This window comes from Nicotiana tabacum, chromosome 7 (genome assembly GCF_000715075.1).
Source record: "Nicotiana tabacum cultivar K326 chromosome 7, ASM71507v2, whole genome shotgun sequence".
Taxonomy (NCBI): Eukaryota; Viridiplantae; Streptophyta; class Magnoliopsida; order Solanales; family Solanaceae; genus Nicotiana; species Nicotiana tabacum.
Window position 1 is genome coordinate 7,952,311 of NC_134086.1, and position 72,089 is coordinate 8,024,399.

Genomic DNA, 72,089 nt, shown 5'->3' on the forward strand with positions numbered 1-72,089 from the left:
ACGGTTAACTGGCAGCAAATAAAATATAGGCAATCTCACGTTGGGCATGATGCACCTATACAGTTAAGTGGATTCCTACATGTTTGCGACGAGAGCATGCGTCGTTCCGGCATTTTTCGTCTTATTTCCCCCTTTCTTTTTCTTTCTTTTTTTTCTTTTTTTTTTGTTTTTCTTTTATGTTTTTATTTTGCAGTAAAAGAAATGCGACCGGATCCGATGAGGATTGCCTACGTATCACGATGCCTACGTGAATCAGATCATTACGTAGTTCGAAACACAAATGAAAGAAACACACCTTTTATTGTTGAAACGGTCTATTACAAACTGCATTTGCAAAAGAAAAAGCAAACTTTGAAAATAAACCTAGACTCAAAATAGACTAAAAATCACCCTGTTGGAAAAAACAGGCAGAAGATGCCAAGATACAGACTTGACTTATGAGTGCATTATGGTTTTGAAAATTGGTGTCCGCGGGGCATCGTTCGGCCTCGCCGCGGTCCTAAGCGTGAGATCCCCTTCAAGTTGCTTCAGCTCATGCATGGTCTGTTTGACATAACCCATCACTGCTGAGAGGACGGTAACACTGGTCATGTCCTCACATCGTAGGCATCGTCTGGTGATGGCATGGGCAATGGCCTTGATCCTATCTCTGGTTTGCTTCTTCTCTATGAGTAGGCGTTTTATCTGATCGCTACATATCTTGAATACCTGAGCATCCTGTATATGCTGATGCTTCAGTTGTCGTACTTCTAACTTCATCTGGGCCAACAAGTCGTACCAGTATCTGCTCTCAATTTGGAAATCCTTGGCCTGATTAGCTGTTTTGATCTCAAGTGTAACCATCTCTCTCTTCATTTTAGCAACAGTTTTCTCGTGGTCGCCTTCCAATTGATTCAGGTATCGGCGATGCTTATCTGCTTTTGTATCCCACTGTGCCCTGAGCTCTTCTATGACGTTTTCAGATCTCTCTAAACCATCTTGTCATTCCCTGATTTCACGTTTTAGCCTTTTTATCAACCACTCGTCTGATCGACGCCTTGGCTGTTTATCCGCATCCACCCTTATCTGTTTAGTCTGGGCTCTGAGCATTTCGTTTTCCTGAATTAACCTGTTCCGCTCTCCCAGATTGGTAGCAACTTGCACGTTGTGCTCGTATTTCAAGCTTTCCACTTGTTGCTTCAACCTGCTGATTTCGGCGCAATAGCCTCTTTCTTTCGCTAACCAATCCCACTACTTTTGCGATGATTCGGCGAAATTCAGGATGTGGGGTCTCTTAGCCGGCCTTTCATGCTCAAGTTCCCTTCTATACCATGCAAGGTAACCTGGCGCCGTCTCTCCTTTGGCTCGATCCCGCACGCAAGTATCTGATTTCAAATATTAACACTCACTCCAGATTTGGCGAATCTTCGCTTCTGGGAATTGTCCGTTAGGACTTATCTCAACCGCTTGAGTGCTAAGATCTTCCTCATGAGGTACTGTCTGGCATCTTCCGAGCTGTCTCAAAACTCGGCAGGGCGCGTAAGGCTGAACGCTCTTAATCCTCATCAGTAAGAAATGAGTTTTAGCTGCCCGCATATATATGACCTCATCAACAGGCAACCATCCCAGCGTCCATTGTATTTGGCCGGCGGTAAGAGCTTGAAAGAACGAGGTCCATGCCCCGACTCTTTTGGGCAAACTGATCTCTTTGGTTCTCGTGTAAAATTCTTCTATGCAAGTCCTTTCCGGGGAACCATGGCTCAAAATCTCGGAACGATGGCAGAGGTGCTCGGTCATCCACATTTGTAGGAGCAAGTTACAACCTTCGAAGAAATTTCCCCCAGCTTTACAAGCTGTAAGAGCTCGAAAGATGTCAGATACCACCATAGGTGTGAGGGTACTATCATTTTGTGTGAGTAAAGTGTTGACGATCTCGGATATCTTCAAATCAATGTTTCCGTCTTTCCTTGGAAATACTAGAAGGCCCAGGAACATCATCATGAAGGCTACCCGTCTGTGTTTGTCCCACTTCTGACGAATACCTTTGCTGCACAGTTTGTTGATTGGATTATTGAATCCCTCTTCATGACCGTACCTATCATATATGAAGCATGGAGTACAAAATCCGGCTGCCAGATCTGGGTTGTGGACCGTTCTGGGTATCTTCAATGAATCTAGGAACCGATGTACCGTGACAACTCTTGGGGCGACCAAGTATTTTTGCCTCAACGGAAGTTCAGCATTCCTGATGTACCCGGCCATTTCTTCTAAAGTCGGGGTGAGTTCAAAATCAGAGAAATGGAAAACATTGTGCGTCGGGTCCCAGTAGGTAACCAAAGCTCTTATGATATCTCCCCGAGGCTGGATTTCCAACAAACCCACGAGACCTTTCAGATATTTCTTGACCTCATTTTGTCCTTCAACACCTAGATCATTCCACCATAGCCGTAACTTGACAGGGATTTTGGTCATTATTGAAAAATGTTCATTTTGCATCGTGCTCATCCTGCACATTTATTAAGGTGATTTTAACAAAATGACTCGACTCAATAATATTTTACAACGGGGATCAAGTTTTGAACACGGCCCTTAAGCGCTTCGGGGACAAAGATTTTAAGGCCGTGTGGGTCAACTGGACAAAAATACTAAACAAGACCCAAAGGTGGCTATTTATGCAAAGTCAGCCTTCCGGCGTCCCTTTTGGAAACATTCGGCTATTTATGACAAAACAGCATCACCCGACTTATTTATGACTCTTTTTTTAAAAAAAAAATTGACACACATTTTTTTTCTTTTTTTTATTTATTTATTGATTTTGGCTACTTTAGCAAAAATGGGGTTGAACCCGACGAGGGTTGCCTACGTATCTCACATCCGGTGAGAATCAAACCTGCGTAGTTCGGGATATAGAGAAAAATCACTTAAACCCAGAAAGCTAGAATATATTTTTTTTTTCATTATTTTCTTTTGAAAAGAGATAAAGACTAAAGAAAAAAAAATTAGGAAATATTTGGACTATTAGTCTGAAAAAAGAAAAAAGGTACTACGCAAAAGGTAATACCCCTTCCGAAAGTGATAAAAAAAAGAATTTTTTTTTTATATATATATTTTTTTAATAGATCAAACGAGAAGAAATTTTTTTTTTTAAGGAAAATTCCGGTGAGGTTTTGACACTACTTGGACATTGGTTTTATTTTCCCAAAATAAGTAATTATCTCCCTACACTGCTATTTTTCTTTTTTTTTTTTAGAAACCGGTCGGCATGCGGAACTGAAGCAAATAAATGCACAAAACAAATAGGATGCAGCAGGATGGTCTTTTCATTTCAGGTTGCCTGTCCTAGACAGACCCAACCCCTGTGTTGAGTCTCCTAAGTCAAATGCAACATGATGCAAATAAGCGTTCCTACTAGGGATCCGGCATGAAGTTTCGTTATACTAGGTTTATAACCTGGGCATTTGTTCTAGACTGTGTACCCGAGCGGACAACTCGACTCGAGGAGGGGGCTACGTACCGGGGACCCGCGAGATCGTCCGGCTTTGTAACTTGTCCGACCTCTTTCTTATTTCAGGTATTGACACTAACAGAATAGGGAGTCTCGACCAGCGAGCTTCTCCCCGGAGGTAAGAAGAGAAGGGTTTCGGCACAGTTTATATACAGTTTAGATAATATCAAAGCGGTAAAAGACAACATTTAGCACGTTATGCAAAAACATGTAATAAAGATCAGATAATAAAGCCAAATATAACAATTATTCTAAGCTCGAATTCTTGAACCCTGAACCAGTGGTTCTGGGTTAATTCCCCAGCAGAGTCGCCAGAGCTGTCACACCTCCTTTTTGCGCGCCCGCCCCCGAAGGGTTAAGATGTGCGAGGGGGTTTTTCCAATTTAAGTGACAATATTCGAAATGGGATTATTCATTTTTATTCAGAGTCGCCACTTGGGAAAGGTTTGGCTTTTGGTGTCCCAAGTAACCGGTTTATCTTGAATCCCAAATCAAGGAAATTTTTGACTTTTCCAAATGAAGTCTGCGAACCAGAAATTCTAAGTAAGGAATTCTGTTGACCCGAGGGAAGGTGTTAGGCACCCTCGAATCCCGTGGTTCTAGCACAGTCGCTTAAATTGTTATAATGGCTAAATATCTTATTTAAATACATGTTGTGACTTATGTGCTTTTATTAAGTTTAAACCACTTTTATTATTATCATTTATTCTTATAGAATTGCAACATCGTGAAAATGCATCTCGAACCACGTCACAATCAATGCACCCGTAGTTATCAATACATTTCGACTCTGTTGAGATTTGGATTCGGGTCACATCAATGTGCACCCGAGTTTAAGAATGTAATTTGATTAAGCCGCGCCTAAAGGGCCTAACGCGTTATTATTTTTGGGAAAGGCCATGAAATTTACTAAGCGGCCTGTCCTGAATTCTAAATATTTATTATGTTTAGTTATTGAGGGCCCCGCAATTTACATTTTTATTTGGCGAGGCTCGTCTCTATTTTAGAAGGATATCCTAAAGCGGCTACATTCCTAACTGCGTTTGTCTAAAAAGAGAAGAAGAAAGATATATGTTAATTTAATTATATGCTTCGGCCTGATCTGGATCTTTATCAATTCCTGATTAATTATTTACAAAGTGGAGAGAACATTATACTTCAACGGAAGATACCTTAATTTGACAAAGAGACTACATGCGAGCTGACGAAATGCTATACTTGCATCCAAACATTTCTTGAATTGAATTTAACTAGGCTTATTTAGGCTAGATTAAGGGAATTAACTACTAGGCGTGATTACTAATAGGGATTCGAACGCGCTTCTATATACTGCCTAGCGGGTCCTGATAAAGGAAACTAAAAATAAAACAGAACATCATTGTGTAAAAAATGGAAGTACTCTATCGTATGCATATCATCATAGCTAACAGGAATCTGGTCAGTCGCTATGTCAATTATCCGTATATTCTGTGTACTGTACAATTACATACCTCGTAACAACAAACAACTATAAACTAAGACGCAAGAGACTAGAACTCAGTTAAGCATCAACTGATCTTTTCCTGCTATTGAAATTTACAAACTAATCAATTATATAGAAAGAAATCAACATGCCATGAGTATTACAACAGACATTTAAACTTCTCCAACTTTTCATTTCATGCTTTCAGACTGTTACAGTTACACCAATATGGGACTTGAAATGTGTACCTGGATACTGAAATGCAAAGAAGAAGTGGAAGCAGAAGAGTCAGCAGCAGCAGCACAAGAATGGTAGTAACAACAAAGCAATACAGCAGCAATGACAATCCCAGACCAACAGACCAAAGCAGTAAACCAATGGTACAGTACTCAATGTTTGATCTTTTCAAAACTCAGAGGAAAATCCTAAAATCTGATAGAAACAAAACAAACTGGATGCTGGATTTTAGACACGAAAGGATGAGGAAAAGTAGTGTTTTCCAGTCGAACAAGAATTTCTTTTCTAAATCCCCCTCCTGATTTCCAAAATAAACTCTCTTTCTCGCTTAGAAACTGATTCTGTTTGGTTTCAACTTCCCTTTTGTGTGTGTCTCTCTCAAGGTGTATCTGTATCTTCCTTCTATCTCTCTCTTCCTTTCAAAAATTTGTCCCTCTCCCAAAATCAAACTCTGTCCGTGTGTGTATGTGTATCAAAATCTGTCCCTGTGTGTGTGTATGTTTCAATGTCCTCCTTAAACTGATGGAAGTCCTTCCCTTTTATAAGCCTAAAATCAACCCTTTAACAGCCTGTTCGACAATCAGAACACCCCTCCCATGTGCTATCTTCTTTTCAGTTTCCACTTACCATTTAAATAAAAACAAACCCCATGATATTCCCTGGCAGACTTACTTTTGAGTAAGGTTTATTATTTCTGAAACTAAAGCAGAGTATGGGCAGCAGAATGTAATCTGACAGCATATGCTGTCAAATTATTTTAAACTTAACAAAAAGCCTTTATGCAGGACACAGGTTGTGTACAACGCATATGTGGTGCACAAGTGCACATGCCCTCCAAATCAGAACTGTAACTAAACAAAACATTCCTTTTACATTTCTGATTCAAATTAACAACTATAAGTAACCAAACTCAGTTCCTAATTGATTCAGGCAATGCTTAGCAGAAGCAAGTCAATTTGTTATTGTTCAGGCAGCTGAAACTAATTGACGACACATGTCGACTCGACTATACTAATCATAACATGTATCATCGAAACCATGATCAGACATTTAACAGTATCGAACACATGATTCGAATTGTACTGACTAATGTAAAATTGTACTCGAGGAATCAGTAGATCAGTCAAAATTTGAAGTTCAATTGTTCGCACAGCACATACACATATACACATTATCAGTAACAAGTAGAAGAAGGACTCAATCAAACACAGAGGTTCAGGCAAGGTGGACAGGACACAGTTGGTAAAATTCAAAAACACGAATTAAAACAAAACATGAACATACCTTTAATCAGCACATGGAATAAAGAAAAAAGGAAAACAAAACTCACCTTAAATCCCGAAAAATCAAAGAGCCTTAGCTTGGATTCGAACAGGCCTCTCTTAAGGTTGAACGGACTTTAAACGAAGTGTTTCTCACACTTCGATTAAAGTCCATCAGACCTTAATCTCTTAGCTTAAACAGGCACGGAACAGGCACGAGGTTTGAACCTAATCTCTTGGTTCAAATAGGCACGGAACATACCCTTGGTTTAGCATGGATTAGACCCTAATTTCTTAGTTTAAACAGGCACGGAACGGACACGAGGACCCTAGGGTTCAAAACATCAGATCTGGGATTCGTGTTTCCCTGGTCAGATTCGGACCAAACCAAGCATGGTTTGGTCACGAGGGAGGTTCAGGGACTATTTGGTATAAAACTAGAGTCAATCGGTGTAAGTTAGGTTCCGACTCGAATCTTCAAATGAAGATTCGAGAAGGTGGGAGGGGATTCGAAGTGTGTGGTTGGTGGATTTGGGTTCAAGACGGTGAGGAGCATCTATGGTGTTAAGGAGGGGGTCACCGGCGTCCATGCCGCCGGCTTTCATGGTGAAGGTATACAGGGGCGGCTAGGGTTTGGAGGTCTGAGGTCTGGGGTGAAGACGACCTAAGGCAGGGGGTTCGGATAGGGGGGGCAGGGTAAAGGTTATAGGTTTATATAGTTAGTGAGGGGTTGATTCCTAGCCGTTGGATGGGTGAGATGAAGGGTCAGGATCTCTTGGCTGGTGGGGGACGGTGTCGTTTCATCCAAAAGGGGTTTGGGTCGGTCCGGGTGGAATGGGTCGGGTTCATTAGTGGGTTATGGGGAAGTGATCTTGGCCGTTGATCAATCTGAGATCAACGGCCCAGATCAGACCAGGTTAAAATGGTGTCGTTTGGAAGTTCTAGGTATCAGCTGGTGTGGACCGGGTTACACATGGGGTTTTTGGGTTTGGGTTTGGGCCTCGAATTAAAATGAAAATAGGCCCAACTGATTTTAAACCAATTCTGCACTCTCTTTTTTTATTATATATTTTTTATATATTTTTTTTTATTTTTTTTTTAAAACAAAACCCAATTAAATCAAATTAAAATTACATAAACACTTAATACAATTATTTGCACACACATATTAAAATATTTGAAGCAGGTAAAATCAAACAAAACAAAAATCACGGACAAAGATGCCTATTTATGATTTTCTATTTAACAACCGGATTGCTGTTCAAATTACGCATGACACATACATTTTTTGTATTTTGTTTTAATAAAATAAAAATGGGCAAAAATCATAAATAATTAACAAAGTGCCATGTAAAATCCAAAAATTGTACAGCAGGACCATTTGTTATTATTTTTTATTTCTTTTGGAGCGATTGTCGCGTAAAACAAAAATCACGTGCTCACAAGCTTCCAATTCTTACTTTGATATATACCCTGCGACAGAAACGACAAAGTAAACAAAACGTCTCGTCAGTTAAGTTTTAATGGCATTAAATGCTTGTCAATTGCCAGTTGGCCACTCTTTTATGTGAACCGCCATTGAAAAACTATAAATACCCCATTCTTTGTTCATTCAAACTTTACATCCAAACCTTCTGTCCTCGTACCTTAGAGATCTTAACATTCTCTGGCACTTATATCCCGGTTATTTGAGATCTTTTACAAGAACTTTTATTCGTCTTCATTCTAAACTATCAAGAGTACTCCTTTAACTTCCTCTTTTTCCTTATTTTCCCTCCATTTTCAAAGAAATGGAGAAGACTTCAAAAATTGTTCCCTAAAAAAAACTTTTTCTACCTCGCGGTCGACTACCGAAGAGATCGTTTCGCGTACCGCTGTCGATAAAATAGTACCGAAACCCCCATTGAAAATGTTCATCCCTGGAGGATGCTCGATAACCGCCGATTTCAAGGTTGAAAACCCTTCTCCCATACAAGATCGGTATGAGGAGGTCTCGAGATACATATGCTCGATCACTGAAGAGGTCCTCCCTATGGTCAAAAAACATTGCAATTATATTGACAAGCATGTGATGGTTCCCGGACCTGATGAAGACATTACCACCCACGTCGAGGGATACTTAAAGTATTTTATACTTATTCCTTTACACCTGGCCTATTGTATCCGGTCATCATCGATTTTTGCAAAAGATACGAGGTATGCCTCGATCAAATTCACCCTTCATCCTAGAGCATCATGATCCTTCTTAGGTTATTTGTGAGCAAGATCGATAGATGCTCGTTCACTGTATACCACCTCATGTACCTATACAGTCCCCAAATCTTTCGGGCAGGATTGATCAAGCTCGTGTGTAGGTCTAGTAAAGCCCTATTCTCGAGTATTGATGAAGATCAGGATCGAGGATGGCTAGGCAGTTTTGTCCGAGTGAGGACCTTGGACTGATCCCATCTGAGCGCATGTCGTTCCTCGAGAAGTGGAATATATCACGTAAGCAAAATTTCATTTTCAAAATTTTATTTTACATTTATTTCCTTCCTTCTTACTGATGCTTTGTAGTGGTGCAGTTGTCGCTTGGGTTCCGAATCCAGTCCCTCAACTCAAGGAGTGGGTCGAGGGCATCGTGTTACAAAGGCCATATTCTGAATGCTCGTGGCATGAATTTTCGAAGGGTCGGTGGGAGGCCCGTTCTCATGATGAGATTCCTTTCCTGAGTGAGTAATATTTGGGTTCCTTTTATGTCGTTAAGTTCTAACTTGTTTTATTTCCTTTTGCAGGTTTATCCAAGGACGTCACACTGAGGCCTCCATTCGGTGGCGAGAACTTCCCCGTTGAGTCCCCTGCTCCGAGATAGGGTGATGAAAAGAAAAGAAAACGGGTTCTGAATTCTTCTAACTCGAAAAAGAAGAAACCAAGGAGAAAGCTGGTGCGCAAATCCAAAGAAAGCAATAGCGACCGAGCGTCATCTTCGGACTCACTCTACTAGCTGAGGGATGAGTCCAAAGAGGAAGGAGAAGCATTTGAACTAGTGTCCCGCGAGCCGTCACAGCTCGAGGGGCAAGGGGCCTCCAAACTAAAGGGAGGCAAGATTGATCTACCTCAAACTAGGGAGGTCGACGAGGAGGCCGTGGCCGAGGTTTCTCGGGATGTGGGCAATGCCCCGAAGGATGCACTCAGCGTGATAGACATCACAGAGTTGCCTTCGTTGATTGAGTCCATGTATAACGAGGCTCAAACGGTGAAAGAACATCCTAACAAGGGTACAACAGAGAGGACGACCCCTTCCATGGCTTTTTTGATGGCATGGATTCTACCACTACGGAGGACGTCACCAGATTTGGTGACTTAGAGATGCCGAGGAAGAGTCCGTCTTCGGGATCAAGTGGGTATTTCCCAAGCCTGAAACTAATCAACCGGTTCCCAACTCCAAGTGTGAATCCTGATCGGAAGCGATCGATTATCATCTTTATTCCAGAGGATACCCGGGTCCTCTCTGCCACCGTAGGAGTGGCCAGTTACCTTCGGTATCTGGTGACCGAGGAAGACCAAGCCAAGATGAATAAGGTGGACATGCCCTGCCTGTTCAACGGAACACAATAGGTCTAAACCGGGTAACTTTAGATACCTCTTGATAACTTTTAGTTTGTACTTAAACTAATTTATAGATAATTATAACATTATTCTTTGTGTTTGTAGGCCTCGGTGCTTCATCATGAGACTTTTCTCCGATATCAGGACTAGCTGAACTAGCTTGAGGCCGAGGTCTGAGGGCTCACTAAGAAGAGAGATACTTACAAACTTCTCAGCAAGCAACATGAAGGAGAGGCTAAGAGCATCTGAGCTGAGCTAAAGGTGGCTCGGAAGGAGCACGCCGACCTGGTCGAGCAGGTAAAAGTATTTGAGGTTAGTGATAATTAGTTAGACTCGATGACTAATGTTTGAAATCTATAGGTTTAAAAGAAGACCGATTAGATTGACCAGCTCCGAGCTGAGATGGATATTGTCAAGGCCGAGATCGACGAATTGAAAGGCAAGATAGACTGCCTGAGCTCGAAAAAGGAGACCGCTCATGTGCAGCTGACTTCGGCTGAGGTCCAGCTTTGAGCGGAAAAGGAAAAGGCCGAGGTGCAGGCAAAAAGGTGGAGGAGCTCCAGTCTTAGCTATGTTTGGCCGTCTCTGATCGAGAAACTCTGGCCAAGGTGCTTGAAACAGCCAAGTCTGTGGCTATAGTGGTTAAACTGATACCAAGGAGATGGTAGCTCCATATAAGGCCAACGTCGAGGCAGCCCAGGATTGGACGAAGGATATTGTCGAGCACACGAAGTGGTAATCCCAAAGGGAGGCCCTCGAGGAAATTCATGCTCGAGGTTTCGACTTGTTGATCGAAATTGAGAGTGTTAAGGGGCTTGACGCCAAGGCCAAGAAGTTTGCTTATCCCAAGAATGAAGAAGACTCTGAGTGTTCGAGTGGATACGAGGGTAGATGAGACTCCGAAGACCCTGGCAATAAGACGGGCTCCGGTGAAGATCGGGCAGTTTAAGTGCCTCATCCATTTTTTTGTATTTTTTTACTTGTGCACTTTTGTACCTTTTGCCAAGGGCGTTTGTCCTTTGTAAAGACTATATGTATATATGATACAAGTCTTCTTTTTCCCTTCAACAATCTCTGAGTTTTTCCTTTGCTTTGTTATTTATATTTGCAAAGATTGAAATGCCTTAGCATGAAATAGTTAGGTCATGTTAGGAGGTTCGAATAGGCCTTGCCTTCGACATTATTTTATTTAAGGCATCATAGGGGTTCGGTATGACCGGAAAATGTTTTCCCAAAGAACTTATAATTTTTTAGATTATAGTTTGTCGAGGGTAGCCTTTAGAACCGGTTAAGAAATTTTGAAGGCCTTGTTTTTTGTTATGGATATCAGACGTCTTTGAACCGTTTTAATATAGTCATAGAATTTTTAGTTTAGGGGTTTCCCAGTGGGCTTGTTATCTCGAGTTATCGGGGCCTTCCTAAGATAATAGTCCCCGAATGGGGATGGCCATAGCTTTTAAGTCTCGGGCGCTGCCTAATAGGTCTAATGCCCTCGGGCTCTGATAGCCCGGGCTGTCCGAGTTTGTATTTGGATGGCAGTCCCTGAGTGGGAGTGATCATTTGAACCCAGATTAAGGCGTCCCTTAGGGTCAGTATCTTTAGGGGATCGGATGTAGGAAATTTCTTAAGAAAAAGAAGAAAAAAATAAGGGATAAGATATTTATCCGCAATGTAGAGACTTCTTTTTATTATTGTACGTAATAGTTATACATGTGTATAAGCTTTGTGCTAGGGCTCGAGCAGTCTATGCGGGCACGGGTCATTTGACCGTTTGGCCCCTACAGTAAATCTTATCGATCGAGCTGAGACCATTCAATCATAAAGTTTTTTTCTTTGCTAAAGTTGTTATCTGAGCGTAATGCCCCTGGTGTTCGGGGCTGATTGTAGAGAGGCCTCGAATACTATTGTCGTGATCTTCGATACTAGTTCGTAACTGGCCTTCAATTCTAAATTAGCACGATTTACTATTGCCTCATTAAAATCCTTACCGAAAAATTTGTTTGGGACAAAACTAGTTCAAGGGAAAAAGAGTGCAACGCGTGCTTTAAGGCCTAAAAATTGTATCGTTCTTTGACGGTTGCTTGAAAGTGTTAGTTCAAAATGCAAATAAGTAAAAGGAATGAATGGGGTCATACCTTAGCAGTAGTATTGCTTCAAGTGATTTTGGTAGTCGTTCACCATTTATTGCTTCGAGTTTGTACGATCCCTTTTCGGTGATCTCAATAATTTGATATGGTCCTTCCCAGTTCATCCCCAGCTTCCCTTCGTTAAGTTCCGGGTGCTTAGTGTAACCTTCCTTAATACTATGTCCCGAACATTGAAGTGTCGAAGGTTGGATCTTCGGTTGTAATATCTCTCGATTCGCTGTTTTTGGGCGGCCAACTATACAAGTGTTGATTCGTACCTTTTGTCTAATAGCTTTAGGCTCGTATTCATGGCCTCGTCGTTTTATTCCTTGGTTGTGTATCAGAACCTGAGACTTTATTCTCCGACTACGGCCAGTATTAGAGCTTTGGTGCCGTAAACCAGTGAAATCGGAGTGGCCCCGGTACTGGACTTCGAGGTCGTACGGTATGCCTATAAGACTTCGGGCAGGATTTCTTTCCATTTTCCTTTGGCATTGATTAACCTGTTTTTGAGGTTTTCGAGTATGGTTTTGTTGGTCGATTTTGCTTGTCCGTTGCCACTAGGGTGATAGAGTGTTGATAGGATCCTTTCGATCTTATTGTCATCGAGAAACTTGCTTACTTTGCTGCCATTGAATTGTTTCCCGTTGTCGCACACGATCTCGGCCGGCATTCCGAAACCGGCATATGATGTGGTCCCAACTGAAATCGATGACTTCTTTCTCCATGACCTTCTCGTATGCTAGGCTTCCATCCATTTAGAAAAATAGTCAGTCATAAACAATATAAATTGAGCCTTACCGGGTGCCCAGGGAAGGGGGACAATGATGTATATTCCCCACTTCATGAATGGCCATTGTGACAAAACCGAATACAGCAGCTCCCCGGGTTGATAAATTATCGGAGTATGTCTTTGACACTCATCACATTTTCGTATGAACTCCTTTGCGTCCTTTTCCATATCGATCCAGTAGTAGTCGGCTCTGATTATTTTTCGAACCAATGATTCAGAGCCTGAATGATTTCCACGGGTGTCTTCGTGGATTTCCCTCAGAATATACTCGGTATCTCGAGGCCCTAGATATATCGCGAGCGGGCCATTGAATGTTCTTCTGAACAGGGGTCCATCTTCGAACAAACTAAACCGGGCTGCCTTCATACGCAGGGCCCTCAATTATTTTGGATCCGAGGGAAGTTTTTGGTCTTAAGATATTCTATATATTTGTTTCTCCAATCCCAAGTTAGGCTCGTTGAGTTTATCATGGCATGGGCTTCTTCCACTACTAATTTAATGAGTTGTATGACGACCCTCGAGTTGAACTCGTCGTCCTCGACCGACGACCCTAAGTTAGCAAGGGCATCGGCCTCACTATTTTGATCCCGAGGTACGTGTTGCAAAGTCCACCCCTTGAACCGATGTAATGTTACCTGCAACTTATCCAGGTACCTTTGTATTCGTTCTTCTCTGACCTCAAATGTCCCATTAACTTGGTTCACCACGAGGAGGGAGTCACACTTAGCTTCGATCACTTCCGCCCCCAAGCTTTTGGCTAGTTCGAGACCTGCAATTATGGCCTCATATTTGGCCTCATTGTTAGTCAATTTCACAGTCCTATAGATTTTCTAACTACATTGTCTGTTGGTGGCTTCAATACGATGCCAAGTCCAGACCCTTTTGCATTCAAAGCGTCGTACGTAAAGAGGGTCTAGATCTTCGAAGACGTCCCTGGGTTCAACAACAACTCTCTTTCAACCTCGGGTATTAGGGCTGGCATAAAGTCCGCCATGAAGTCTTCCAAAATTTAAGATTTAATGGCGGTCAAGGGTCGATATTCAATATCGTACCCCCTGATCTCCACGGCCCATTTGGCCAATCGTATCGAAAGCTCGGGTTTATGAATTATATTTCGCAATGGGTAAGTAGTCACAATACATATAGGATGACATTAAAAATATGGTTTCAGCTTCCTAGAGGCGCTTAGCAAAGCGAGCCCCAATTTTTCTAGGTAAGGGTACGTAGTTTCATCCTCACCTAGAGTCCTACTAACATAGTAAATTGGAAATTGTGTACCTTGCTCTTCCCAGACCAGGACTCCACTTACCGCTATCTCTGGTACTGCCAAGTACATGTATAGTTGTTCATTTGTGTACGACATGTGAAGCAGCGATAGGATTGATAGATACCGCTTGAAAACCTCCAAGATCCGTTGGCACTCCGGGGTCCATGATAAGTTGTTCTTCTTCTTCAGTAGTGAGAAGAATCGGTGGCTCTTATCGCAGGACCTCAAGATGAATCTCTCCAGGGTAGCTATGCATCTAGTTAATCTTTGCACGTCCTTCACGTTGTCCACAACTGTGATATCTTTGATGGATTTGATCTTGTCAGGGTTTATCTCTATTCTCCAGATGGATACCATGAATCCGAAGAATTTACCTGATCTGACTCCAATCGCACATTTCTCCGGGTTCAGCTTCATATTGTACTTTTTCAATATGCTGAAAGTTTCCTGCAAATGTTTTAAATGGTCATCTACTCGCATGGACTTAACCAGCATATCATTAATATAAATCTCTATTGATTTTCCTATTTGTTCTTCAAACATCTGGTTTACTAGGCGTTGATAAGTGGCACTGGCATTTTTTAATATGAATGGCATCATGTTATAGCAGTATGTGTCGTACTTAGTGATGAAGGAGGTTTTTACTTGATCACCCAAGTTCATCCGTATTTGGTTGTACCCGGAATAGGCATCGAGAAAACTGAGTATCTCGTGGTTGGTCGTGGCATCGATCATGCGATCGATATTGGGCAAAGGGAAGGAGTCTTTGGGACATGCCTTATTCAAATCCTTAGAGTCTACACACAATCTCAGTTTATTCCTTTTTTAGGGACTACCACTACATTTGCTAATTGATCCGGGTATTTAACCTCCCGAATGGATCCTATTTTAAGGAGTTTAGATCATTTGTCCTTGATAAAAGCATGTTTGACCTTGGGCTAGGGTCTCTTCTTCTACCTGACCAGGAGAAACTTCGGGTCCATGCTTAGCCTATGAGTCGTTATCTTCGACAAGATCCCTTTCATATAGAGGTGAGACCAAGCAAAGAAATCTTCGTTAGCTATAAGAAATTGAATGAGTTTTTTCCTGAGCTCGGGTCTTAACCTCGTGCCTAGGTATACTTTTGGATTGGGCAAGTATTCAGTTAGTACGACTTGTTCTACATGTTGATTTTGTAGTGCTGGAATCGTAGGGGGCTATGAAAGATCTAGGGACTTCATAGTCGTCGTCCTCGTCTACCCCTCGTTCCTCCTACTATGTCGAGGCTGGTATCGATGATTGCTATTTGGCCCCGTCTTTGACCATCCAATTCGGATCCTCTAATGTCATGAGTGCGGATGCCAGGATCACTTCATCGACCGCGAACATCTCCTTGGCGGCCGATTGTTCCATATAAACTGTTTTGACTCCTCCGGGTGTTGGGAATTTCAGCACCTGGTGCAGCGTCAAGGGTATTTCTCTCATGTTGTGAATCCATGGCTTCCCAAACAAAGCGTTGTATCTCATATCCCCTTTGATTACATAGAACTTGGCTTCCTGTACGGTTCCGGTGACGTTCACCGGTAATGTTATCTCCTATTTAGTGGTCTCACATGCCATGTTGAACTCGTTTAGGACTCGAACCACAGGTACGATCAAATCTTGCAGGTCGAGTTGTTCCATGACCCTTGATCTGATGATATTGGCCGAGCTACATGGATTAATTAACACACGCTTAATTTGAGATTTATTTACGAATACCGATATTACCAGTGCATCGTTGTGGGGTTGGACGATCCCCTCAACATCTTCATCATTGAAAGACAAGGTTCCTTGAGGTATATAATCCCGAGTCCATTTTTCTCTAGTGATGGATACTTTGGTGCGTTTCAGCATCGGACCCTGGAGAATGTCGATTCCATCGATGATCATGGTGATGACGTGCTGAGGCTCTTCTTGCTCGGTCTTCTTATTATAGTCCTTTTTCTTGAAGAGGTTCTTGGCCCGATCACTCAAAAATTCTTGGAGATGTCTGTTGTTGAACAGTCGGGCCACCTCTTCTCTTAATTGTCGGCAGTCTTCTGTTCTATGGCCATGAGTGCTGTGATATTTGCACATTAGGTTAGGATACCTTTGGGCTGGATTGGACTGTAAATGTCTAGGCCATTTGGTATCTTTGATGCGTCCGATGGAAAATACAATAGCAGTGACATCAACGTTGAAGTTGCACTCCTATAATCTTGGCGCTTTTTTAGGCCCGATGGGCCTATCGAAGATGTTTTTGCTCATGAGTCCCTGGTTGCTGACCTCGATCACTTTGCTTTTCATTTCGCATAGAGTTCCGCCCGGGCATATTGCTTCTTCGATCTCTATTGTATGGTTGATACTGATCCCTGTTTGATCTCGGTTCACGGTCAATGTCTCTCTTGACTCTATCGATGGTTCTTACAGGGTACACAGACCCGGAAAGGGCCCCGAGCTGATCATTTTCGACCCTGATTTTCAATTGATATCGATTGTGGATGTTGGCTCAAGTGACGGCCGAATTCTACCAGGTTTTGTTTTAATTGCTTTGAAGCCAACGAGCTCCGATTGTCGAGTCCTTGGGTGAAAGCCTGAATGGCCTAATCATCCGCAACTAGTGGCAGATCCATCCGTTCCATTTGAAACTGATACACTAACTCTCTGGGCATCTCATTATCCTTCTATTTTACTTTGAAAAGCTCCAACTTCCTGGTCTCGACCTTGATATCCCCGGTGTGTGCTTTCATGAAAGAATCTGCAAGCATAGCAAATGAGTCAATAGAATTAGGAGGTAAGTTGTGATATCATATCATAACTCCTTTTGAAAAGGTCTCTCTAAACGTCTTCAATAAGACAGACTCAATCTCATCATCCTCCAAGTCGTTCCCTTTGATGGCACATGTGTAGGAGGTAACATGCTCATTTGGGTCGGTCGTTCCGTTGTATTTAGGAATCTCGAGCATGCAGAACTTCTTAGGGATCAACTTAGAGTCGCGGTCGGAGGAAAAGTTTTTTGCACGAACTTCTTGGAATCCTGGACTTTCAGTATCGGTGGTGCTCCAAGGATTTGGTCGACCCTGGAATTGCAGGTTTCTATCTTTTTGTCATTAGCTTCGATTTTCTTCTCCCCTGATTCTACCCGTTTTGTCAGTTCCTCGAGCATCTTTATGATCTCGGTGTTAGTCTCCGATTTGTTTTCATTCGACCTCTCTACAACCGGTTCATCACTGCAGGTGACTTCGGGGGATGGATTAGGTTCAATTCTGCTCGGCGCACGGGTTTGGTTCTATAACTAGGCTATCACCGCCGGTTGAGCCTGCAATATTTCGAAGATTACCCGTAAGTTGATCCCGTCTCCTCCAATATTTTGTGTATTTTGGGGTGTCGATTGGGCTCCACTGCTGACGCTATTCTCGGGGTCGGTAGGCGGATTTGTGTTGATGACCACAAGTGAGTTAACATCAATCGGGTCCGCCACGGGAATCCCGATGGGATCAATAGATTGGTACCTCGTCACTGGGCACTATGTTGTTATTTTCTCCGTGATGACCGGACTCATTGTCGATATGTAAGAGTGCTAATTGACAGTTTGATATTCTGAGTTTTAACCTGAAATTACAGACGCTTCAAAGAGCAAGTGTAAAGTAGAGTGTGTTATGAAAATTTCTATCAAATAACCACTATTATCCATAGCCCTACTGTGGGCGCCAAACTGTTTACCCACAAATTAGATAATAATTAAATTTGTAAGTGATTTTAAGGATATGCGGATTAACTTGGCACAAAGCGATAAATTAAGTTGCAATTGAAATAAACAATGATAAAGTAAATTCTTACCACACAAATTGAACAGTTACAATCTTGGAAGTCAGTCACACTCAAACTGGATGCACTTCGATCGATATCAAGATACAAAAAGATAAAAGCTTAAAGAGAGAAATAATAATATTTTGCTTTGGGATGCGTTTTACCATATGCTAAATGAATTATCAGACCCCCTTTATATAGTAGAGGAGCCCTATTTTCGGTACAATTCTATAAAAGGTAAAAAGTCTCTTGAATTGCTGATTGGCAGTTTCTTATAGATAAGTGCCGAGATTCCTGCCATAATATCCGACCGGTCACGGATATTTCAATTTTCTGTTGGTTATGCTAACAATGTTGCTTCGAGCTCGTTCGTGGCTAGGATCGATTCCGGGATCACGGCCTCGATATTCTCGAAGGCAGCATTCTGACCCCGGATTCTAGCACGGTGGGACTTGGGGTGGATCTTTAGTCCTTTATTGCCATGTTCCGAGCCTGACCTACCATGTCGTAGGCGAACTCGATTTCGACCGTATACAAATTGTCCCCAAGAGTAAGTGCAATTAAAGTGTTTATGGACTGTGTGGTATATATAAAATTAATCCATTTTTTTAGGAAACTAGCTATTTCTTTTGTTGGGATACTATGAGCTTATCTTGGAACTAATGAAGGATGAGGGATATGAACTGAAAATTTTGTGCTAATCCTAGCATAACTTGTCTTCAAGCCAAACGATGTCTAAGTAGACGACAACAACAATAATATAGCGAGTGTATTGCTTCAAGTGGCGTCTAGGGGAGGTTAGCATGTACGCACAACTTACCTATATCTTGTGAAAGCAGAAAGGTTATTTCCGGTCGACCCTCGGGTCAATGAAAGCAAAATCTTGTGATAAAGAACGACGCAAAGAGTAACAACAAAAATAGCCTGAAAAATAATATAATTGAAGCAAAAAAAATATCAAATAATAATAACGATCTAAAAATAAGGAACTAGAAGTAGATAGAGGTGGAAACTTGATGTATCCAATTTTGTTCATATACTTTACATTTTTAACAAGGTACAATTGACACATATTTACAACTCAAACTTAGGTCTATTAATTTGACCATTTGAGTTTATCAATTTAATTCTTATTTCTGAGTGGCTTGTATCTCCCCCAGCCCGCATCCCCACCCCAACACCAACCCAAGGGCCCCTCTCTATTGTCACAACCCCTTCTTCAATTAATGCTGTTTTAATCTTGCCTCCATGTGATAAAAAAGTGAGTTGATGTTTATGAAGAGAAACTTCCTTTGCCTTCCCCTATGTTATTAATTTTTCTGTCAACAACACCGACGAAACATGACACTGTTATGGGTTCCACTTCTCTCTGGCCCAACTTACATGGATCATGTGAACGATGATGATATTTCGACTTGGTTTATAATAATTTCTCATAATTAAAATATACAACAATAAAAGGAAGACAAAAACAACTAAAAAAGAGGAGGGATTTTGAAGATAAATTTTTCATAACTTGCCAAGCGGAAACAAAATATTATATTCAGTAGCAAGTAGCAGTGGAGTCAGAATTTTAATTAAGAGGACTAAGATTATAAAAATATAAACACACAAAATAATGAAGAGGATTCGTGTATATATGAAAAAAAAATAATTAAAGTTATCTATGTAGTGTAATTTTCTTACGAGAGAGATGTCAATTGACTCCTCTGTCCCTGACAGCGAGCTATCCCATTAAAACTATTTACAGACCAACACCACGTAGTAATTTCAACGATAGATATCTAAACCCCACCCCGCATGTTTTTCACCGTCAAAAATCCGTATCTTTGCCTCTAGATCCGCTACTACTCTTTCCTCCACACTGGAGAAGCTCGATTAGTGATCCACGGATCATCTTCATCTTTTACACTGTTAATTCATTTAAGTATAATTAATTATGATCTAGACACCACAAACACAATATTTACAGTAGTGATGGTGGGTACGACAAAAGGAACAAGAAATATTCTCTTAGAAATGGTGGATAATAACATCGAGTGCCTAGACAATTTTAGCCAAACCGTTCCATGTGATACTTTTGATAAAAAGACAGTTTTGTAAAATCAGCAATTCCATACATAGAACTAAAAGTTAGTTCAATGAATATGTTACGTAAACTACGCTGTCACCACCCATGCACGTTGTGCATCCCAGTGTATTGTGATGATAATATACCTGTAGCTAAGGTTCAGTATTCTCTCAATAAATGCTCGAAATTTGAAGCTAACAAACAAGAAAACATACAAAAAATAAGATATTGGTGACATTAATTTCGTTTGTTTTGATAGTCTTCCATGTAATTCCTATGATCTATCGTTGGATTCTAAAATGGATTTTTTTTTAAGGAAATGAAGTGATCTTGGTGAAGGCATTATTGGAGCAACAGTAAAGTTATCCATGTGTGACCTAGAGATCATGAGTTCGAACCGTGAAATCAATCATTGATACTTGCATCAGAATAAACTACATATATTATACCCCTTAAGATACTGTCCTTTTTCGGACTCTGTGTAAATACGGGATACTTCGAGCAATAAGTTACCGTAATTAACGTATAAAGTGACCATGGTGGAATCAGCATTTGAAGAGGAATTTATCACCAAATTAAGAATTATAAATCTGAAATACAAAGGTAAGATTGAATTTATCACAATGACACGGGGTATAATACCACGGAATAAATTAAAGCAACACCAAGTACTACAAATAACAAACTTAAGGACTAAATTGCAACAAATACAAATTTTGACGGACTAAACTGAAACAATTAAAACTTCGGGTCAATTATTGGTTTTTTGGCTCTTTACAAATTTGTTTTTAGTTTTATGACCCTATCTCTTTTTTTTTTTTTTTTACACATGGAAGATTTATTTTTACACGTAAGAAATCTGTCTTTTACATATAAGAGATCTAAAAAGGTCATTTTCTTAAATTTTAAATTGTAAATGGGCATGACGTACAAGTAGCACATAAAAATGTAAATGGAAAACTTTAGAATGCTTATACAAGTGTGCTAAACTACATTTTAGATAGATTATAACACACTCTATCTACTGACAAAGATTTGTTGGGGTTTTTAAGCATTAATGAGGCTTAAAAGAGAGTGAATGAGAAATGGAGGGAAATAAAAATTTTAAGTAAAATTTTAAGTTTCTCCCCTTGGCAAAGGGACATTGTCTCATATTGGAGTAGGAAGAGGTTTTTTATGGGTATATAAGCAATTGTTTTTCTTCTAGCTCTTAAAAAGTTGAGAAGAAGGCAAGTCTCGCGCCGTTGTCGTCGTCGTCGCTCGCTCGGCTTCGGCTTCGGCTTCGGCTTCGGTCAATTGATTGATTAATTTTTTGGACCAAATTTATTTGTTAATAGTAAAATATTAACAAGAATGTTATCAAATATTTATTTTAATAACAGAATATTAATATTAAAATAAATATTAATATTAAATCCAATTCGTTTTTCAGTTGTGTAATTGAAAAGTAAACTACTCTCTTCAATTTTTCCTCTTTATTTTCCCTCTTTATTGTTGAGTAAATAGCCATTTATGTTATGGCATTTATGTTGTGTCCGTTTTGCTTAAACAGTCATTCTGAAGAGTTGCACCTCTTCAGATTTCAGCCCATTGGCTATAAGTACAAGACTATTCTGCTCAGAATTTCTATACGAATTTTTTGAGTTCTTCTCCTTTCTTCTGCATATTTTAACTTCAAAAAAAGCAACAGTAAGTGTGATTTGCTATCGAACTTCGTGTTCGCTGAAACACTGGGGTTTGAAGTACCACTACACTAGTGTATAATTTATTCTATCCTGGGAGGAAATAATCCATAACCTTGGGTACTTGGAGGGGATTAAATTCCTTAAGGAAACATTGTAAATTCAGTGGGCTCGGATTAAAATTTCGTTTCTGTTTTTCATTTCTATTTATGTTCATTTATATTTTCCAGAATTATTTACAAATACAGTTTACTAACAAGCTTAAGAAATTTAATATATTTTCTGTATTTGTACTCATTTTTTCTAGAAAGTAAAACCTTTGTGGTTTTGTACTCTATTGAAGATTAAAATTTACGTGATTTTAATATTTGTGTCATTCTTTTACAGAAATGACTAATGATAATGTGAACCAAGTTGTTCCAATGGTGATTGTCAATGCCTCAACGAGCCGAACAACACTGGCAGCATTGGCACCGGCGGAGAAACCCAACAAAAATTTCGGGATTGATTTCAAGCGCTGGCAGCAAAAAATATTCTTCTATTTGACTACTCTAAGTCTCTAGAAGTTCGTCAAGGAAGATGTTCCTGTGTTGTCCGATGAAACTCCAGAAACTGAACGCTTTCTCATGTTTAAGGTGTGGAAGCATTCAGATTTTTTGTGCAAGAATTATATTCTAAGCGGGCTGGAGGATGCTTTGTGTAACGTCTACAGTGGCGTGAAAACATGAAAAGAACTGTGGACTGCGCTTGAAAAGAAATACAAAACCAAAGATGCCGGGTTGAAGAAGTTCGTTACTGCAAGGTTTTTGGACTACAAAATGGTAGATAGCAAGTATGTTATTACCCAAGTCCAGGAATTGCAAATGATTATTCACGATCTCCTTGCTGAAGGTATAAGTAGAACTAATACTAGTGTTGGTAGTATTAATTTTATTATGTTTACTAACAGAATTGTCATTGAAGGTCTTGTCATCAATGAAGCATTCCAAGTAGCAGCGATGATTGAGAAGTTGCCTCCGTTGTGGAAGGACTTCAAAAATTATTTGAAACACAAATGCAAGGAGATGTCCCTTGAAGATATCATTGTTCGGTTAAGAATCGAAGAGGACAATAAAACTGTTGAAAAGAGAGGTCGTGAAAACTCAACAATAATGGGAGAAAATATTGTTGGAGAGAACAAAAGGAGGAAGAAGGCTTCTAGACCGAAATACAACCCAAGCAAGAAGTGGTTCAGTGGAAATTGCTACAACTGTGGAAAAGTCGGACACAAATCAATGGAGTGTCGTGCTCCAAAGAACGACAAGAAGAAGGGTCAAACAAACATGGTTGAAAAGTATGATGATGTTGATGACTTGTGTGTCATGCTTTCCGAATGCAACTTGGTGGGAAATCCTAAAGAGTGGTGGATTGATTCTGGAGCCACTCACCATGTTTGTGTTGTGAGAGAAGCTTTTGCTACTTATGCTCCTGTTGGACCCGATGAGACGCTTTCTATGGGAAATGCTGCAAAGGCCAAGATTGAAGGATGTGGGAAGATATTTCTCAAAATGACTTCCGGCAAAGTGGTGACTTTGAACAACGTCCTTCATGTTCTCGAGATTAGGAAGAATTTAGTCTCTGCTGGACTTCTTGTTAAGAATGGTTTTAAATGTGTATTTGTATCTGATAAGGTTGTAATAAGTAAGAACGAAATGTTTGTAGGAAAAGGTTACCTCACTGAGGGCCTTTTCAAGTTGAATGTAATGGTTGTTGAAAATAATAATAAAATTTCAACTTCGTCTTACTTACTTGAGTCAAATAAATTATGGCATATACGTTTGGGTTATGTCAATTATAAAACCTTGCGGAAAATAATTAATTTGGAAGTATTGCCTAAGTTTGAATGTGACAAATCAAAATGTCAAGTATGTGTGGAATCTAAGTATGTTAAACATCCTTATAAGTCAGTCGAAAGGAATTCAAATCCTTTAGACTTAATTCACACAGATATTTGTGACATGAAGTCAATACCATCTCGCGGTAGAAAGAAGTATTTCATAACTTTTATTGACGATAGTATTCGATATTGCTATGTTTACTTACTTAATAGTAAAGGTGAAGCAATAGACGCATTCAAGCAACACAAAAATGAAGTTGAAACGCAACTTAACAAGAAAATCAAAATGATAAAAAGTGATAGGGGTGGTGAATATGGATCTCCTTTTGAACAAATATGTTTAGAATATGAAATTATTCATCAAATAACGGCCCCTTACACGCCCCAATCCAATGGGATTGCAGAAAGAAAGAATCGTTCATTAAAGAGATGATGAATGCATTATTGATAAGTTCTGGTTTGCCACAGAATTTGTGGGGGGGAGCTGTTCTTATGGCTAGCCGAATACTAAATCGAGTACCCCATAGCAAAATACAATCCATTCCATATGAAAAATGGAAAGGAAGGAAGCCCAACTTGAATTATTTTAAAGTGTGGCGGTGTTTGACAAAAGTGCAAGTTCCTAAACCCAAAAGGGTAAAAATAGGACCGAAAAATGTTGATTGTGTTTTCATAGGATATGCGACCAATAGTAAAGCATATCGATTTCTGGTTCATAAATCAGAGAATTCCGACATTCATAATAATACGGTTATAGAATCAGATATGCTGATTTTTTTGAAAATATATCCGTATAAAAAGGAATGTGAGTCGATTGGTGAAGGATCTAAACGACCTCGGGAAGAAACAAAAGAAAGTACATTTAATCAGGAGGATCCAAGACGTAATAAACGTCAAAGAACGTCTACTTCATTTTGACCAGATATTGTGACTTTCTTATTGGAAAATGAGCCTCGAACATTAAAAGAAGTTATGTCTCCTTCGGAATCATTGTTTTGGAAAGAGACAGTCAATAGTGAAATAGAATCCATACTGAACAACCATACATGAGAATTGGTTTATCTTCCTCCTGGAAATAAACCGTTGGGTTCTAAATGAATCTTTAAGAGGAAAATGAAAGATGATGGCACTATTGACAAATTTAAGGCAAGACTTGTGGTTAAAGGGTATAGACAACAAGAAGGTATTGACTATTTCGATACATACTCTCCAGTTACAAGAATTACGTCCATACAAACGTTAGTAGCGTTAGCTGTAGTTTATGATCTTGAAATTCATCAAATAGATGTTAAGACAGCCTTCTTAAATGGAGAGTTAGAGGAAGAAATTTACATGGAACAACTTGAAGGGTTTGTGGTTCCAGGTAAAGGAAATAAGGTATGTTGACTTGTTAAGTCCCTTTACGGACTAAAACAAGCACCCAAACAATGGCATGCGAAATTTGACCAAACAATATTAAACGAGTTTAAGATAAATGAATGTGATAAATGTGTGTACATTAAAAATGTTCCAAATCATATAGTCATTGTTTACTTATATGTGGATGATATGCTGATAATGAGTAATGACATTGCCAATATAAATGCTACTAAGCGTATGCTAACTAGCAAATTTGATATGAAAGACTTGGGAGTTGCTGATTTAATTCTGAAAATTAAGATCCATAAGACTTCTCAAGGTCTAGCATTGTCACAATCTCATTATATTAAGAGAGTACTTGAAAATTCAAGTACTTGGGCTTTAAAGTTGCAAAGACTCCAATTGACATGAATCTTGCATTAGCAAAGAACAAAGGCCAAAGCATATCACAAGTGGATTATACTCGTGTGTTGGGTTACGTAATATACATCATGAATTGTACACGACCAGATATAGCTTGTGTTATAAGTAAATTGAGTCGATATACAAGCAATCCAGGTCAATCTCATTGGATGGCCATGAAACGAGTTTTGGGGTATTTAGTACATACCCAGGACTTTGCTTTGCACTACAGTAAATATCCTGCGGTCATTAAGGGATACTATGATGCAAATTGGATCACCGGATCGACTGATTCCAAGTCCACAAGTGGATATGTATTCATTATTGGCGGAGGAGCGGTATCTTGGAAGTTGTCCAAACAAACTTATATTGCCCGCTCTACGATAGAGGCTGAATTCATAGCCTCAGATAAAGCTGGTGAAGAAGCTAAATGGCTCCGAAATTTCTTGGAAAATATTTCATTTTGCGCAAACTGTTGGCACCAATATGCATACATTGTGATAGTCAAACGGAAATTGGAAAGGCTGGAGCGTTATGTATAACGGTAAATCTCGTCATATACGACGAAGACATAAAACCGTTAGGTAATTACTTTCTAGAGGAATTATCACGATTGATTATGTAAAGTCAAGCGATAATGTGTCGAATCCACTTACAAAAGGCCTAACTAGAGAGGTAGTTGAGAAATCATCAAGCGAAATGAGACTATGGCCGAGAACAAGTCGTAGTGGCGGTAACTCTACCTAGAAGATTAGAGATCCCAAGATCTAGGTTCAAGGAGATCAAACAAAGTCATTAATGACAGTTCAACATTGTCAACTAAACTTTTGGTCCATTCTCATGATGAGATAATTTTCAAGTACCAAGGATAAAGCATTAAGGCTTTTTAATGATTTCTAAATTTGATACGGAGTATATCAAATAGTGTATCTACGGGATAACACGTGTAGGAATCACCTATATAAGTGTAAAGTGTTAGTCGCTTCAAGGAGAACTTTGTAAGGCCAGTTCTCTACGCACTTGTGAAACCAGGCGGTATTCATGGCTGAAATGAACACAACAATGAGAACCAAAGACGGTTAAGGGTTAGTTGTGTGACTTATGGTTATCTAGGTATACACCAAAGTTCGACGGTTCAAAGATATCAAATCTACCGATTGACCGAGTATATCCGACATAAGTTCACTACGGAAAGTTCAAAGGGAAACCTACTTATCCAGATGCAATTAATCCTTGCTTGCGAATCACACAGTCTTTCATGCATATTTCCGTGATATAGCCATTCCCCATTCATGTGGGGAATTGTTGGGGTTTTTAAGCATTAATGAGGCTTAAAAGAGGGTGAATGGGAAATGGAGGGAAATAAAAAATTTAAGTAAAATTTTAAGTTTCCCCCATTGGCAAAGGGACATTGTCCCATATTGGAAGAGGAAGAGGTTTTTTATGGGTATATAAGCAATTGCTCTTCTTCTACTCTTAAAAAGTTGAGAAGAAGGCAAGCCTCGCGTCATCGCTCGGCTCGGCTTCGGCTTTGGCTTCGGATTCGGATTTGGATTTGGTCAAATGATCGATTGATTGATTAATTTTTTGGACCAAATTTATTTATTAATAGTAAAATATTAACAGAAAATGTTATTAAATATTTATTTTAATAACAGAATATTAATATTAAAATAAATATTAATATTAAATACAATCCGTTTTTCAGTTGTGTCATTGAAAATTAAACTACCCTATTTATTTTCCCTCTTTGTGTTGAGTAAATAGTCATTTATGTTGTGGCCGTTTTGCATAAACAGCCATTCTGAAGAGTTGCACCTCTTCATATTTCAGCCCAACTTTGGCTATAAATACAAGACTATTCTGCTCAGAATTTCCATATGAATTTTCTGAGTTCTTCTCCTTCCTTATGCATATTTTAACTTCAAAGAAAGCAATAGTAAGTGTGATTTGCTACCGAACTTCGTGTTCGCTGAAACACTGGGGTTTGAAGTACCACTACTCCAGTGTGTAATTCGTTCTATCATGGGAGGAAATAATCCATAACCTTGGGTATTAGGAGGGGATTAAATTCCTTAAGGAAACACTGTGAATTCAGTGGGCTCGGATTAAAATTCTGTTTCTGTTTTTCATTTCTGTTTATGTTCATTTATATTTTCCATAATTGTTTTACAAATATAGTTTACTAATAAGATTGTGGTAGAGTGGTAAGTACTCCTTAATTAACTAGAGGTCTCGAGCTCGAATCGTGGGTATGAAATTACCTTTGTTAGAGAACATTTTATCCTCTAATGTGAGACTTCTCTGGCACGGACCAGATTTAGTCGAGCCCTAGTACAGATACAAGACGGGTGGGAAACCAACAAATACACACATATAAATCAACTCATTTTATTCTGTCTTCTGATCTTTTCTGATTTTCTGCCTTCTCTTTTATAATGTTTTTTCCTGTTATTTTTAAAAAAGAATTTATGTATTTCTTTTTGGGGGTGGGGGGTTTAAGTATTGGGAGTTGGGATTGGACACAGATAAAGAATAGCAGAGAAGCTTCGTAATTAAGAACACTGATTCAAAAAGTAGATGGAGGTTAGTTTTATATTCACCGAATAACGGCTACACAGCAAAATTATTAAATGAAATGAAAAATAAAAACAGAACAAATTAACCTTAGTGACAAAAAGAACCTTTTATCTTGACTGAACTAAACCCAAGATCTAACCATTAATAAAATAATAGTTTAATTATTAAAATTAATTCTCTCAGCTCTCAATTGTAAATTATTTTGTCGGTGACAAACGGTCATGCACTTTGTTTCTAATTTAAAAAATAAAATATGGAAAAAGAAAGCAATAGAAGAATGATAATAATTGAATTAATTAATTAAAAGAAGATAATGACTTTTCAGATTCTTTGTGTGAAGTTACTATTTTACTAATAGCATGTTTGGTCAAGCTTCTTTTTGGTCAAAAGTATCTTTTTTTTTGCCAAAATTACTTTTGGCCAAAAATTGAGGTGTTTGGTCAAGTTTTTGGAATGAAAAAAAAGTATTTTTGAGGAGAAGCAGAAGCAGTTTTGGAGAAACAGAAAAAAATAGTTTCTCTCCCAAAGCAATTTTTTGAGAAGCACTTTTGAGAAAAATATACTTAGAAGTTAAAAGCAGTTTTTTAAAGCTTGGTCAAACACTAATTGCTGCTAAAAAGTGTTTTTCAAACTAATTAACCAAACACAAACTACTTCTCACCAAAAGTACTTTTGAAAAAAGCACTTTTGAAAAAAAATACTTCTCAAAATAAGCTGATTTTTGCAGGTTGGCCAAACGGGCTATAATTATGGAAGACAGAGCATTAAGTTAAAGCTACCTAAGTGAAACTACTTATCTATTTTAAGCATTATTCATCCGATTCATTTTAATTGATTTTTTGGTTATTTTCACACATATTAAGGAATCCAGTTTTTAGCATTATTAACAATGAAATTGACCAAATTAATCTTAATTTGTTCATAAAAAATACAACAAATACTCTTAGTCTCTTTACTCCAAGGATAATTTTGAAAAAAAATAAGTTAATTCCTTCTTGATTATCTGAAAATTCAACTATTGTGGACTACACAATAAGGCCAAAAAATCAATTAAAAGACAGGAGGGAGTATTTTGCTTCATTAATTATGTAACTAAAATTTGATAAGTTAGTTAGCTTCATATTTTTAATAAATCTTACTTGCTTAATTATGCTAGTTTTATGTTGTGTTAGTTATGAAAATTTGCTCAATTTTGGAATTATTTCCCCTCTACTTTGAGAATTTTGTCTAATCTTTAACAAATTACTTCCCTTTAATTACTAAATCTGTATGTTTTTCTAGAATAAGTAACTTTCATTAAATACTACAATAACCGTACACTATTCTGTTTTAACCAATATAATAAAGCTATTTTAATTTCTTAAAATTACATATACTAAGTGAAATACAAAAAGAATATATTTCAATTGTTTAATGTTGAATAAGAGTAAGTCAAGGATCAGTGTTCTCATTTCTCATAAATTTCCCCATGTGTGTCTCACATGGTTTTGAGATTCTTCAACACATCTGACTCAAATTTTAGCTGGCATTTCACCCCTTACATAAATACAAGGACCAATCCTTAAATTTTAAAAAATTGAGGACCAATTTATTAGCTTATTCTTTTTTTTTCAATGCTCGGTATCTCATTGAGGCCCGACTGAATTCGTATTTGCACCGGAAAGTCCCATTTTAGGGGGTAAAGAGTTCCGTAATCAAAGACGACTTTATAACCAAGACTCGAACCTCTGGTTAAAAATGAAAAAATACTTATCATTTTACCATAATATTTATTATTAATTTATTAGCTCCTTAACTAGAAAGCAACTGTTACCCATTCATTTAATATCTTTTATAAATATATATAATATTTTGAGTGTCAAGTTATTATTATTGCTTGAGTATGCCCTAATTATTCACTTTTGAGAGTCAAATAAAGTCTTTTCTTAACCACAAACACCTTAAGTTTCCTTGTTTATTAGACTCCATAATTTTGATTGTCCTATTTCATTATACCAAATTAATGTGACCGACCACTTGCAAATATATTTATCAGATTTATTAAATTTTCTTAAAAAGAGTATCAATTGTACGACCAAACATCAATTAATTTTTTTTTTTTTTAAAAAAAAATACTTCTTACTCGTTTAACATTTCAAAATTTACTTGAAAATATGCTTTATAGATCTTTCATCATAGATGAAATTTCTAACGTATAGTTTAATTAGTCTTATTCTCTAAAACACAAATCAATTAAAATGTATAATTAATCTAAAACCAAACTTCATAAACGAGATAATTTTATCCATGGTCATTAAACTTTTGTTTTTGTTACCCAAAAGTTACTTTTCTTTTTTTGTCACATAAAAATCATTCAACTTTGTGTTCATTACACAAAAGTCACTTTTCTTCCTTTTGTTACACAAAAATCATTTTACTTTGCTCTAGTTAACACAAAAGTCACATTTTTACTTGAAAAGTCTATTATGTCATTGATATTATATAAACCTTCATATTTATGTAATACCTTCTATATTATATAATATATTTTTATCTATGTATTTTATTTATAAATTAAATTAATATTATTTTATTTATTATTTTTATAATATATTCGTATATTTATTTTTTTCTAATTTTAATTTTCAAGATATATTAGCAGCGTTATAAAAACAGATTTTTTTTTAATTTAATTGACCCACCAAATCTGGTCGGTAATTTCCGACCAACTTTGGTCGGTATGCCCTTTCGGCCTTCAAAATACCGTCCACACGTTAATGGTCGCGTTTTAGACGGTTATTGGCCATTACATACCAACTTTGGTCGATTTTTTTGACGGTTTTTTCCACATTTCTAGTAGTATAATTTCCCAAATAACCAATTGCCCAAGTAAATCCCCAAAAAAATATCCCCAGCTAAATTCGCAGGTAGAGTTACCTAGGAATTTTCCTTCAAATTAACATATGATTTTTTTCTCATTTTCTTTTTCGGTTTATCTGCGAATTTTCTCACGAAAATATACTTGTCGATTTTTCTCTACTAATATATATTAAAGTTACTGACAAATTTAATAACGCTACTAATATATTTTAAAATTAACGTTAAAAAAAATTAAATATACGAATATATTTTCTATACTATTATAAAAGCATGAATAAAATATTGGATTACAAAAATAACCTTATAATATTAAACATAATAACTCATAGTAAAAGGACATAATTGAAATTCTAGACATTAGCCTTATAATCCTATTAGTTTTAGGACATCATACTACTCGTTAAGAATCCTACATTATTACCTTTAAGAATCCTATTAGTATAATTATTTTCGGGCATAGATATATAATACTACATGTTAGCATATAAACCTAATACTTTTAGGAGCATGTTAGATTTTCTATTAATATAATTACTTTTGGGATAATCCTATTACTTTTAGGAAATACTTCTTAAAAAATTACTATTACTAATTTAATTTTAAAACGTATTATATTGTCCAAATACATTTAGAAACAGGAGAATATGTATTATTATAAAAGCACGAATATAATATTGATAGACCAAAATAATTCTAAAATATTAAACAGAAGAACGCATAGGGAAAAGACATAGTTGTAATAACATATTTTTTTGGACTACAATAACTTCTATGTTAGTTTTTTTTTAATATTTAAGATTTTAAAATTAAACAATCTTGTCTATTGAATTCTTATTAAAAATATGTAGGAAGGTTTAATAAAATCAATTTCATGAGAATCCTCCATATTGGTAATATTTTACCACTCTATAATATTCAATACAAAAAAAAAAGTAATGCTAAACGGACTGCATGAAGCATTGAAATTGAGAATACTAAAATAATTTTAATAATAATATTAATTTATTTAATTTATAAATAAAATACATAGTTAAAAATATATTATATAGTATATAATATAGAAAGTATTACATAAATATGAAGGTTTATATAATATCAAGGGCATAATAGACTTTTCAAGTAAAAATGTGACTTTTGTGATAACTAGAACAAAGTAAAATAATTTTTTTGTAACATAAGAAAGAAAAGTGACTTTGTGTAATGAACACAAAGTTGAATGATTTTTACGTAACAAAAAAAAAGTGACTTTTGGATAACAAACACAAAAGTTCAATGACCATGGATAAAATTAACTCCTCCATAAACCAATTCATATACTTTTATTTTTATTTTTTTTAAAAAAAAAAAAGAAGAAGAGTAGAGAATACTAGAAAAACAAAGTGGTCTCCAACCAACTACAACTCAAAAGCTCTCTCCCTCTCTTTGGTCCACCACTCTTATTTCTCCCTCTCTTTCACACACACACACATCAATCCTTCTTCTTTCTTCCTTTATAATCATCTCTTCTTCCCTAGGGGCTTGCTAAATCTAAGCACTCTCCATTCTTTCATTTCCCAAAAAAACAAAACTCCAAATTCTCTCTTCCCTTATTTCACAATATGACACAATAACTAGTCGCATTGAATTTTAATCAACTTCAGATTCAGTAGATTATTTCTTGAATTGATATCGAACTGCATATATCAAAAGCTTAGTGTGAAATTATCAAGTATCAACCAATGGCGTCGCCACCTGACACTAGCAAAACCACAAAGCTAGAGCGGTACAATAGCTATATTCGCAAAGTCAATAGTACAAAACTCATAGCTGCATCGTCCAAACTTCTATTTCGTGTCACTTTATTAGTGGCGCTACTACTTATTTTCTTTTTCACTATAAATTACCCTCCGTTAGCTTCAGATAACCCTAATTCACACAACAACATCCATACTACCACCCACAACCTCATCTCCTCCGCCTTCTACGGAGGCGGAGCATCGTGGGAGAAACAAGTCCGCCGCTCCTCCACTCCTAGCCGCCCTAACGGCTTCTCCGTCCTCGTCACCGGTGCTGCTGGCTTCGTTGGGTCCCACTCTTCTTTAGCATTAAAGAAACGTGGCGACGGTGTTCTTGGCCTTGACAACTTCAATTCCTACTATGATCCTTCTTTAAAACGGGCTCGCCAAAATCTCTTATCCAAACACCAAATATTCATCGTCGAGGGTGACCTAAACGACGTCGAACTTCTTCGTAAACTCTTCGACATTGTTCCATTTACACATGTCCTCCATTTAGCTGCACAAGCTGGCGTTCGTTACGCGATGCAAAATCCTCTCTCTTATGTCAACTCAAATATAGCTGGATTTGTTAATTTATTAGAAATCGCCAAGTCAGCTAACCCTCAACCCGCAATCGTCTGGGCATCGTCCAGTTCGGTTTACGGGTTAAATACCAAAGTACCCTTTTCAGAAGAGCACAGAACGGATCAACCCGCAAGTTTATATGCAGCAACAAAAAAAGCAGGTGAAGAAATTGCTCATACGTATAACCATATTTACGGTCTTTCTTTAACCGGGTTAAGATTTTTTACTGTTTACGGTCCATGGGGTAGACCCGATATGGCGTATTTTTTCTTTACTAAGGATATGATACAAGGTAAATCAATTAATGTTTACGTAACACAAGATGATAAAGAGGTGGCGCGTGATTTCACGTACATTGATGATATAGTAAAAGGGTGTGTTGGGGCGTTGGATACGGCGGAGAAGAGCACCGGCAGCGGCGGAAAGAAGAAAGGTCCGGCGCAGTTGAGGGTTTATAATTTGGGTAATACTTCGCCTGTGTCGGTGAGGAAATTAGTGGTTATTCTTGAAAATTTGTTGAATATTAAGGCTAAAAAGAATGTTGTTAAAATGCCACGAAACGGTGACGTTCCGTTTACTCATGCTAACGTGAGCCTTGCGTTAAGGGATTTTGGTTATAAGCCTACCACTGATTTGTCTATTGGGTTGAGGAAATTCGTTAAGTGGTATGTGAGTTACTATGGAATTCAACCAAGGGTAAAAAAGGAAAATGACCATTCCGATGATTAAGGCACAACAAAGGAAAAAAGAGTGTCATTAATCATTACAAGGAGGGGAGAACATGAAGGACTATTTTGCCCTTTTTTCAATATTTTTTCTATTGATGTATTTGGACTAAATTATGTTACTTGTTTATTTTTAGTATAGGAATAGAATTATATATTTATAAAAAAAAAATAATAAGAAAATCAGAGAAGGGTGGAAAGGCAAGTGTAGATCTTTGAAAGTGGGGTTGTAATAATGTATTTTAAGGCCTTATTGGATGTAGGATATAATATGCAAAAAAAAAAAAAGGAAAGAAAAAAAGGATTGTACACAAAAGAATGGTGCAGACCAACCTCTCTTTATATCAATCAAAAATTTTAATGTGTGGGAACAGCAATGATGATTACATTCTTTTTATTTAGTTCGGCTCATATTATTATAAATATTAAAATTAAAAAAAAATTGCGAGTAAAAAGATATGGAATAATAATAATAATCTATTTTATGATTTGCCTCGCAAGTGGATACCTACTATGATTGTGGATAGGTTGTCCTCTAGCAGTCATTTGTTCGTCAAAGTTTAAAATTATTTATTACAAAATTTAATTTTATACATCAGCAATAGTACCTTTTTCTTTAATTTATTAAATACAATTTGACTTTTTTTAAGTATATAGTATAAGTTATGGTAAGATCAGAATTAATAGAATTTTTAAGGACAAAAAAGGCTTGCAAAAATCCAAGATTCACGAATGTCACTACTCATCTCAGTTGTTAGAATCTCAAAATGTATGTGTAAGAAAGTTAAAACATCAAAATATTCTTTAAAATAAAAAGCCAAAAAGAAGAATTATTGACACGATATTGAGGTAATAGAAAAAAAGGAAAAGAAAAATTGTTAAACGTCTGGAAAAATCATAACACAGCTGCCCGACAAAATTCCTTTATAATTAAGTAATAATGGTTTAATAAAGTATTAAGACAGGAAAAGGTGATATATAATCATATACTTCACATAATAAATAGTAAAAAGATAATTAAAGACATGATTAAAGTGAAGGAAATATACATCTTTAAGAATACGTTAAATGAGTAGTACTACTATTTTAGTAAGCCAGCCATTATGTGTTTTTTTCTTGTTTATTTATTATTTTACAGCTAATCTTAAAAGTTTAGTATTTTTTTTTTATGCTGAACACTTGTATATTCTAGAAGATAAGCTTCTATTATTTTTCTATATCTAAAAGTATACTGTATGCCTTTCATGTATTTCTTTAATTTTTAAAGTAGTTCTAATACCTTTTCTTCTTTCGATATCGATAATCTAGATGGACTAAATTCGTTTGCCCAGAAGGGCAACGTTGGAGCAACAATAAAATTATCTTCATATGACGTATAATTATGGGTTCGAGTCGTGGAAGCAGTCACTAATGCTTGCATTAGGTTAAGCTCTCTACATCAAATCAAGATTTGAAAGAAGTCGGAATATAATATTTTACTTATATACAGAATGTAACTTAACATATGGGTTCGATCAGTAGCGAAGCCAGAAAATTCCCCAAGGGTGTTCCGACTTGAAATAAGTAAAAAAAATCCTTACAAAGGATGTTCAATATGTTTTATATATATCTAAAATATAATATTTTAATTATATACACAGTATAACTTAGCAAAAGGTGACTTCGCCTCTGGGTGCGACATTTCCTCGAATCCTGTATAAATACGGGATACCTTGTACACCGGACTACCCAAATATCGATAATCTGGATGGACTAAATGGACGAATTTCGTTAAGCCAATAAAACTGAATTTGGGCAGCAAAATAACTACTTCAACATAAAACACATGAAAAGGTATTCCATGAATAGTAATTTTCATATTCAAAATGTGTATGTAATTTTCAAGTCATCAGCAATGAAGGAAAATGATCTTGTGCTTTTAAGGTGATATAAGGTGATATTTTGCATCGGCATCTCAACAAACCTTTTTGTTACATATACATGTGAAACTATCTTAGTCTCACCTCCTTTTTATTTCTTTTGGTAACACCAATGTTCAGGTAATTTACGTGTACTTCGACTATTTTAGTCATTAGATATCTGCTATCTCTTATCATTACATGTGTCAAATAATGCAGATTATAAGAAGAATTACCTGAAAATTTTGTCTCTGCTTCGATTCGAACTGCGATCTCATATGATTTTCACCAACTTTATTGATCATTAGATAAGACCTGAATGTCTTAGTCTCACCCTCCTTTTTTACTAATGACATTGTATCTATAGTTGGTTTAAGGGTATGACTTACCTATTGAAGCTTCACTATGATTTGCTAGTTCTAATATAGTCCTAATAGTGTCAAGATGAAACCATCTTTAGTTCAACCAATATTTGATGGCTTATCTCATCTCAGTGATTTTGACTAGCAATAAATAAGGAGCTAGCACTTAAGGAGTCGTTTGGTTGGAAACAAGTTGTTTTAGGATTAATTATTTCGGGATTAGTTATTCAATTTTTTTATAAAAATAAAAAAATATAATAATACCGGGATTAGTTATACTGTAAATTTATCCCAACAAAAAATGAGATAAATTCATCTCAAATTTAATTCCAAAATTAATCATCCCCAATCCCTCGTACCAAATGAGCCCTAAATTCAGTACAAAAGTTCTTCACATGCATCTTATCTCTACTGTGCAGCCAGTTGTATATCAGAAAGCTGCATTCAGCTAACTATTGCTAAAGTGATGAATTTAGCAATAGTTTTTTTAGCGATGATTGCTAAAGCGATTAAAGTAAAGAACTCAAGATTCTAAGCACCCGTTTGGGCACAATTTTTTTTATGTTGTTAAAAAAGAAAAATTAAAAAAAATATTTGTGTATGGAATTTGATCAATTTTAAAAAGAAAATTTAAAGGGAAATTTCAAGTTCCAAAAACTCGTTTGGGCCAGTTTTCGACGAAATTTTTCTTTCACTCACAAAATTTCAATTCTAAGTAAAATGGTCCAAATACAACTTCAACTTTCAAAAATTATTTTTCAAACACAATACAAAAATATATTTTCATATTGCAACTAAATTTATGTCCAAAGTCGAAATGCATCCAACTATAGTAAATGGTAACTTTCAAAGGCTTTTACCCAATGATAGACGTAAAAGCTGACAAAGTATTAGTACGTGTTTTATTATCATCGTACATTCTCTGTTTCTTTTTCTTTTTCGTTTTCTTTCGTTTCTGTATTCGGTTTGCTTTTTGATAAGCTAACATAAAGACCAATGTAAGTATAGCTTTTTTATATAGTCCAGAATGCTCATGTTTTGCCTATTTTCATACATTTTCTGTAGCTACTTTTGCAAAAACATTTGCCTGAAGCCCTTTACAAATCAAAAGCTAAGTCATTTTTCAGAAAGTGGATTCCTTCTTATATTTCATGATAGTTATGTGGACCATACCCTACCCAACCAATATGATCCGGAAAAAATAAAGATTGAATTACATAAATTGAAACGAATAGAGTATTTTAGATGTTATTCCATTGTCACAAGCAAGGTTTATGTTTGTATTGTATTAATATATATGTCTGATTTTTCGTTTACATATATAATATGCATATTATATATGACTCGACTTAGTCTTTTACTCTTTTAGTGAAGGATGAAGAAATCTGACTTTTAGAAAATATTGTGTATTTTCTATTGAATGAATCATCTATTGTACTATGTACTATTTATTTACTAACAAAAGGAATCTAAGGAATAACCACGTATACACTTGTCTCCTATTCTATTGGTTATTCTATAACTACTCACGTGCTATTTACAATAAGGGATTTTTACCTATCTATATCATGTATCAAATCTTATTACCCTCAATGTTTAAGGTTTGTGTTTATTACATTTAAGCATACCAAATTACCATTTCTATACCATAATTCAAATTAGGGATATAATTAAGGGTTCATTTATATTAGGCATAATTATAGGACTATCTTCCCACTTTCTCTTTCCTTTCATCTCAATTGTTCACAACACACACAACACATTTATACTAATTGTATATCCATTTGTTCCCATATAATAAATGTTGTTAGAGCTATAAGGTCCCCCAAATTCTCAAAGAAGTGTATCAAATTTAGCTCATACAGATATAATTCGCTTGATCAGATAAAGTTTTGACAAAACTGAGTTGAACATATATTTATTGGCAGATCAATTTAGGCATAACTCAAGTTAGCTCGTAAAAAAGACTATCAGAACATATTTGAAAAATAAATCTTTCAAGTTTAGTTTGTCAAATATAGTCCTAATAATTTTTTTAAAAAAAATATTTTCGTTATTTCGAATTAGTAGTTAAACAAATTTTAAAAGAACGAACAAACAAATGAAAATATATTATGAGTTTGGTTTGGGTTATGACCCATTAGCAAAAATTTATCAGCTCATCTTGACCTAAAAATATGGCAAAATATGACCCACCAGCTAATTAATTCAAATTGTTTAGATTAAATACAACTCGCCTATTTGACCCTCTAAGCTTAAAAGATGACATTTCAATCAAATGAATTTAAAAAACATAAGCTTTAGGGATTTCACCCAAAATCATGACGGATAAAAAGATCCATATATAAAAGTAGTCAAGACATGCGTAATGACGTGTAGCTGTATGGTTGGGGGGGCAAAGTCACAAAGAAAGAGCACAAACAAAAAATAGCTTCTGGTATTAAGAAAGCGTCTTAATTTGCTTGGCTCAACAATTGGTGATTGGAGGGGTCCCCCCCCCCCCCCACACACACACCACCTATTAAAGCAGTTTGGCATACGTAGCCTTCAGAATCTTTCCAAAATAAACGACATGTGTGGTGTGGTCATTCTTGCAAAACATATCGATTGCTGCTTCTTTAATTTGTTATCCACACTAACCTTATACTAATTGTATATCCATTTGATTAAGGGATTTTTACCTATCTATAACACAGTCGATTGAAATTCGAAGAAGAAGAAGAAGAAGACATATTTCCAGAATTTGTAGATATTTTGTAGTCAAATTGTAGTCAAATTAGAAAAATTGTAGATAAATTGTAGACTGTTTTTTGCAGAAGATTTTGTAGAAGCTTTAATCGTTTTGGATTTGTGAAAACAGAAAATAATGCATCTACAATCAGAATACAAATAATCTACAATTTATCTACAAGATATCTACAAAATAGATACATTGAATTTTAATATCCAAATTCTCATTTCAATTGTAGCATAATTGGCATTTTCGACATAATTGTAGAAGATTTGTAGAAGTTTTAGTCTTCCCAATCTACAATTCATCTACAATATATCTACAATTTATCTACAATTCTACAATTTAACTACAATTTATCGACAATTTCTTCTTCTTCTTCTTCTTCTTCTTCTTCTTCTTCTTCTTCTTCTTCTTCTTCTTCTTCTTCTTCTTCTTCTTCTTCTTCGAGTTTCAATCTAAAATTCAGTCAAAACCAAGTCTAATCTTCACCAAAACCCCTCAAAATTGAGATATAAACTCCTAAACATATTTCGAATTATTTACAACAACACCCAATCCAAACAAATAATGATTTTTGAAAACCTAAATTTGAATTCAAAGCTTTCAAGCTTTTTAATGGCTATCAATGGTGGAAAATATATGGAAGAACAGATGAAGATGAAGATGAAGATGAAGAACAGAAATCTCCTTTTCGTTTGATTACTGGAGCTTCAGTAGCTTGCGTTTTTTGAGAATTGTAGTTGAGTGAGAGAAGAGAGATCTCTTTCCGTTGAGGAAGGAGAGAATCACGCAGCAATTCTAATTTGATGTTGACAGAATCACACGCAGATCTGGTGCCTTCATTTTAGCGCATTTTTATGGCAAAATCTACCTATTTTTGGATTGGTATATAATTTGTAGTAAAAGTGTGGACTACACGGGTAAATAATAAATTATGAACATTTTTGGTAATAAAGTTTGATATATGGTATAGATAGGTAAAAATCCCTTACAATAATAATAGAATGTATAAAAATAAAATATGACTTCTTCAGCTGGCCCAATACTAATTAATAACCCAAACTCTAAATATTGTAAAAAACCCCAATAACCCGGTAGGCCCAACTGTGTGTCCAAAGGATGTTCAGACAACATGAAATATATCGAAGTCTTCTTAGTGGACCACTTTACTCTTCTTCTTCATCTCTACTTTACTCTTCTTCTTCATCTCCTTCGTTTCTTGTTCTCTCCCTTTGATAACTCCATGATTCATATAATTAGGATGGGGTTTCTTCTTCTCAACATCCCCCCTCAAGTTAGAGGGTAACCTTGTGACCCCTAACTTGCTCAAAATCTGTGAATGAGAAACCCCTGAAAGTGGCTTAGTGAAGAGATCTGCCAATTGATCTTAGAAGGAACAAAAGACAGAGTGATTAGCCTAGAGAGGAATTGTTGACGGACAAAGTGACAATCGATCTCCACATATTTTGTCCGTTCATGAAAGACGTGATTACGAGCGATATGGATCTGCTTTACTATCAGAGTGAAGTGCAATGGGAAGAGCCACTAGTGCAGAAAGATCTTCAAGGAGTCGAACAAGCCAAGTAAGTTCTGTTGTAACTCATCTCATAGATCTGTATTCTGCTTCTGCTGATAACAGAGATATTGAAACTTGTTTCTTTAATTTCCATGAAATGGGTGCTCCTCCAAGTGTGATGAAATATCCACTGACAAATCTTCTGGATTCCTTACAAGAAGCCCATCTGCATTGCAGAATGCAAGCAGAGAAAAGGATGGTGCTGCTGAAAGAAGAATACCTTGACCCAGATCTGCGCTCAAATACTTCAATACTCTCAATGCAGCAGTGAAATGAGAAAAACAAGGCCTCTGCATGTACTGGCTGAGATAGAGAACTGCAAACGAGAGGTCTGGATGAGTATTGGTCAAGTAGTTCAACTTCCCAAACAAATGACGAAAGAGGTCTGGACGAGTATTGGTCAGAGTCAAGCTTGGAAGAGGGATTCAGGGGAGAGCTAACTCGTTTCAAGTGAGAGACATCAAATTCTTGCAACATATCTAAGGTAATTTCCTTTGATTCACAATGAACCCTTCTTTTTCTCGCAAAATTTCCATACCTAGAAAATAATGTATGTTGCCTAGATTTTTGACCTTGAATTAAGTATTAAGAAAACCTTTGATATGTTGAATTTCTTTTAAATCAATCACAGTAAGTAGAATATCTCTAAATTATTCCCAGTAAGTAGAATATCATCTACATATACGGCTAGAATAGAAATTAGCTGTCATGTACATTTAAGGAATAATAAATAATCATTTAATGATGATGAATATCCTTTAAAACTCAAATCTCCAGCAAGCCTGGCATACCATTTCCTAGAATCTTGCTTCAAACCATACAGTGATTTTCTGAGAAGACATACATGTTTAGGACTAGGAGGTGTCACACCTGAGGGAAATTTCATGTATACCTCTTCCTGTAGATCTCTATGCAAGAATGCATTGTTGACATCCAATTGAGAGACATACCAATCTCTCTTGGCTACTATAGTGAGCAAATACCTTATAGTTATCATTTTCACTACTGATGAAAAAGACTCACTATAGTTTATCCCTTCTTTTTGAATATCCCCCCTGACCACCAGCCTTACTTTCAATCTTTCAATCCTTCCATCTGAGAGGTGCTTTACCTTATATACCCATTTGCAAGGTAGAGCTTTTTTTCCTTTAGGCAATTCAACCACATATCATGTATTATTGTCTTCTAGGGCCTTGATTTATGATTCCATTGCCTCTATCCAACCTAGATGTTGACAAGCTTAAGAAAAAATGGTAGGTTCAATGAGTGTAGAAATATACTGCATTATGTGTTGATTATTAGGTGATAGGGAGGAAAAACAATATTGTCTAGGTTTACTTGGTTGATTAAAACAAGTAGCTCCCGCATCTGTGAACATGATGTTGTTGCACACATAGTCCTTCAAGTAAACTGGTTGATTAGATATCCTTCCTGATCTTCTCACTGGTGTGGGCTGTTGAGGTGCTTGGCCAGGTGAGGTGAGATGAGGATAGGTTGAAGAGAAGCTAGACTAGGAGACTGTTGAGTATAAGTATGTGGAGATCTTGGGGAAGGTGAGGAAAAACTGTCAGAATTCTCAGGCTCTAAAGGAATGGGTGAGAATTGATCATCTGATGGATGTGGATGTATAGGTTCTATGGTGAGGGTTGGATTTGGGAATATGGGTTGGTATGAATTCTTGTTTTTAACAAAAGGGAACTGTGATTCATGGAACTTCACATCCCTTGACACAAATACCTTTCCTGTTTTCAATTCCAACAGTTTGTACCCCTTCTAATGAAGGGGATACCCAAGTAAGACACAAGTTGTTGCCCTCTCATCAAATTTCCCTCTTCCTTGAGCTAGTGTTGAAGCATAACAAAGACAACCAAAATTTCTCAAGTAATCATACTTAGGCTTTTTCTGAAATAAAACTTCATATGGTGTCTTTCCTTTGAGAAAACCAGAAGGCATCCTATTAATGAGGTGTGTAGCGGTGAGGATAGACTCCCCCCAATATCTCATAGGCAGTTTAGACTGAAACATTAAACTCCTTGCAGTTTCTAAGAGGTGTCTATGTTTTCTTTCAATAATCCCATTTTGTTGAGGAGTTACTACACAAGACAATTGGTGTAGAATTCCTTGAGGAGGATAGATAAGCTGCCTCTTGTGTTCCTTTTCCCAATTCCAGTGCATTGTCAGACCTTATGATTTTGACCTTTTGAATTGCCTTTCAACCATAGACAAAAAAACTTTGAGCATAGGAAAAGCATTACTCTTTGTATTTAACAAGAATGTCCATGTTCATCTACTATAGTCATGTACTATAGCTAGAAAATATCTGAAACCATTATAGGTGTTTGATCTATAGGGTCCCCATGTGTCAACATGAATGAGTTCAAATATATGTTTGGACCTTATTGTGCTAACGGGAAAAAATATTTCTAGTTTGTTTAGCCCTAGGACAAACATCATAGATAAAATTAGAATCTGGTTTACAATGAAGAAATTCTAAATGTTTCATTGCTGAAAATAGGAGGTGTCCCAACCTTTCATGCCAAAGCTTAAAATCAGTAACAATATTAGCTTGAATTGAACTAGAAAAGGAAACTGACTTTGAAATGGAATTGCTTCCTTTTGGAATTGAAAATACATCATTACTAAAAACACCCTTAGACTTGACACTATTTGGTTCCAATAGATAGAGTCCCTCTCTAACTTCACCAAAACTTGAGGACTGTTCATTGAAAGGCCCTGCAACACACACTCAACAGATGTGAACAATACATCATATTTGAATTGAAGACAAAATCTATGAACTAATAACAAATTGTATTTGAACTCTGGAACATGCAACACATTGTTCAGAGTATGACCAGGCAGAATAGAGATACTCCCTATATGAGTAACAATCACCTTGAAAGAGTTAGGCAAACTGATGTTTAAAGGTACATGGAGTTGAGTTAAAAACAAGAAAGAATTTGGACCAAAACACATATGCTCTGAGGCACCTAAATCAGTGATCCAAGTATCTGATTTTAGACTAGTAAATACTGAACTTGAATATTTTAGAATTGCACCAGCAACTGCATTAGCATTGATCCCATTATTTCTTCCCTGTGTTAGCTTTGCTTACTTATACATCTGCATCATTTCTACTACTTGTTCCTTCCTGAGTTGCTGACCAAAATTGTTGTTGTGTTCATTATTCTCTCCTGCTAATCCTTCATGTTCTTCATGTGTTAGTACTACATTTCCTTTGATTTGATTGTGATACCCTTTCTGGTTTGTAAACTCAAAATCTTCTGGGAAACCAATGATCTTGTAGCAGTCTTCTTGAGAATGTCCTGTTTTTCCACAATAAGAACATGTAACATTTGGATTATACTTCATCCTCCCTTTGAATTCCTGCTGAGGCTTAGCAAACCTCTGCCCTATGTTGTTGAACTTGGGCCCTATGTCTCCTCCTATTTGTGTTTGATTTCTGGTTCTTTGAAAATTCTTCCCTTGTCCTGTGCTCATGAAAGCTGCAAAGTCAGCTAAAAGTTGTGCATTAGGTTGCTTGTCTTCTCGTGCTGCCATGAATGACACTGATTGGGAATTGAAATGTGCATAAGCATAAACTTCTCTTTGATTCTCATCTTGCAAGAGAAGTGAATAAGCAACATCCATGCTAGGTAGAGGATTCATCATAAGAATGTTCCCTCTTGCCTGTGCGTATGTGTCATTTAGACCCATTAGGAATTGAATCAATCTCTGATCTTCCAAGGATTTTGTTAGATTTGCCTTTCCTTCACAAATACAAACACAAAAACAACATATGATAACGTTCAAAGCTTCTAATTCATCCCATAGTCTCTTGAGCTTAGCAAAGTATCCTGCAATGTCACAATTTCCTTGTGCTAATCCTGATAATTCCTTTTACAGATGATATAGCTTGGCTTTATTGGATCTTCCAAATCTTTGCTCAAGACTGTCCCAAAGGTCTTTTGCAGTCTTGGAGTAGATAACACTATCTGCAATGTCCTTTGAAAGAGCATTTAGAATCCAAGAGATGACCATATCATTCACACAATTCCATTGCTCATACTCTGGGGACTTCAGTTCTGGAGGTTGACAACCTCCATTGATAAAACCAAGCTTCTTCTTGGCTGATAAAGACAAGATGATGGATCTTCTCCATCTTGGATATCCTCTTCCTTCAAATATAGTGTTCACTAACGTCATTCCAGGCGAGTCAGAACTGTTGAGATAGGGATGATTAGCATCATAGGCTACAGATTTAGCAACATTACTTGCTTCAACAATAGGGGTTATAGTTGTTTCAACCATCTTAGATTACTGATTTGAGATTGAACTTTGATGTAAATTTTTTTTTGATGAATGAACTGTTGAATCGAGCCCACTGCTCTAATACCATGAAAGATTTGAAGAAATCTCACTTTGAAAAAATATTGTGTATTTTCTATTGAATGAATCAGATACTATACAGTGTACTATTTATTACAACAAAAAGAATCTAAGGAATAACCACCTATACACTTGTCTCTATTTTATTGGTTATTCTATAACTACTCACATGCTATTTACAATAATAAAAGAATGTGCAAAAAGAAAATATGGCTTCATCTTCAGCTGGCCCAATACTAATAACCCAAACCCTAAATGTTGTAAAAGGCCCAATAACCTAGTAGGCCCAGCTGTGTGTCCAAAGGATGTTCAGACAACATCAAATATATCGAAATCTTCTTAGTGGACCACTTTACTCTTCTTCTTCTTCTTCTTCTTCTCTACTTTACTCTTCTTCTTCATCTCCTTCGTTTCTTCTTCTTTCTCCTTGATAACTCCATGAATCATATAATTAGGATGTGGTTTCTTCTTCTCAATATTTAGTTGTGTGTTTCTGAATGAAAATAATTTTTATACAATTGATAGAGGGGAGTTATATTTAGTTTTTAGGAAAACTCTGCTAAATTGTATATAAACTCGATTGGACTTGCTTGGTGGACTAAATCCACCTAACACCGATCATGACGGATAAAAACTTACTCGCGATTAAGTGATTTAATGAGGTGATAATATATACGCTATTAATTGACTATGGTAAAGTGAAACAAGCGTGTGTACAAAAACATGACATGTATCTGTTAATTAAGTGTAAGCATTGATATAAGTAAGTTTATGTCTATAATTGCATTGTTGCAACTATTATAATAATGATGTAAGACTGTCAAGTTTCCAAAATTTACCCTTGTTAATATTAATGCGAGAGATTATAGTCATATCTAGGTAAAATTGAAAGAACCTAATTATTTTGCCTTTTTTGTTAGCCTCGAATTAACTTGTTCTAAAATGTCGACATATGACACTTTGAGAGTATTTTTTCGCTCTTTCATATACTAGGGGATTTTACTTGAAAAAAAAATACTCCATACTAACGGATTGAGGTCCATAACCATGAGTTTTAATACACGAGATGTTGTAACACTTACCAATGAGGTCCTATCAAGTATTATTACACAGAAGAAATTGATTATTGTCACGCCCGAAAATCCCACCCTCGGGATCATGATGGTACCTAGCATTTCACTTATTAGGCAAGACAATGTTAGAATAGTTTTAAGCCATATTTAACAATTCAAGTAAACTGATGCTGATTAAACTGAATAAACTGTGGTAGAAATAAAATAAAGTGTGAAAAGTCATAAGAACCGAAATATATAAATACAATTCCAGATCTGGTAACACAAGTGCACGAGCTACTAGAATAATATAGATAAATGTCTAAATAAAAGTAAAGTTGTCTGAAAGAAAATACACAGCTAAGATAAAGTAAAAGGGGACTTCAGGGCTGCGAACGCCGAGTAGCTGTACCTCAAGTTCAATAGTCAACCTGAGCAATCTATTGACCGCTGATGGGACCTACTCCAAAATCTGCACAAGAAGTGCAGAGTGTAGTATGAATACAACCGACCCATGTACTGTATAAGTGTCGAGCCTAACCTCTGCGAAGTAATAACAAGGCTAAGGCGGGTCACTTATAATAACCTATATGCAGTATAAAATAATGATAGGAACGAAAAATACGGGGAAATAAGGCAATTAATTCACACAAATAACTCAATCCTCAAAGAAAACCAGTAAATACCAGAAATATCAATCCTTAGAGTCTCGTACGAAAGTACCGAAGTCAATACAATACAATAAAGAATAGAAAACACATAGACTGTTGCGCGCGTAACCCGATCCTACAATATAAACTTTAAATATATCCGTTGCGGTACGCAACCTGACCCCTCCATATAATCATCAGTCAATATCATAGTCCACCCTTATTCCACCTTTTCAATTCATTTCTTTTCAGTTTCCGTTGCGGCATGCAATCCACTCTCCAAATAGTGTCAGTTAACAATAGTAACTCAATAATAAGATTTACAAGAAATCATGCATCAAGAGAACAAATGTATGAGCAATGGAGAATAACATGATAATCAAGAGGCTCGAACTACTCGGATGTCTCAACTTTACCCACTCAATGGTAACTACTTTTAGCAATACGTACAAGTGAAATTACTTCAATAAAGGCAACAATAAATACGAAACTATAAGGCAACAAGCCATAAGAAGATTAAGATATATGAGGAAAACAAATCGAGACAAGTAGTAAATAAGTACGGAATCAGGGAGAGGATGGACATTTTAATACAAGAAATGTTAAATGGCAAGTAGCAATTATGGCATGGAAGTCAAATAAACATGTAGCAATTAAGGCATGAAAAAAAGACATAATATTAAGCAATGGAGATTGGGAAAACAAGTAATGTAATGGCTAAGTCATGAAATAACACAATTAATGAAATACGAAAAAGCATGGAAATAAGTAATTTGACAGCGTATATACAGTCGTCACCTTGCATATACGCTGCTACACATATAATTCACCTAGTACATAGCTCAAGGGTTCCTAATTCTCCCAAATCAAGGTTAGACCCAATATTTACCTCACTCCGCAATCAACTTAAGATTCAACCATGGCCTTGCCTTTCGAATTAACCTCGAAACCAACCAAATCTAGCAAATCATTAATCAAACGATTCAAAATAAGCCTTAGAAACTAGCTACGACTGAAGGAGGTTCAATTTAGATCATTATTGAAAAAGTTGACAAAAGTCAACCCCAGACACGCTTAGTCAAAACCTGAGGTTCGGACCAAAACTCGATCACCCATTCAACCCCGAGCCCGGTTATGCAGCTTAATTCAAAATCCGACCTCAATTCCAAATCTAAATCCCAATTTTACAAAAATCTCTAATTCTACCCAAATCCTTAATTTTTATAATAAAAATCCTAGATTTAATGTTGAAATCTTAAGAAATGTAATGGGTAGTTGAAAGAAAGTATATTAGAGTCACTTACTAATGAATTTAGGGAAAAAAGATCTTGGAAAAATCGCCTCTAAGGTGTATAGAGTTGAGAGTTTGAAAGAAATGAGCTAATTCTCGTTTTTTCCCTCTTTTACCCAGTTGTAGTTATCGCAATTGCGACACATAGTTCGCAATTGCAATCAATATTTCGCAAATGTGAAAAACCATTGAGCATGTTGACATCACAAATGCGACAAATTTTTTCGCAAATGCGAACAATCGACTCGCAAATGCGAGTCTACCTTAGTCTGCCATTGGTCACAAATGCGACACAAAGTTTGCAAATGCGAACCTTCCCCCTTCGCATATGCGGACTTCACTTCGCAAAAGCGAAGCTGACCCAGCCCCCACCATTTTTGCATATTCGAGCCTGACCTCGCATTTGCGATTAGGTCCTCGCAAGTGTGAGATCTGCAGACCTGATGCACTAGGACTCTTTTAAGTTCAAAAATCACTCCGTGACATATTCGAAACTCATTCAAGACCTCGAGGCTCCAAACCAAACATGCACACAAGTGTAATAACATCATACGAACTTGCTCGTGCAATCAAAAGACCAAAATAATACCTAGAACAATGAATCGGACACCAAAACATGCAATTTCTCAACCGGACGTCTGAATCACGTCAAATCAACTCCGTTTTGCACCAAATTTTGCAGACAAGTCATAAATATTGATACGGGCATATACCAAGTTCCAAAACCAAAATCTAAACCAGGTAGCAACAAAGTCAAACTACGGTCAAATTTATGAATTCTTTAAACCTTTAAACTTCTCGTTTTCAACAAATTATGACAAATCAAGTTAGGGACTTCCGAATTCGATTCCGGGCATACGCTCGAGTCCCAAATCATAATACGGACCCACCGGGACCGTCAAAACACTTATTCGCATCCTTTTGCTCAAAATGTTGACCGAAGTCAACGCAAATGAATTTTAAGGCACGATTTCACATTTCGTCAATTTTTCGCATAAAAGCCTTTCGGAAAAAGACACTGACTGTGCATGCAAATTGAGAAAGGCTAAACGAATTTAATTAAGGTTTTGAAACACTGAAATGAAAGCTAAAACTGAAAATGACCTACCAATTATAGACACTAATATAATGAAATCCGCAGACAAACTTCTAGGCACCGACCAACTTCAGCAAGTACAACTCATACAAGTCGACTCTATTAGACAAGCAAAATCTAAGCATAATTTGCGCATAACTCTTTAAAAAAGAAAAAAGAACAACAAAAGAAAAGCGCAATAGCTAGCAACAAAAAATAGAAAGGAAATGGTCCAGCTAGGAATAGAACAAAGAATATATCTTTTGTCTGGCTACCCCACACGCCCTTCTCTTTTTTCAAAGCAATCGCTCTATATTTTGACTAATAAAGATTTTAGAACAAGATCTCATAATAATATTCGCATAAATAAGTAAAAAGTCAAAGTGTGAAGAGCTTTAAGAGATTGTGATCACGTATATATACTTACATAACATACCGTTAACTATGATACAAGAAAAATATTTATTTTAAAGAAAAGAAAAAAATAGTATATAACAACAACAATAACATATCTAGTGTGATCCGTAATTTGTGTTTGGAAGGATGGGGTGTACGCAGCCCTTACTCTTATCACGTGTGTAAGGTAAAAAAGTTATTTTTAATAGTTATTCGATGAAGAAAAGCATTTTCCAAATAGATTGAAAAATACAAGAATGAAAAAGCTATGGTGAAAAATTCACGATAAGAAAAGTTTCTTCGCATCTATTATTTAATTAATTATATCACGACATATCAACTAATTAAGTGATTTAATAAACAAAGAGCATATATTAATTACAATGGATTAGCGAAAGAAAAATATATACAAATATATATATATATATATATATATATATATATATATATATATATATATATATATATATATATATTAGTTTGACTGGACAAATTTTTACAAGCATATTAATAGGTGCGCGCGTGAACTTCAACACGTTATGTCGCATGAAAGGTATCTCCAAAATAAATGAATTTTAATATTTTAAGATATAATAATTTTTAGAACTTTCCAATTTTTTCTGACCTCTGCCCGCAAATGGTGCAGGCGTGGAGCAATACATATGAAGATTTGTTGTTGGCATTTTCTTGGCAAGTTCCTCTTAGATTTTATACTATTTTTTAAATTCACATACATATTTGATTCTTTAAAAAGAAATGTTTAATTTAGCTTTAAGGTCAACAATTCTGGAGAACATTTATTGCCAGATTTAGATGCTGACAATGAAACATGTTTTGCAATTAATTTCTCAAAGAATATTATAATATTGTTTAAGAGTCCAAATTAAATATAAGAAATAAAGCTAATCTTTGACTTGAAATTAGAAAACTTAAAATTTTCTACATATTTTATAGTTGTCTGACATACATAACCTTTTGAAATATGAATTAATTTGTTGTAGATCACCCATTGCCATAGTAATTTTGTATCATCAAACCCTCACCAATTGAGGCGGAGCCAATATTTCAACCTTATGAGTTTTGGATTTTAGAATGACGACTTCAAGTATTAGTGATTGGGTTATAAATTTAATATTTGTACATATTTAATGAATTCTAAATATCAAATACACAATTTGAACAAACAGTATTGAGTTTGGTCGAACCCGTAGCTCGGCTCGTGCTTCAGACCAGTTCAATAACACGATGAAAATTTAAATAGCCAATCAACTAAACGACTAAAATTCCTGCGTTTTACTTGATTAAAGACGGTACGAAGGTTCTAATATCAATATAAAATAAATGTCTTAAGACTATCTAGAGAACAAATGCTAGAAATATGGAAAATTTGTAATAAACTACCTTCCATAGATAATTATATTGCCAATAAAACTTATATTTCCTTACAAACAAATGTAGACCTAAATAACGAGTGTGTTCAATTGAACCCATTATTTACAGTTTAAACCAGACCACAATCTCAAGTACTTATTAATTACATTACATATACAGAATTTTTTTAACATAGAAAATGTTGGACAAGATCCAAAATCTTTGCAAAAACACGATACTATGTTGTTTAATGTAAATTTCAAGTTACTTAGAATACTAGGTTAGTAACCTAAATTAATTTACCAAGAAATGGTTTGTGTAGATTTTGGTCAAGAATAAATGTGTTCATAAGAAGGTTTAATTTAGAAAATATTGTTGTTTACTGGCCACGATTATATTCCCCCCAAAAAGAAGGCAAGTATTGTTAAAATAATTCATATTAATTGGTACATCGTGTATGGTCGGTGTTGGGAGAAAAAATAGTTATAAATAAAACTAAACATTAAAAAAACAGACAAGTGAAAGAAAAGAAAGCCTTAGTTGTGGAGTATCATAAGCTCGCAAAGGAATCTGAAATTCTTATATTATATCGAATTAAATAAAGTTTTTTTTACTGGGAAGATGACTTCCTTGTAAAAACCATAACTAAGATAAAATAATTTATTTTATATAGTTTTATATATGAAACTGCGATCTAGTAAAAATCAAACTCTAATCTAGTTTTATAAAGGGAAAATTTCAAATTAAAACAAGTGGGCTGCATCCTTTTCAACTTTATAGCCCATATTTAACTTTACAATTCAGTAACCCACAAATTAGGGGCCCAAATCTGAAAAGGGGGCATTATTTCCGATATTTTGAGACTACCAAGCGCGATTTTATCTCATTCAGCTGGATTTTCTCAGATTCTTTCCAATTTTCTTCCAAAAATACTTCAAAAACGAGATCCTGCGATAAATGCAGGTACGAAAACCCTAACATTTCTTCTTCATCTAGAATTTATTCAATTTTTTTGCTACGAAGCAGCGCAATTCTCCTTTTTGCTGCAATTTTGATTTCAATTTTTTGTTAGATGGAGATTTTTCCTGTTTACCTTCTTCATAGTGGTGAATGGGAAGAAAACAAGTTTGTGAATTTCATCAGTGATTGTGTAATAATTGAGTCCACATTCAACTACAACAATTTAGTTACAGCTATTTCAGAACAGATTAGGATCGATAGTGATTTAAACACAATAGAGATTAACTTTGTGCCAAATGGTGGTTTGCCGCTGATCACGATTTACAACGATACATGAGTTAAGGTGTATATAGAATTAAAGAAAAAAAAACTTGAATTTCACTGAATATCCCCTGTTTGTGACAGTGAAAGAGATTTATGAAAATCATTTGGTTGTTACAAGTTCTGTGGTTGCTTCAAGTTCCAGTTGTTTGGTTGCTACAAATTCAAATTCTAGAGATGTATCAACAACTGATAGCACTGAGATTATTGATATTGAATTGATTGAAAACACGAATTTTAGTGAAAACACGGGTATAATAGATAATATGTTGAACGAATTTGTTGAGGAGGATCAAGTTTATAAGGATAAAGAGACACTTATGAATATGATGAAGAACTTGGTTGTACGCGAGAGGTTCCAATTCAAGGTGAAGAGATCAAGCGCGACAAGGTATGTCATTAATTGTATATTCTGTTGTATAAATATGTATAAAGTAGTATATATTTGTATATAGATATTAAAATTAGTATATATGCAGTTTGTATACAAGTGTATTTAGAAGTTGAATGATGTATAATACTAGGTATCACCTTACATGTCTGGATGACAATTGTGCTTGGAGTTTCAAATCTTCTACCATTTTCAAGGCAAACATATACAAAGTGAGAAGTTACAATAATAATCACACATGCGGCTATGGTGAAAGATACTTAACACAACGTCAAGCTACTTTGGGTATAATTGCTAGTATAGTCAAGGACAAGTATGTTAATCCAAAAAAAGTTTACACCGCAAATGATATAATAGAGGACATACAAAAGCAACACGGGATTAAAGTGAGCTACATGAAAGCATGGAGAGCTAAAGAAATAGCAATGGCAATGATAAGAGGGAGTCCGAGTGATTCATATAAGGAGCTGCCGAAGTATTTTTCTATGTTGGAGCAAACAAATCCAGGATCGGTTACAAAGTTGCACAAATCAGAGGATGGGTGCTTTCTTTATGCATATGTTTCGCTATATGCATCTATCAAAGGCTGGGAGCATTGCAGACCGATAATGGTTGTTGACGGAAGCTTCCTTAAAGCAGCATATAAGGGTACTATATTGACTGCTTGCACACAAGATGGAGCTGGTGAGTTGACTGCATCTATGTTGTTTCTGCAGTTTGTATAATGTTTATGTTTCATGTATAAAAGTGTATAGGATTTCGCAGCTGCTGTTTTTATAAAATTTGCAGTTGGTATAAATCTGTATAATTGTGTATAACTGTGTATAATATTTGTATAAATTTTGCAGTTGGTATCTCCAGACTAAATTACAGTCTGAATCCTAATATCTATTTTTGTATAAACAGGAAAAATCCTTCCACTTGCGTATGCAATTGTGGATTCAGAGAATAATAAATCTTGGGGTGGTTCTTTATCCAGATAAAGGGTACTTTTGGAGTTAGGGAAGGGATGTGTATAGTTTCAGATAGAAATGAAAGCATCTTCAATGCCACAAAAGTTGTGTACCCAGAAGTACCACATTGTATTTGCATGTTTCACTTGTGCCAGAATGTAAAGCGCACATTCAAGAAACATCACAAACAATTGAAGGATATCTTCTTTGCTTTGGCAAGAGCTTACACGATAGAGAAGTTTGAGTACCATATGACAGAGTTGTGCAACATTGATCTGAGGGTGCAGCCTTACTTGTTCGAAATTGGGTACGAAAGGTGGTCTAGAGCATATTCCAAGGTGAAAAGGTCGATGGTAATGACTTCCAATATTGCAGAGTCAATTAATGCAGCTAACAAGGATGCTAGAGAGTTACCAGTAATGCGATTGCTGGAGTACATGACAAATTTGCTACAACAGTGGAACAACAAAAACAGAAAAAGTGCAATGGAGACATCTACAGAGCTTGACGAAAAGTACGACAAATTCCTTCGGGAAAATCTGATTGCATCGGAGAAAATGACGGTAAAATGAATCAAATATAATGAATCTTGGCACTTCTGACTTGCATTTTACTGTTCTTTAATTTTATTTTATTTTTTTAAAAAAAAAAACTTTTGCAGGTGAGGCCTGCTACGGATCAGTTATATACTGTGCTTGAAGGGGTAAGGAGAAACATAGTGTGCCTTGAAGAGGGAACAGGCAGTTGCGGAAAAATTCAAATGGATGAACTTCCATGTCCGCATGCTTGGGCGGTTTTGAAGAACCAGCAGCTGAAACCTGGCCAGTATTGCTCTTTTTACTACAAGAAGGATAAACTCCTTAGCACTTATGAATTTCCAGTGAATCCGATGCCAGATGAGAGTTTATGGGTAGTCCCAACAGAGGTGATGGAAGATGTGGTCCTACCACCTAAAGGGAGAAGGAATGCAGGAAGGCCAAGAAAGGAAAGACTCAAGCCTGCTTCAGAGAAAGAGTCTAAGAGAGCATTTTCATGTTCTGTGTGTGGACAAGGTGGTCACAATAGGAAAACATGTAGGAATCGACCAAAATAAATAGTTGGAAACAAAACGCTTCCTATTATATTTGTTGTCATGTTGAGTAGTTAAGTTTCAGAAACAATATAGTTACAAATGTTGATTAGTTAAGTTTCACAATCAATTGACATATTTCATTATACATGTTTTACTTATCCAATAATAGTGTCTTCCTGTTTTTAATGGTACTAAATATATTGATAGATTGTAGAAATACAAAAAGGACTGCAAACAATCACTGGTATTACATGTATAAAGATGTATAAATGAGAGTATAAGTTTGTATAAATTTGTATAACTATGTATATAATTGTATACATATGTATAAAACCTGCTACATTAACAAAACTGCAACCATAATGAAAATACATACTTTGTTAAAGGACAAAAGCAACTGAAAATATTCATTCCATAAAGATTGGATTCTCAGTCCATATCCATGTCTTGTTTCCCTTTCAGAATTCCAAAAGTACTTGAAGAAGGTGTCTCAGGAAATAAAGGAAGAGGAACCGGGACTGGACCCATTTCATCCTTAGGAAATAATAGAAATATAGGTAACATAAGAGGAGTCATAACATACGGAATATTCTCTTGAACAGAGACGGATTCAGGATTTTAAATTATGGTAACATGCAAAGAAGCGGCTTAAACCGAGACTTGACTTTCACCAGCAGTAGCCAGAAAAGGATGAAAAATAGGCTGCATTCCATTTGGAATAACACAATGGTGAAAGAAGCAAAGTCGAATAGCTTGTAAAGGACAAAAGCAACTGAAAATATTCATTAAGATATAATTCATTCACAACAACAATGTGTAATGACTGCCTCAAATTACATTCACATCTATAATATCCTTTAAGGTTATCTCACAAGTAGCAGAATAGTTACAAAACTAGGCAACAACTCCTTATACATAGAACAACTACAGTAAAATGAAAATAACAGAACTACTTTCTTGGTCGCCACCTCTTCCTCTTCTTCAAAAGTCTCCATGTGATTTCATCATCACTAATTGCACCAGACTGTTGTTTTTTCCTTCCATAATCCCATAACAGAGATCCCCACCTGGTGCGAAGTGTCTTAATGTCAAAATTATCCTTTCGAATTTCTTTACCAAGGATGAAATACTCAGCAAAGCCAGCAACAAAAGCACCACAATCACTGTAATTAAAAAGAAACAAATAAGATTCAAATACGTACACTAATAGTAAAATAGTAAAACAATTGAGATTAACCTACCATTTGATCTTTTGGGGAACATTATTAATCAGATTAATCTGCAAAGCATCAGAATGGGATTTATCGGTATATGCACCATTGTTCCAATCAATGCCCTTCTTCTCGACATAAAAATCAGAACTCTTCAAGAAGTAAGGTATCAGAATTGCATAAGGTAATGCAGCATCCAAAGCAAGTCTATCATTAAGAGCCTCACGGTTAGAGTCATAGATGTGGATGCATCTATCTACGAACGTAAACACCCCCAAAACCCAATGTCCCAATTTTGCTCTTCCGCGCTTCACAAAGATAGGGAATAAGACGTGGTCAACAGTGTGCCACGGGACATTTGCATCACAATAATAACCTCTGATGTACTCTTCTATCTCATGCCCGTCAGGAATCACTGAAGGATCTTGATTCACTTTGAAATCTTTGTATAGGGAGTTGATTTTGTTACCAAAGGCAAAGTTGGTTGTAGTAAACCGCATGGCAACACTTGGCCCATATTTTCCCCTCTTCCTCAAATAATAAAAGAGGACATCCAGGTGCTGAGACAAGAAATAAAACAGAACAACCATCACTACCAGATTTTTAAACTATAGAACTTTATACACTATTATACATAGGTATACATATTTATACAAGGTTATACAATCTTATACTGTGATTATACAAAGCTATGTATATACTATGCAAGTCTCAAAACAACAAAGATATGCAACAAAAATAAAAAGGGAATTAGAACAGAAATTTATTAAAATACCGTGTCAATCAAAGGGCGGCCACAATATGCAAGTGAGTGGAACCAATCCTTCTTGGTCACATAACACGAGCCAAAAGTAAAACCTTCCACAAGATTATTTACTTCATCGGGATATATATGTTTGGCACTTCAAATAACAAAAAATAAAAAGTAATCAGAACTACATTAATTGACACGTATAAAATCAGAAAATCAAAGATTGAAGAAAGTGAAGATACTTTCGCCTCGTATCCATCCCATTATCAACAAACACACAAAACTCTTTAGCCAATGGCGACAATGTATCAAAATCATCAATTTCAATCGTGAAAGGATGCTTCATATAAAAAATGAGCTTCGGCGCCGATTTTGATGCTCTAGAATCAAAAACTGACAAATATGGAGATTTGGCATATTTTCCTGGTATTCTCTGTCGAACTGAATGGTCAGGAGAAATGTAATCATCTTCTACTTCTATGATCGATTGTTTGTGAACCACAAGTTGGGACATCTGAGCTAAATCTTCATCACCAATGTCATCCCAAAATGTGTCACCCTTGACATCACCTGCTGCCCCTTAGAAATAGAAACACAAATAATACAAAACTTCAAAAAGAGGAAAAGAAAAATCAGACCAAAAAAAAAAAGAAACCAGAACAAATACCATTATCAACACCATCAGTAACTCTCTCGTTAGCTACCACATTATCTTGATTCATTTGATTGACAAAGTTAGGAACAACATCATATTGATAGCCATCAAATTTGCCAAGACCAGATGTATTGTCATCAAACACGGGCTGACGAATATAATAAAAAACAATAGAAAGAGAAGGCATGTTGAGTTCAGAGAAGGCATAACTGTTGACTGATTTGGTTTTATCAGTAAACAATTACCTTAGAATCAGTAAAATCCTCCCTCGTTTGCTTGGGTTCCTTATTATTCGGAAAACTGAACACTTTTTCAAAGGAAGAAACGACATAGTTGTTGAGCGTCGTCACTGTATCAGTCAATTACAACAAAAGCAAATAAACAACCATGTTTATAACCAAAAAGTAATTATAAACTACAGAAAAGCTAAAGGTCCAGTACCTTTCCAACATCACTCCTCAGCTTCTCAACTTCATCATTCAAAAGATCAAGGCACACAAAAGGATCATAACTTGGATTAGGCTGTTGATTCATAGTCTGAGGACAAGGTCATTTAGACTGTTGCTTTGCATTTTGAGGATAAGGTCTTGTAGACTGTTGCTCCATATGCTGAGGACAAGGTGAAGGTGCAGCAACAAAATCATCAGTGTGAGAGGCAGGAACAACAGGCACCTCCCCTGATACAACATCATCGGCATTGACTTCAAAAAGCGTGTCGATGTTCAGACTTGACATCTCTTCAGAAGTAGGGGAAATTTTATTATAGTTCAACTACAAGAAGAAAAAAACAGGATTACAATAGTAGAATAATACAGAAAAACTGAAATCATATATGAAGAAGTATTATGGTACAAAATGTTTACCTTGTCGACACTACACATGATCACGCCGCCAGTCAAATCCTCATATGATGGAGTGTTAGTCACTTTCCAATTAAGAATGCGTGGCACATTTGTGCCAACGCGAATAACTAGATTCTTATCAACCATTGAGCAACACTCAAAAAACCAAACCTGTAAAGCAAGCGGCAAACCTCCAAGCCTATACATTGTCAAATAATCACATTGTCTGTCCCTCATTGTCCTTAAAACATCTTCAAATGACTTTTTTCCCCAAGGAAACATCTTATATTGGCCACTTTCGATGATATCAAAATCATCTTTGGTGATACCATGATTATTGGCATCAGAGAAGATGAAATGATGGACAAAAACCATCAAGGCCATCTTGAACGCATCTTCATCCGACTTCCACTCCTTTTGCTTGAAGCGATCAAGAAACTCTCCCCTTGTTATGGCCTTTTTTTCATCTCCTGGAAAATACTCTTTCAACAATCTATTAACATTTGGTTTGTCATAGAAGGAGGCGTCGTCGTCTACGCACTTCAAACCAGTGATAAGAGCAAACTCTCCAATGCCAAAACGCAGCAAACAACCATTAATCTTCACCCATAACTCCTTTTCACGTCCCGGGACGACTTCCCTCAATAATATACAATGAATAAGTTGATTTTGAATTTTAAATTGAGGGAGGTCCAAGAAGTACCCAAAACAACTAGAACGGAACATCTGAAGCTGCATGTCAGTCAAACATTGCTTCAAAATGTTCACAATTTGAGGCTCGGTATGGGAACTAATCCTGTTGTGGAAATAATTAACTGGTTGTATATAGAAGTCCCCAACCTTGCATATAGAAAAATAACAAGAAATAGATCAACAACAAAAAATATACTAATAAATTTTATAAAACTGTATATATAAGTATATCAGTACTTGTATAAAGATGTATAAATAGATGTATAACTTTGTATAAAACTGTATAACCATGTATAAATAAATAGCAAAACAGGGAATACCTTCAACTTAGCTTTTCTCTGATTCAATTTCTTCCGAATAGCAACCCTTTGTTCTCTCGAACGTAAATCAAGGCAAGACTCACCATCATCCTTGTAAGGACGTGATTTTTACCCTATATGAGAATTACTCCCAAAAAATTCAAAAATAAAATGATTTTCCTTGGTGTGCAATTTTGTGATATTTTTGAATAATTATTTGTATTTGTCTGTGCATGTTTATTTGTTAAATTAATAAAAATACAAAAATATGTCGCATTTTGCATATAGGATTTAATTATACAATTGTTAGTAATTAAGTTTATTTTACAAAAATTGAAAATTACAAAAAATAGGCATCTTCTGCATTTTTAGCATTTAATGTCCAAATATACAATTTTATGCTTAATTATTACTTAATTGTGCGTTAATTGTTATTGGGAGTTAATTTGCGCTTTTATAACTTAATTTAGTTCTTAATAATAATTTAAGTATTTTTATAATTTAGTTTTAGAAAAATAAAAGAAGAAAAGAGAGCAAAAATACAAAGAAAAATCGGATTGGGCCACTTCTTCAATTGTAAGCCACAGGCCCAAAAAATTATCCAATCTTCCCAAACGACCCGGTCCATTTCAAACCGGGTCGACCCAGTCCATAACCGCAAAGACCAACACCCCTATTTCCCTATCTTTCATTTAACAAAACCCTAAAATATTCACTGTTGAAAAAAAACCACCCGCCCCCTCTCTTGCTCTCCTTCTTCAAGCTTTCACAACCATGGCTGCCCTTCCCCCCTTGTCCAACGACCACCCCTCCAGCCCTTCCCCCTCACCCCGTCACACTCACACACACACACGTCAACACGCACACACACATACACAGTAAAAAACGCACACACGCAGCAGCCTTTCATGGCTGCTGCTTCTTCTTCGTTCTTCATCCAAACGACCAAACGACCCTACTGTCATTGCGATGTTGCTGCTCCGTCCAGCCAGTCGCACACAGTCCGTCGTGTCGTCGACCACCTTCGATGTTTCTTCGTCTCCGAGCAGCCATGAACAAGCTCAAGCTCAAGCTTTCATGGCTGCCGACATCGACCATGTCTTCGTCCAAACGAGCATCGTCGTCTCCATCGCTGCCACCAGTTGAGTAGCGTTGCTACTGCTGCCCGCGTCGCCACTGCTGCTGCATTTTTCTTCCAGCTGTCTGCTGCTTCACTTCATCGTCCTCTTCGCTGCTACTATTTCGTTGTCGCTTCGTCGTCTTCAAGTCCGTTTATGTCAAAATTTCGTTGGATTCGTTTAAAGTTCGTTCGAGTTCGTCGTTGGTCATTTACGGTTAGTTGTTCTAAGTTTTGTTTCTGTCCGTAATTTGTTTGATATTTTTCGGATCCGAAATCATTAAATGTTTGATTCTTGTTCTTGATTTTTATTTAGTTGTTTTATTTTTTGTTTTATTTTTTAGGTAAAAATTGTTAGTAATTATAATGTTTTTAGTTTTAAGTTGAAGTTCAATGAATTTTGTCTTTAGTTTGTTCTGTTAATTTTAAAAGGATTTAGTATAGAAGAATGTTAGTTTAAATCATTTAAATCTGTCATGTTTGTTATTTAAAATAGATTTAATTCGTGTTCATTTTGTTTGAAGTTCGTTTTTAATTCAGTGATTTAATGTGAAGTTATATTTTAATTTTTGGATCATGTATCTTTGTTATAATTTTTGTTGGATTTAATTAAGAAAGATTAATTGATTATTTGAAGATTAGTGATTTGAATATGTTTATTTGTTTTGTTTAAGTTTAATTCGAAGTTTGAATAAAGTTTGTTTGTTATTGTTGTTGAATCTTTTCATTTATGCTCATACTTTGTTTGATTGATTTTGAATCTGAAATTAGTATAGTTTGATCTTCTTGTTTGTTGATTATCATTTATGATTATTTCTTGAGTTTGTCTCATAATCTTGTTTAAGTTTAATATAGAAATTGTTGGTTGTAATGTTGTTAGAGTTGATTTTAAGTTCAAATGATTATTGAATTTAGAAATCTGAATATACTTGTTTGTTGTTGTTGTTGTTGTTGAATCTGAAAATAGGTTTGTTTGTTGCTAAAAATATTGTTCAATCAAAATTTTAGTTGTTCTTTGTTGTTCAATTTGTGTTCATGTGATTTGTTGTTGAATTGGTTCAGAAATCATGTTCATGTGATTTGTTGTTTGAATTTGTGTAGAAATTGGTCATATTGGCTATATTTTGGTTGAGTTTGATTAATTGATTGGTTATAGCTGATGAGGGTAGTTTGGTAAATTGCAGTACGTTCAGGGGTAAAATGGTAATTGCAATAAGGTCGGAGGGGTAGTTTAGGAATTGTACATTTTGTAATTCTTTATGTTAAGCATGAGGGACAAAATGTAATGGGGTGTAGGTGATATAATTGTTTAATATAATGGGGGACAAGACATAATGTAGTGGAGGGGAATATGGTAATTGTTTATGATAAGCATGGGGGACAAGATGTAATGGGGTGGGGTTGATATATTTGTTTAATTTAGTGGGATTAAAATGGGGATGAGTGGGAAGATAATGGGTTTGGTAGGAGAAAATGGTTGTTTTATTTATTAATTAAAGGGTTTGGGGATATGATATATATAGGAGGCTTGATCAGATTTTAGAGAAGGAGATAGAGAAAGAGAGAGAGAAAAAAAAGCTGAATATTTAAGAGAGAAAGAAAAAATTCGAAAAAATATTAAAACTTTCAAGAAAGAAAAAGAAAAGAAAAAAAATATACAAATAAAAAGAGCTGGAAATTAGAAGAGAGAGTAGTACACATCTGATAAATATTCTGATATACAGGTTTAGAAATTAAGGGTTAAACATTAATTAGCCTTTCAAATCTGAAAATTCCCTTGGTTTCTGTCCGTTATTTGTTGACAGTGTTTCTGGATTTTATTTTGATTTTCAAATCTGTCACTGGGATTTCTGTTGACTGGATTGCTGGTTATTATTGTTGTTGTTGTGTTACGTACTACGTGGCTGACTTTCTTCTTCTTATATTGGCAATATCAGGTACACAACTGTAATTTTGGCATTTTGTAAGCTGAAATGAAGAATGGAAGTTTAAATTTTTAATTTAGTTTTTTTTTATTAATTGCATTCAGGATATTTCATGTATTATTATTCTGTAAATCGCCGTCGTTTGACATAATTAGGCATATTGTAGCGATGTATTAAATAGTGCTTTGCTTCAACCTGATTATTAGGTAGTATATATTTAAGCATGTTCATTACTAATTAAACTGTCAAATAATAAAAATAGAAGAAAATAACGTAAAAATGGCTTTATTAAATCAGTTTGGCAAAATTGATTAAATTCCTTATTCATAAGGGTTTTAGTATCGCCAACGTTAAGTTAATCGGAATCATGTAGCTGAATTCAGTTAAAACATGAATTAATTTTGCGAATCAAGTATTAGGACATGATTTGAATTAAAACAAGGTTAGTTAAGGTTAAATTATTTAATTTTTAGAAATACAGTTTAGTAATCAAGATTATTTCTAATTTTCAGTATTTGTAAATAATTAATTTCAATAGCTCAAGTCATCTAACAATATGATTTTAATTGACTATGAGATAATTAGTTTTTAAAAAAAAAATTATTTGACAATTCCATGCTGTATTTATAATTATAATTTTAGTAATATTACTTTCCGTTAATATTTGTTTTAAACTAGTATTTAATATGTTATTTTTTAAGTATGTAGATATTTATAGAAAAACTTAGTAATAATAAAATGTAGTCATTAAAAAATAATCATAAAATAAGGGAGGATTTCGCTAAAAATAAATAAATATAAACAATACAAAATTTGCAGGGTCCTCCAATCTTATTTATTTTTTTATTTTTTTAAAAAATATTTAGATTCCGGGATGGGCCATTTAGTAAATTTCACAGTCCTACCTAATAGTTTAATAACGCGTAGTATTTTGGCGCATATTTAATAAAGTTATTTTCTTAAATACGGGTGTGCATTTATGTAACCCAAATCCCGATCTTGACGAAGTCAAAATGTGTCAACAAATCACGTGTACACTGGTTGTGACGTGGTTCGAGATGCGTTTTCACGACTTTGCAATTCTTATATAAAAATAATAATAAGAATAATGATAAAAGCGGTTTAATGCTAAATTTGCATATAAGTTCTTAATTGTTTAAAAATCAGGTAAATAAGCCAAATATAACAGTTGAGCGACCGTGCTAGAACTACGGAATTCGGGAATGCCTAACACCTTCTCCCGGGTTAACAGAATTCCTTATCCGGATTTCTGGTGCGCAGACTGTAATATGGAGTCATTCTTTTCCTCGATTCGGGATTAAAATTGGTGACTTGGGACACCCTAAAATCTCCCAAGTGGCGACTCTGAAATAAATAACAAATCCCGTTTCGATTGTTCTTTAATTGGAAAAAACTCCTTCACCCTCGCGGATGCCGGAAAAAGGAGGTGTGACAATCCTTCATCTTTCTCCTTTTCCGTTTAACATTACAGACTTCATCATCTTCATTAAACAAATCATCTTTCAGCTTATCTGTTGATTTTGCAGGTCTGCCGCATTTCTTACTCCTTGGTCTAACAATGTTAACCGGAGTAGGAGTATTACTTGTTTGGGAACGAGTCATTCGACTGCTCCCTTGTTGCAACATTTTTGGAGGAGGAGGAGACTCGAAATCATCATCATCGGGAGCCTACACATGCTTATTCGCTTCATAAGAAGAGAGTGAGGGCAAGTCACTCGATGATTTAACTGGAGTGCCAGTATTTCTCATTTGAGAACGAGTCATCCGGCTGCTCTCTGGTTGCAAGTTTTTAGGAGGATCAGCAGAATCAAAATCATCAACTTCTGGCGCCGGGGCATTTACATTAGATTCTGAATCAGGGCTTGAAGGAAACTCCCTCAATCGTTTCCCATAATCTAACCTAACGCCTTTTCCGACAATCTTCCGTTTGCTTTTAGAAGCAGACATTTTTGAACGCATTTTCTACAATAAACCACACAAACAAAGCTTTAACAAAACAAACACAAAAGTTAAAGCAAACACAAAACTCACACTGTAAAAAAACTCAAAAGTTAACCCAAAATGCCATAAACACAAAGCCAAGGCCAAAACAAAGCTTTAACAAAAGTGAACACAACTGAAGCAAAACAAACAAATGAAACTGTAACAAAACTCAAAATCTAAACAAAAATAAAAGCCATAAACTCAAAGCAGAGGTCAACTTTCCCAAATTTTAACAAAACTCAAAAAACAAAAAATTCGACCCTAAAAGTCGAAATAACAAACCATGCATTTCGTTTCATCAAGTTTAAGTCTCGAACGCAGAAACAAGGAACACAAAATCATCCGAAAAAACATAGCAACATTGAAAAAAATTGGCGTGATCAGGAAAAGCAAAAAAAAAAAAAAAATTCAAAACCAACACTGTAGGAAAAACATAAAAGGAAACAAAAATTACCTCAAACTAAGATAGAAACCTCGAAAAGCAACTTACACACAACAATGGAGTCGGTTATGGTCTGAGAAAATAGAGAGGATGAGAGAGTGAAAAAAGCGTGAGGAAGAGAGCAACAGAGAAATTAAATTTAAAATATTAAAACGTTATGTTAAAGTGTGGGCTAGCGGGTGAAAATAAAATTTCATAACTTAGCCAACATGGGCTATGCCGGGTAAAGGCCTCAAATATGGGCTATTTTTGGGTGAGCTGTATGGCCCAAGTGACATAGAGTGTAATTTCTTCTTTTATAAATGATAATAGTTGAGATATGCGTAAACTGATCAAATATGTAAAACGACAAATTAAGACTACTTAATTACATATGTATAGTTACGATATTTTGTGTCTCGAAATTTCTCAAATTTCTTTAGTACCCTAAAGTCTCAACCTCAAGATGCCCTTTCTATTTCTCTCATCCTATTCCTTGATGTGAAAGTAGACTAAAGCTTTGCTTTGTTAAAATAGAGTAAGAATTAATAGTGTCACACTTTTAATTAATTTCTACGTCAAATTATATGGACCATAGGTACATGTTGGAGCAACAATATATTAAAGTTATTTTAGTGTGACTTATAGGTCACGAAAGTTCAAGTCGAGAATCAGCTACTGATGCTTGCGTTAAGGTTAACTATTTACATTAGGGGTGTACAAAGAAAACCGACAAACATCACCAACCCGATAATCCGAGTCAAATCGGAAAAAAAAATCCGACCATGGTTTGGTGTTGGAAAAAAAAACTCGACCATAATTGGTTTGGTTTGGTTTTAACTAAAGAAAGTTAAACCGAAACCAAACCAACCCGACATTACATATATAGAAATTTTAGATATATTTAATATATAAATATACTTATTGTGATGCAATTTATAAATATTTCTTTAAAAATTTCATAATTTTATCTTTTACGGTATTATTTCAAGGTTGGACTTAGAACTTTTTGAATGTTCCAATAAGTTTTATAGCCATTAACATTAGTAAATTAAATAATGCTAACAAAAGCCAAATTAAAACTAAAATCAAATCAATATTAATGCCAACAAAAGTCATTCAATTCAATACTATGAACGGGAATGTATTGAATATCTATTTTTTGTTTTGCAATAATTTAGATAAAAACACACAACCTATTTTTATTTTTTCTTTAGCGTTTAGTCATGTAATTAATACTTCCTTATTAGTCTACTTATTTTAGCATGACTTAGTACTTTTAAATTATGTTTATTTTTATTATGGCTTTTTAATTAGCAATATTTATATTACATAATTTTATTGTCTTTATTGTTGAATATTTTATGATAATGTCATGACATATCTCATATTTTATATTATTTTCTTGAAAAATACTTTATATAGTTGTATCTTACTAAGATTAAAGAAAGATTTTGAGCACAATTTATATGTTTTGTTCTACGAAGATTTTACTGGAAAAAAATTAGAAAAAATCCGAATAACCCAAAAGAGAAAACCCGAAAAATTCGAGAGTGAAAAAACCCGAGTTTTATTGGTTTGGTTTGGTATTTAGATTTAATAACCCGACACAATTGGTTTGATTTGGTAATTATAAAATCCGAACCAACCCGACCTATGTACACCCCTAGTTTACATCATACATTTTGGATGCAGTCCTTTCTTGAATCTTGCATAAACACGGGATATTTTGTGTACTAGACGATCCATAGACAGATGTAGGGGTGTGCATTCGATTTATCGATTCGATTTTGACCCTTATCGCTAATTACTTATCGATTTGTACATATGCTTATCATTATCGTTTCAACAAAGTTTTGATTTTTTCGATTTCGATTTATCGATTTTTGGGGCTTATCGATTACACCAATAAGAAAATTTGCGGGATTTCACATAAAGTATATCGCTATAAACACGCCTAACTAATATGGACAAAAAGAAGCTAAAATAAGACGAACACCGTTTATAACATAAAAATTGTGTCAACAAGCACATGCAACGAAACTAAAGTAAGGGATCAAATGTATGCCACCAACACTCCAACGGTATAAAAAAATAAAAATACATCATCACGGCTAATTCTATTTTCCATTAATTTGAACTTCATTCCTTTGAGCTTTAAATATGATCATTCCTTAAATGTGGTAGATGGAATAATAGGGTTAGAGACTTAGGGTAAAGGAAAGGGTATTATAGAATAAAGGTAAAAAAAAATAAAAATTTTAGTATATCTTATCGGTTTATCGATAAACCGATAACCGAAGAGGACAAAATCGAAATCGATAACTCGATAAGGAAAATTTTGAAATCAAAATCGAAATCGATAAACCGATAGCAAATAATCGATAAATCGATGATTTATCGATAAACTGATTCGAATGCACACCATCAATTTATCGATAAACTGATTCGAATGCACACCACCCTACATAGGTGTTAACTAACTCATTCGTGAAAAGGACTTTTGGGGGAAATGAAAGTGTCGGCAAAGGCTAATTTTATGGACATAACGTTAATTAGCAATAAGATTTTAAAACATTGACAAGACTGCACACTAAATTTTGTATCTAAGTAGTGGGACAACATTCTCTTTATAATAATTACCTAACAACTATAATGTCATGCCTATTGAAATATAGACTACAAAGTCTCTACTAACATCTCAGAATTTCCTTGTTAACATAATTGAATAATTAGTGGTATACACGAATTTCTTAGAAAATAACTTATGCTTTAATATCATAGTAGCACCCAAGGGGTGATTTAGCAGTTAATAAAGTGAGTTTGAGAATTATAAGATGTCGGATTTAAATTTTAGCGAAAGCAAAAATATTAGGTAATTTCTTCTTATCTGTCCAAATTTTGATGGATAAAATTATCCGGTACTTGTGATGATGGAAAATTACAAGTATGCAAGAAATTAATCGAGGTACATACAAGCTACCCGAATGCTGATTATTAAAAGCAAAAAAAAAAAGGTTATCGTAGTAAGTCATTGCGTTCTGTAAGTACACCTTGAAGTAAAAGAAGAAAATATGCAATAAGCTATGATTACATGATTTAATAAACAATTTAAATGAGAGGAAAAGGAAAACTAAGAAAAGGAGTATTTCTTCGAGGGATAGGCAAATTGACTTAGGATGAATGTTGTCTGAATTGGGCCATATAGGTTTGTTGGGCTTGTTGCCCGGGCTTAGTGAATAAATCCATACAATTCTATCCTCATTGTACAAGGTAAATTTGGTTAAGTGTTTGATTGGTCCTAAGTCATATATAGGTAGAAATGACTCCAGCTAGCCACTCTAAATGGCTGTTATTTAAGAATTAGCCATGTATTTTAAATTTCAGTTTTTCAGCTCAATTTTTGTTTTGAAATTAAATTTAGCTCAAAATTTCAGGATAAAATAAGTACTGGTTAATTCCTAAATAACAGTCTTAAGAATGATTCTTTGTGCACTTCACCCATATTTTCATACCAATCGCTTCATAGAGTTGGTAGTTTTTTTTTTTTTTTGGGGGGTGTGGGTGTGGGGGTCGGGGTGGGGGGGGGGTGGGGGGGGGGATTTTTGTTCTTGCTTTTCCATTTTAATATGCTTTTATCAATTGATTACTAGAAAAGATAGCACCAACTTGAATTCAGCACCTATTATCACATTTTGCCAAAATTGCCTTCTAATCAAAATTATCACATTTAGTGAAATGATACCTATCTCCAAGCTAAAAGGCTAAGGTGTAACCATATAGTTTCTTTCGGGCAAAGTCACAAATTTCTCTACGAACGTTCAAATTGAAAGAAGTAAACAAAACCCTCTCCAACATAGGTATTTTATATATGTTATATACCTCTAAAACTTAATATTTTACATATATATATACAGTGTAATCCGACAAAGGGTGATCAATTAGGTTGGTGGTGTAAAGTCAATGGATAGTGAATCTAATCCTCTATTCTCCACTTATATACCGAGCTTTTATCCGAGTCGATTCCATGAAGCGTGTGTAACTCACACGAGTTGTGCTCTTACCAGTAAGACTAAAGGCCTAGGACTATGTTTACCATAAGGTAATAAATAACTAGAAGATAGAAGCAGTCAAGTATCACATGAAAAAACTTAATATAGAAGCATATAATGAAAAGTTAAACAGAAATCATTCAATACAAAATCGCGTTAATTCCTATCTCCTACCCTATGAAAATTTGCCAATGCCTGTATAGACAATTGAGCAAAAACAACAATTAGAATCCGTCGTTTCCTCTAGATCCACCATAGCCACCACCATATCCGCCACCAGAACCAAAACCACCGCTGCGAGGAGCTCTTTCCTGGGCAAGACTGACGCGGATGTTCCTCCCGTTGAGTTCCTGGACGGATCATAATGTGATATCAGCCAAGAACAATCAGATTACCAGCATATCCTAAATGTGTGCAACCATACCAAAAGCACAACAACAACAACAACAAATCCAGTCAGTTCCCAAAAGTAGGGTCCCGGGAGGGTAGTGGATACGCAGACCTTACCCCTACCCTGAAGAGCAGAAAGGTTGTTTCCAACAGACCCTCGGCTAGAGATAAGATGAAAAGAATCAGTGGCAAGACACCAAAAGCATCTAGACTCGATAAAGCCGTGAATGGAGGGTGGAAATAACACTTGCACATTGAACGGTCTCATGTGTTACGAGAACAAAGTTTTACCTGTCCATCCATTGCCGTCATAGCTTCCTTTGCAGATTCACCATCTGTAAAGTTCACGAATCCAAAACCCCTCGATCTCCCAGTATCTCTATCGGTGATGACCTTAGCTGTGCCACAATCACAGGATTCGAGTGTTTAATACACAGGCATAATTCAAAGCAGCAAAAACCAATAACAGGTTAGACGAAAAAGGGGTTGGGAGTGCGGTATGTCAGAAGCGCAAATGCTAGTGCGACCACACCGTTAACTAATCCTATCCCCCCCCCCCCCCAAGTCCCTACACTGTAAACGAGGGAAATGAAACATCTGCGGCTAACACTAGAGAAGGATAGGGTAACCAATCTGAAGATACAGGAAAAAAAATGAAAGACTGAAATTGAACAAAGCTGACCAACATCCAAACATTAAAATCAACGGATAAGCAATAGCCTAATTAGCAAGAGGAACACATAAACAGGAAAATGTCAGCATCCTTCACGAAAATTATCAGATAAAAATAGGATGATATAGTGCCCTTCACGAAAAAGACAAACAAATTCTTCATCCAACTTGCTTTTCACTGTATAAAAATGATTGAAATTAAAGAACAGCCAGACTCAAGATAGCTCGGAACTCACAATCGACAACATCACCAAAGCTGGCAAATGCATCCTTCAGAGATTGATCATCAGTTCCATATGAAAGACCTATAAAGTGTAGGAAAAAATAAGCAAAATTTACAAGTTGCAGATAGTTATAAACTGAAAAAATAAAAATGAATTTTCAGACTACTAGTCACATACCCCCAATGAAAAGCTTTGTTGACATGCAACGCATGGCATTAAGCATTGACACAGCTGGTGCTTGTGCATTCAATGCATTGCCGCTTATGGAAATGCTCTGCCTCAAAAGACCCCTAAGTTTGTTGCAGAATGCCATTTGTGCAGATAACGTCAGATATATCTATAAGAAAATGAAAAACAAGTTAGCAAATTCATCTGTTAAAACATCAAAATCTTTCATTTGACAAGCAAACTCACTAGGAAGATTGACAAAGCTGAAAAGCTAAACAAAGGTAGTGCCACAAAACACATTTTGCAGCAGGAACTCAATAGCAAGAACAACACGATTCCTTTTTTGTAAATAATATGTGTTGTTATTCAGAACCGTACAGGTACCAACACAGCTATTGGGATCGGCTTTCTGTCCTACAATTACGCTATAAACAACTATTTATTCGAGAAGTAAACCTAATAGAAAGAACACGACTAATTTCATTCATTTAGCTGCATACTCGGAAAAACACATGCGCCACAAATCAACAAATACATTTTATGAAAACCTGCATCCAACTGTGAAATCTATAAGCTCTTTAGCAAGGTCCCCCTTTTCCCCTTCATTCTTTGTCCCCTTGGGAGTGTTACTAAATATCAGACCTCCTAACCTGATACATTAAACAAAAATTACATTTCTGGCCAAATATTATAACTTAGGTCACAATCATCACAACCATTTTGGCTAATAGATAAAACAACCTCTGCCAAAGCTAAGTAGCTAATCATTCGCCAATACTCAGTGCTTTTCTAAAGCAAATTTAAAAAAAAAAAAACCACTTTCAAGAATCTTTTTTCAAAAAAAAAAAAAATCATCAAACATTTCTAACTCTACTTTCTTCACTAAAAATCTAAAGGGTCTCATAAAAATTACTCAGTTACACAACTTTGACAAATAAATACACTCATACATACAACAAAAGAACACCACAAATAACAATAATATGATACTAAGCACAAGGACAAGGCATTATAAAAAAAACAATCTGGTGCACTAAGTTCCCGTTATGCGCGGGGTCCGGGAAGGACCAGATAACAAAGGTCTATTGTACGGCTCAACCATGTGACCTCTTGATCACATGGACTCAACTTTACCAACTACGCCAAGGCTCTCTTTCAGGAGAGGGCATTATCCAAGTAAAAATTTTGCAATATAAACTAAACATAAAACCATAAGAACTCAAAGACTTCACAAGGTCCCATATATTAACAAAAAATCAAGAACCATAACATAATACACATTATTAATCACACAACAATAAATTCTAGAACAAACAAATAATAAGGGTGTAAAATTACAAAAATGCTAATAAAAAAAACAAAGAAAAACAGAACAAACCTGATGAAAACAAAGTTTCAGGGTTTAAGAGACAAGAAAATGAGAAGCGGCTAGGTCTTATTATGGATTTAAGAAAAGCGTATATATATTAGTACAGTGCCTTTCTACTTTTTCAGAGGTAAAAATATAGTGCGGGACTAAAGAATAGATTTACTGCTTAGAGGTATTGTACCTTGCTTTTTTATGAGGGTCCTTTTGGAACAATGTACAACTTCCATTGGTCTTGCCTCGTTTTATTAATGTAACTAGTCTTAGTGTACGTGTATACAAAGCCACTCAATTAAAACTTGTATACAAGAACAATTGATTATGTAAAATAGCAAATGCCATTAAAATAACAATCATTTAACGACAAAAATAAATGTGGTTACATAAATGTAGTAATTAGATTTTTTTGAACTTTCAAAAATAAATAATTCAATTAAGTTAATTATAGAAATTACATTGTATGAGATAATAATATGTTAGTATATTAAAGGATCTAATCTAACTTCTCTTTCATACACGATATTGTTGGTCCTAAAAAGCCAAATCATTTAAAACAAAAATAATGACTCTCTATCGTTTAATCATTGATGCATTTACTTTAGAACTAGTCTTATGGCACGCGCGTTGCGTGTGTACCCCGTCTTAATAAGTACATAACTTTAAAAATCACATTAATATTATATTAACGAATAGTATTTGAACAATAAAATAGTTGAGGGAGAAAAAGAGGGGGAGGTAAGTTCCTAAAAAATACATAGCTAATTTAACGAAGAAAGAATCTGTGACACAAAAGTCTTTAATCATCTTGGTTAACATATTCTACTAAAAGTTTATTCCATCTTTATAATTTTATTAGTATTTCGCAAGTTTTCATGCTTTTTTT

At 35.7% G+C, this 72,089-nt stretch overlaps 3 protein-coding genes across 3 annotated transcripts; 2 read left to right on the forward strand and 1 right to left on the reverse strand.

Annotated features, from left to right (window-relative positions):
• Positions 1 to 32,261: 32,261 nt before the first annotated feature.
• On the forward strand, positions 32,262 to 34,302 carry LOC107831214 (UDP-glucuronate 4-epimerase 6-like). The gene has a single exon (XM_016658957.2). It carries the CDS (start codon positions 32,577 to 32,579, stop codon positions 33,927 to 33,929), a length of 1,353 nt encoding a protein of 450 aa, XP_016514443.1. The 5' UTR covers positions 32,262 to 32,576; the 3' UTR covers positions 33,930 to 34,302.
• Positions 34,303 to 51,676: 17,374 nt separating this feature from the next.
• LOC142161971 (uncharacterized) lies at positions 51,677 to 54,437 on the forward strand. The gene is made up of 8 exons (XM_075218264.1): positions 51,677 to 51,682; positions 51,792 to 51,981; positions 52,085 to 52,391; positions 52,525 to 53,075; positions 53,181 to 53,193; positions 53,298 to 53,316; positions 53,371 to 53,907; positions 54,006 to 54,437. The coding sequence occupies exons 1-8, from the start codon at positions 51,677 to 51,679 to the stop codon at positions 54,435 to 54,437; spliced, it is 2,055 nt and encodes a 684-aa protein (XP_075074365.1).
• A 14,032-nt stretch (positions 54,438 to 68,469) lies between these two features.
• Positions 68,470 to 71,352, reverse strand: LOC107759364 (glycine-rich RNA-binding protein 2, mitochondrial-like). The gene is made up of 5 exons (XM_075256752.1): positions 71,219 to 71,352; positions 69,850 to 70,009; positions 69,685 to 69,753; positions 69,068 to 69,174; positions 68,470 to 68,736 (listed from the first exon to the last, which is right to left on the reverse strand). Exons 2-5 carry the CDS (start codon positions 69,983 to 69,985, stop codon positions 68,611 to 68,613), a joined length of 438 nt encoding a protein of 145 aa, XP_075112853.1. The 5' UTR covers positions 69,986 to 70,009; positions 71,219 to 71,352; the 3' UTR covers positions 68,470 to 68,610.
• Between the last annotated feature and the right edge of the window lie 737 nt (positions 71,353 to 72,089).

Coding starts and splice junctions, on each gene's coding strand:
- LOC107831214 (XM_016658957.2), top strand. CDS start 32,577: ATGGCGTCGCCACCTGACACTAGCAAAACCACAAAGCTAGAGCGGTAC.
- LOC142161971 (XM_075218264.1), top strand. Junction 51,982..52,084: donor TAACTTTGTGCCAAATGGTG/GTTTGCCGCTGA, acceptor TGTTTGTGACAG/TGAAAGAGATTTATGAAAAT. Junction 52,392..52,524: donor AAGAGATCAAGCGCGACAAG/GTATGTCATTAA, acceptor GTATAATACTAG/GTATCACCTTACATGTCTGG.
- LOC107759364 (XM_075256752.1), bottom strand. CDS start 69,985: ATGGCATTCTGCAACAAACTTAGGGGTCTTTTGAGGCAGAGCATTTCC. Junction 69,754..69,849: donor AACAAAGCTTTTCATTGGGG/GTATGTGACTAG, acceptor TACACTTTATAG/GTCTTTCATATGGAACTGAT. Junction 68,737..69,067: donor TGACGGCAATGGATGGACAG/GTAAAACTTTGT, acceptor TGATCCGTCCAG/GAACTCAACGGGAGGAACAT.